Source organism: Podarcis filfolensis (assembly GCF_964270895.1).
Source record: "Podarcis filfolensis genome assembly, chromosome: Z".
NCBI lineage: Eukaryota > Metazoa > Chordata > Lepidosauria > Squamata > Lacertidae > Podarcis > Podarcis filfolensis.
Genome location: NC_139617.1, coordinates 31487776 through 31551637, shown reverse-complemented (window position 1 = coordinate 31551637; position 63862 = coordinate 31487776). Strand labels below are relative to the sequence as shown.

At 46.4% G+C, this 63862-nt stretch overlaps 1 protein-coding gene across 2 annotated transcripts; it reads left to right on the top strand.

The window, feature by feature from the left end:
• The first annotated feature begins 24749 nt into the window (after positions 1-24749).
• On the top strand, positions 24750-63615 carry LOC310754485 (gamma-aminobutyric acid receptor subunit gamma-4). Of its 2 annotated transcripts, XM_083596449.1 has the most exons (9): positions 24757-25991; positions 39487-39638; positions 41606-41673; positions 49676-49896; positions 50331-50413; positions 56581-56718; positions 58286-58438; positions 61380-61582; positions 62365-63615. In XM_083596449.1, the coding sequence occupies exons 1-9, from the start codon at positions 25777-25779 to the stop codon at positions 62671-62673; spliced, it is 1542 nt and encodes a 513-aa protein (XP_083452575.1). In that variant the 5' UTR covers positions 24757-25776; the 3' UTR covers positions 62674-63615. The 2 variants fall into 2 exon arrangements, with proteins under 2 accessions (XP_083452576.1, XP_083452575.1); XM_083596450.1 differs by lacking the exon at positions 58286-58438 and having other exon boundaries at positions 24750-25991.
• The last annotated feature ends 247 nt before the right edge of the window (positions 63616-63862 follow it).

Here is a 63862-nt window from a genome sequence, read left to right as displayed (position 1 = left end):
TATTTCATGAAAATACAGGGGAAATAGAGACCCAGTCCTTGGGGGGAAGTCTTCCTCAGTGGAAAAGGGCTGTCCAGCCCAGCAAGGCTGGTTTGCATATACAAAACCTAGTAAATATCATCCCATAAAAGCAACCCACCTTCAGAAACCTCATGAGAACAAAGAAAGTGTAATGCAAAATGTAATCTCTGGGGAGAAGGCATTACATAAAGGAGTCTTAGATCACCAGCAACCTGCCTGGAGGGTTGATAAGCAACAGGTTCTGCTTGGATGCAGATGGACATCCTTGTGATCCATTCTGAGGCAGGATATGTGAATTCCTGAGCCTCTTCACTCTCTTAGCCATGTAACTGCCACCTACAGATCTGACTGCCATACATTTCCTTTGATGTCTGCTTAATGTATCACCATTCTAAATTATTGTGCAAACATATGAGATAAACAACCAAAGGCATTCAGGAAATCTCATTAGGCATCACAGTGCATAAGCTGAAATGGCAAATGTGATCCTCAGGTTGGAGTTTTGCTTTGCTTCAGAGGCCCAGTGAGTCAGCTGCTCTGCATCCAGTGTAGAGCTTAAAGCGTGGCAGGGGGAAGGAAAAGCCCCAGTCTCTTCTGTCTCTTTGATGCAGCACCCCAAGGTACATTTTTGGGGAAGTTCCTGAGAGTGACAAGGAGAGGTTGGAGTCACTGAGAATGCTAAGCCTGCGGTGCCCCCTAAAGCCTTGCATGTCTTCTTCTGTAACAGCAGTTCCTGGATTGTGCTTTGGTTTTTTTTGGGGGGGGGCAGCAGCTCAGATGAGCCACTTGGGTAGGGTTGGCAAATGCTCTTTGGAGTTCTGGCTTTTTGAGAGCGATCCAGCAAAGACAGCAGCTCAGGCAGCTGCTGCCTGGCCTGGCTTTCTTGGAGCAGTTTCTTTGCCTATCGTGAAAGAGAGAAAAGTGGGAAGAGATGGAATGCTCCAGCCTGACTTCCATTTCTGCAAAGAGATTACTTCAGTAATCCACTGGACTTCCTTATGTTTGCTGCCCAATCAGTTATCGGGCTGATGAAGGGGATCAGCCTATCTTTGCAAGAAGCGTAAGAGGGAATGGAATGGAATGACAGGGAGGCGTATGATTGATGATATGGTCAGAAAAACAAGAAGACTTAGAAGAGCAGTGAGGGTTATGAGGAGGACACAGAATGAAGAAAGACAAAAAGGAAGCTGGGGTACCACCACAACATTTGGGTCACTCCAACATAAAGCAAGCCAAGCCTGAGGAGGAGCCACGGGTTGGTGTGCAGAGAGAGGAGGAGGTTCTCTGCTTCCTGCTACTTAACCAATTCCTGATCCACAAGAGGACCTCTTCTCTTATTCCTTATTCCTGTTATGAAGATGTCAAATCATTAAGACAACTCTGGTTTACACACACATGAAGATGGAGTATATATGTAAGAGGCCCATGAAAGAGAGCTCTGAGTGTAGAACGTGCCATAAATTCCAAGCCACTTCTTCATAAAAACAGCTAAAATCAAAGTTAAAGAGAGGGAGGGAGGACAGCTTATTTATAAGATTGCAAGAATTAGAAGTGAGGCTCTATTGTGATATGGAAGCAACAGAAGGGCAACAGAGTGGTGAGGAAGGGGCAAGGGGCAAGAAAGAGGGCCAGGAATAGACTGTAGATCAAATGAAAAAGACAAAAACAAGGAGGCTTAAAGAAAGGAATATGTAAATGTTGGAATCCTGGCAGCTCAAGTTTGAGGCAAGTACTCTTTGGTGAGAGAGCTCCAGCAGAGATTTAGCATTGCAAAACATGCAGCAGAGAAAATCATGGAAATATAGGCTGTAAAACCTTTTAAATGTGCTAATCCAGTGAACCCACAAATTGTCCCCTTTTAAAAGTTTCAAAAGTTAGTTTTATGTGCTTTTCCATACAGCAGTCAGGAAAAGATTCACGGGCAGTAAAACATTGCATGGGCGGACTGGTCTGAAGCAAAAGAGGCTGCTAAAAAACCAGCTCAGACCTGGGAGCTTGCGACCAGACCTTGCAATCAAGGACAATGTTTGCTGGGGGAGACTGAAGAGAGTGACCGTGTGTCTTTTGGAGCCTGAGGGTGTGTGTGGTTGATTGCTCTGTGGAGACACAGGATCTGATGGGGAGGAGTTACAGCTGAGAGGAAGCCAGGCTGAGGGAGGAGTTAGCAACCAGCAGCAGTCTAACTTTGCTCAGTGCAGATCCTGGGAGCTTGTGACCAGACCTCGCAAACAGGTCTGATATCCTTGCGAGGTAAAATGTGTGTTGAACAAGGGAGGTTAGGTGGATTTGTAGCTGTTGACTAACTGAACCCAAAGAGTACTATTAATGGTTCCTTGCCATCCTGGAAAAAAAGGGACAAGTGGGGTGCTGCAGGGTTCTGTCCTGGGCCCGTTGTTGTTCAATGTCTTTATAAACAAATTGGATGAAATAATTGAGGGGATGCTCATCAAATTCACAAATGAGACCAAACTGGGAGGGGTAGCTAATGCCATAGACGACAGAATCAGAATTCAAAATGACCTTAACAGATTGGAGAACTGGGTGCAAGCTAAGAAAATGAATTTCAATAAGGACAAGTGTAAGGTTATGCCCTTAGGCAGAAAGAACCAGATGCACAAATATAGGATGGGGGACACCTGGCTTACTAGCAGTACATGTTAAAAAGATCTCAGGGTCTTGATGGACCACAAGCTTAACATGAGTCAACAGTGTGATGTAGCGGCAAAAAACCCCCACCTAATGCTATTCTAGGCTGCATCATCATAAGTACAGTGTCCAGATCAAGGAAAATAATAGTATCACTCTATTTTGCCTTAGTCAGACCACACTTGGAATACTGTGTTCAATTCTGGGCACCACAATTTAAGAAGGATGTTGACAAGCTGGAATGTGTGCAGAGGAGGGCAACCAAGATTATCTGGAAACTAAGCCTTATGAGCAGCGCTTGAAGGAGCTGGGTATGTTTAGCCTAGAAAAGAGGAGACTGAGAGGAGATATGATGGTCATCTTCAAATATCTTAAGGGCTGTCAGATGGAGGAGGGAGCATACTTAGCCTGAATGGCCATCTGTCATGGATGCTTTAGTTGAGATTCCTGCATTGCAGGGGGCTGAACTAGATGATCCTTGGGATCCCTTCAAACTCTAAGATTCTATCATTCTATGATTCTATGACCTCTAGAACTGAATTCCAGAGAGAGAGAGGGAGCAAAGGACTTGGTTAACTATTTCTTCCCGGGGTGTATGGAAATGTCATTGGTTAAGCCTGGCAGGACAGCTTACTTTATGGTTTTAACCCCTTCATGCACTAATTTGACTGGTTATATGAAACTGTTTACCCTACAGTAAAGAGTAGCCCACCTTCCAAAGCAAGTAAATTTTTGCTGGGAGCGTCAGTCCTAGCACCAGGCCACCTATACCCATTCAGCATAAAGACTAAGAGTCCATGTTGATGTGGCCTTTCTAGTGGCTGCTGCCTCTAAGGTAACAAAGATGTCTTAATTTTTGCCTCTGGCCTGGGGTGCTGGCAACGGCAGCAGCAACATTCATGAAAGCTTATACACCCGCTCTGTGAATGTGAAGCTAAATGGTGACAGGTGGTGTTCTGGAAGGAGGCCATGACTTGGTATGATATTGATAACTGCAAGGTATAAATATTTAATGTTTGACCTTGTTATTTCTCAGGCAGCCAAACACTACCAGCTGGCTTGGGGGTGGTGCAGGCAGGGGGAAAGAAAGTGCTTTGTCTTTGTGGCTGGGGAAATGTCAGGCTTTTTGGAATGCTTTCCCTGTGTGTTTGTGTAGTAAATCTACAAAATCTGAAATTAGAATGGAGCAATGAGAACACAGGGCCCTACTTTTGGCAGCAGGAAAAGCAGAGGAGAAAAGAACCATATTTGCAGTCATGGTGCAATAGCGGTTTGCTTCCTGGGCCAATGACATGGTGGAGTAGGGTTGGGTGGAGCAGCTGGCACCTGTCAAGAAAATCTGGTGCCTGGGAGGGTCACCCTTTCCACTGATGCTGCCCTCTGGTAGTCCTAGCTGGGAACACAACATGACTTTCAAAAACCCTCAAGGCACAGCAGAAATCCTAGCAGGTGAAAATTGCTGCCTAAGTATTCTACGCTTCACATCTAAGAAGGGTAGGAAGTGGTTGTTTGGCCATAAAAAGGGTAGTCTCTCATTCCCCAAACCTTCAAAATCTTACCTGGGGTGGAGGTTCAGAAGGTGCAGAATTCAGCAGTCAGGTTGCTCACTGGGGCAAGGCAGTTTGAGCATATAACGCCAATCCTGGCCCGACTGCACTGGCTGCCAATTAGTTTCCAGGCTCTATGCAAAGTGCTGGTTTTGACCTATAAAGCCTTAAATGGCTCAGGACCACAATACCTCCAGGACTGAATCTCCCTATATCATGGGTAGGCCAGCTAAGGCCCAGGGGCTGGATCTAGCCCAATTGCCTTCTTAATCCGGCCCATGGACGGTCTGGGAATCAGCGTGTTTTTACATGAATGTGTCCTTTTATTTAAAATGCATCTCTAGGTTATTTGCGGGGCATACGAATTCATTCATTTTTTCCCTTCAAAATATAGTTCGGCCCCCCACAAGATCTGAGGGACAGTGGACCAACCCCCCTGCTGAAAAAGTTTGCTGACCCCTGCCCTATATGAACCAACACAATCCCTGTGACCATCATCTGAGGTCCTTCTTTGTGTGCCCCCTCCACAAGGTATCCGGAGGGCAGCAAGATGAGAGAGGGCCTTTTCTGCAGTGGCTCCCCGTTTGGGGAATGCTCTCCCCAGGGAGGCTTGCCAGGCATCCTCATTGCCTATCATTAGACACAGGATAAAAAATGTTTCTCTATAACCGGGTCTTCAGCTGATTAACAACTTATGGCCTTTTAAATGTGTTTGTCAGAGGGGAGTTATTGATTTGTTTTGGTTTCAATTTCATTTCTGTGTTTTGTGTTCTTGTCTTGTATTTTCATGTTGTGAACCACCCTGTGATCGTTGGATGAAGGGTGGTATACAAACTTAGCAAACCCTTCCCATAAAGTGCTACATTACAAGAAAATTCTGGAAACCAGTCTGTTTTATTACTGAATTATTCTTACCCCAGCCTGTGTTCATCCCATACTTGTGGCACGACTCTGATCCAGGTGCAAGTGTGGTGAGTTCATGGGGCAGTTCATAAAGATCATGTCTCATGGGAGGAGGCAGTGTGCTGGGCTTGACAACTGTGTTCAAATGTAGCCTTGTTTCTGTGTTCCTTTCTTTCTCTGATCAGAAGCGTTTCATGCTAGGATTTTCAGAGGATCTGCTTCTCACACCCCAAAATCCATGTCAAGTTTCTTCTCATCATGGGCCGAGGTTCATATCCTTCCTCTTTGGTTGTATGCAGGGCCGTCTTACCCATAGGTGCTAGGGGTGCCAGGCACCCAGGCGCAGGCTCTCAGGGGCACCAGGCTGAGAGTCCAGGGCCTGAGAGTTGAGTCCAGGGAAGAGCCTGCCCATCGGTTGGAGCGCCACAGTGGGCTCTTCTGCTGTGGGCGGCTCTGCGCCGCAAGTTCAAGATGACCGAGCCAGCGAGATGCTGAGGCGGCCAGCTGGCTCCGCCCTCCTGTGCACCTGGGACTGGGCAACCAGGGGGGGCGGTGGCAGGTGGATCTTAGCACCCCGGTGCCGCATATGTTTAAGACAGCCCTTGTTGTGTGCTATGGAACGCCCTTTCACAGGAGGCAGGAATGGCCACCAACTTGGATGGCTGTAAAAGAGGATAAGAAGAATTCATGGAGGATGAGGGTATTAGTGGTTACTAGCTGTGCTCTGCCTTTCCAGTCTGAGGCAGTATTCCTTCTTACTACCAGTTGCTGGAAACTCCAAGAGGGGAGAGTTGTGTTGCAATCAGGCAGGGGCATTGTATTTCACCCCTTGAGGTGAAATGATAATGTACGGCCATGCCACCCCACTGCCCTTACCTGGGAAGCAGAAGAGCTTCCCACCCAACCACCATCAGAGATGCAGCACTAGCAGCAGCAAAAGTTTCTGGTGAGTTCTTAGAATCATATTGTAGAGTTGGAAGGGCCCACAAGTGTCATCTAGCCCAACCCCCTGCAATACAGGAATCTTTTGCCCAACATGGGGCTCAAACCCACAACCCTGAGATTAGGAGTCTCAGCTATCCTAGAGTTGTTGCAAGATCTCACAAGATTTTGGTGAGATCTTGCCAGAAACCAGTGTAGCTACCAGTGCTACTTCTCCACTGGTGGGTGGGACACCATTTATTCAGCTTCTGCTGCCCAAAGTGGCTGCTTCACCCATGCCTCATGGGCTGGCCAGCCCTGTGTTCATGTCCTGCTTACAGATTTCCTATTGGCTGCTCATTGTGGGAACAGGATGCTGGACTAGATGGGCCGCCTTTGGCCTGATCCAACAGGCTTACCTTATGTTTTTATATTCTAAGCATCCTTGGAAAGCTCTGCTTGCAACATCCAGCTTCCTCCCTTTTATCATGTTCTGCTGCCATTATTCTGACCCGGCCAGCAATTTATGGAATCCATAAAACTGATGGTGGAATGTATGCCTGGATGGAGCAAGCTCTGTTATTCTTCCTAGGGAGCGTTTGATCTTCAGTACCCTGCCACCTTGAAATCAGTATTCTCCCTCAATAAGAATCTGCTTTTGGACCTTGCCTTTGTCACTCTTTCCACCTCTTCTTAGGTTTTCTCACACTAATAGTAGTAGTAGTAGTAGTAGTAGTAGTAGAAAATTGCAGTGCACTGACTGTAGGTTATATCCAGCATAATTCCTTCTTAGTGAAGGTGTATTCAAATCAATGGACTTTATTTAGCTATTCCCATCTACAGAGTAGTGGGTCTACTCTGAGTAGGAGTTAGTTGGATTCTCACAATGTACTACCTTTTTTCTTTTATATGGAAGATGGATGGTGTAACCTTGGATGATGCCAGCTTAAAAATAAAATAAATCCCTAAGTGAGCACGGAAGGTTACAAATTCAAAGTGCAGAGTCTGATCTTGTGAAACCAATTTTTAAAAAGAATATGTTAAGAGTCAGAAACAGATCAGGCCTTGGTGGTTGTGCTCAACTAAGGCTCTTACCTGAGCTAGCCAGTGGCAACTTACTCATCTTCCTCACACTGTGTGACTAAAATATTTCAAGAAAAGGGGGCAGAGTCCAAGGGAGCGGAAAGGTATTGTGGGGTGGGCATTAGTAATATGGCACCTTGAGCAAGGACAAAATCCACATACACACCCATTTCTTATTTTCACAATAATTCCTTTTGGTGCAGTTGCTTTTTTATGGATCTTCTCAGTAGGTCCCTGTATAAATATAGGCATTATTATTATCAAGCTCCTCAGCTCGGCACCCTGTGCAGGGGAAACTGCCTGCACTGGCCTAAATCTGGCGCTGAGATCTTGGCATGCTGAATGCAACCCATGGGCCTTAAGCAACTCCCACCCCACCCTTGTATCCAGTGTAGTATACTGGCGTTGGCAGTCCTTTAGCACAGCCTTCAGAGGAGGAATTATTGGGGAAAGAGGAGCCGCCATTGCAGGCTCACCAGAGGCAATGCACAGTGCAGCCTTTTGCCAGCTGATGAGCTGCAGTTTTGAAGGTGCCCAGCAAGGAAACACCAAGGCAATCCATATCAACATGGCAGCCAGGACATCCTGGAGGTCCCGATCCAACTCTGCCTTATGTTGCACCTGCTCCCTTCTGGCATCCTCTTGTTTCCTCTCTCATCTTATGGGACTGTCTTTCCTCAGCTAAGAGAGAGAAGCGAGCCAGCAGCAGTTGAATGCATGACAATCCTCTGACTACTCCTCAGACCATATCTGTAAATAATTTGTGACTAGGGGAAAAAAAATACGTTTCCTTAATTTTGTTGTATTTTCTTTACTGAACTGGCTGTTAGCTGCCGTCTTAAGGGATGTACTCATGAAAACTGTGATTTCTTTCTCTCCTGTCTGAGATTGGTGTTCTGAGCACTTTTGGTGCCCACATTTAAATGCCTGTTTGTATTTATGAATTGTATTTTTCAGCATTTGCTGTTGACTTGTACAGTTGGTTTTAACTGGCAGGATTTGCAGTCTTGCATCCCCCCTCCCCACCAGCTACTAGCTTTTTCAATAAGTTAAAGCAATTAAAATGTTAAAAAAAATATGCAGGAGGGGATGAAATACTACTGCTACTAATGATGACAACCCAATGGAATGCTTGAGGTGAATCAGAAAAGGTGGATGAAGATCTTTCCTTCTCCTCCTCATCCTCTGCTCCCCAAAGAACACGTGACCAGATGATCGTGCAGCCCCTCCTTTGCCCAAAAACATCACTCTGGCACTCACTCCACACACACTCAAAACCCAACTGAAGCAAACAAATAAAATTCATATTTTAACAGAAACCAGCCTGTTATTTTCTTTCTTGGACTGTACAGTACTGAATTGAAGAGTGATTTCGCCTGGTAGGGAATTGGGGTTGGACAAGGCAGCCTGAGCTGGAAGGACCTAATCCTTAGCAGGAAATAAACGTTGCCATTCCCAGCAGGCAGTAGCAAACAATTTATGTTTGCAAATGAATGCCCCCCAAAGAAATGAAAGCCAGCTGAAACCCTTGTGTTTTTTTCTCCAGCCATTGTGGCACTAAGAAGTGGAAACAGCATTTTTAAACGAGCATAGCTTACCTCTCTGGTTGCTTGGGGGAAGGGTGGTGGCCCATTTGCTTGGCAAGGATAAAGGGCCAGGCTCAATCCCCAATGGCAACTCTGGGTGGGGGTGGGGAGGATGGGAACACCCCCTGCTCCTTATTGAGAACAGCTCGATGGTGTCTCCTTCTGCAGGAATGTGTTGATGTTCAGGTCTCTACTTGCATTCCTGCTTCTTATCTGCCCACAACATTCCTTGGTTGTTTGGCTTGAGGAATGAGCTCCATCAAGGACAGCCAGCGCCAGGGACAAGTCCCCTGTGAATCTCAGTCTCAAGGTGGAACAGAGGAAGCTGCCTCAGTCAGACCACAGATCCATCTAGCTCAGTACTGTCTACACCAGTGTTTCCCAAACTTGGGTCTCCAGGTGTTTTTGGACTGTAACTCCCATTATCCCTAGCTAGCAGGATCAGTGGTCAGGGGTGATGGGAACTGTGGTCCAAAAACACACACCTGGAGACCCAAATTTGGTAAACACTGGTCTGCAATTACCAGCAGTGGCTCTCCAGGGTTGCAGGCAAGGTTTCTCTCACCCCTGCCAGGAGATTCTAGGGGTTGACTTTCTGCATGTAAAGCAGGTGCTCTGCCACCTGAGCCATGGCACCATTCCTTTCCATGGAGATTACTGCAGACAAATTGAATTAGTCTGTGCTAGCTGCTGGAGGTGTCAGGTCACAGCTAAGATTCTGGGGCACAGAAGTCATATCTGATCCCCATTTTTGAGAACATTAAGTGCAGCTTTTCCTAGAATAGTCTCCAATCTTAAGGGAAAAACACAGATGTACCTCATTAGACAGCGATCAGAAATAAAAAGAAATATATGGTTTAAGGGAGATATTTCCCCACCTTCAACTTCTTGCTTATTCATGTCATTGAAACTTTTAAAGTGATCTTATAATTAGGAAAGTTCCGTAGCTCAGCGGTAGATCGTATGACTTTGCAAGTAATGGGTCTTGGGTTCAATCCCTGACATTGCCAGGTCATAGCTGTCAACTTTTCCCTTTTCTTGCAAGGAATCCTATTCGGAATAAGGGAATTTCCCTTAAAAAAGGGGAAACGTTGACAGCTATGCTCCAGGTAGAATTGAGGAAGATTCTTGTCCCTGGAGAGATGGTGCTGTTCAGTGTAAAATAGACAATACTTGATGAATCAATGGTCTGGCTGAATACAAGTCAGCTTCCGGTATTTCCTAAGCAGTTAAACAAATATGTGGGGTTTGGGGGAACAGCACTTTGGAGAAATTACTTGCTCCTTCTTTTGTATCCAGTTTAATAAAATTGGGAGTATGTACTACATACAGAAGGACAATTCTCTTATAAACCACACACACACACACACACACACACACACACACACACACACACACTATTCTATGATAGCAGAGCTGCATGGGGGATAAAGCTATCTGTGGCCACTAGTCATGATGGCTATGCTCTACTTCTGCAATTGGCAGTAGTCATGCTTCTGAATACCAGTTGCTGGAAACCAAAGGAGGAAAGAGTGTTGCTCTTGTGCTCAGGTCCTGCTTGCTGGTTTCCCATTGGGACATCTGGTTGGCCACTGTGAATACAGGGTGCTGGACTAGATGGGCACCCTTTGACATGACCCAGGAAGCTCTTTTTATGGAGAATGGGCAGTATCTCTGCTTATTTAACCTGCAATTAGCCACCTGAACATGACTTTTGAGACAACTAAATTGGCACATCAGCAAGTGGTTCAAACTGGTGGATCCATGCAGAAGATAGTGTTGTATCACCTTTTTACTCAGTGGGATTTCAGTAGCTTTTATAGCAAGGTAGGAGCTATGGGCTGAATTGCTGAGCAGATGGGGGGGGGGAATCATGGGTCTTCTTTACCAAACTACAAACCCAAGCTGCCTCCCCCCAGCCCTGATGTTGCTACTGTTGCTGCTCTCCTGCTCTTGTGAACTGCCCCTTGGGTGATGGGCTCAATGCTGTCCCATTTATCCCGGCAGCTGGTTGGGTTGTGCACAACACCAAAATGCCTGGCATTTACTCTATTGTCATGTGTTGCTTTATATAACCAACCAAGTAGGTTAACACAAAACTTTTAACATCATTAAAAATGATATGAAAATCAAGGACTTTTCCTATAAGGCATCAGACATATTTTTATGTTGCAGATCACACACAGCTTCCTGTCCTTTACCTTATACTTTGGAACTCATCACCTTCAGATGTCATCCTTGCCAAGAGTATAAATGAATCAGTTCACAAAAGGCAAGAGTGGGCGCCTGAGGTTATTCATTAATGAGAGTGGCAGGTGCAATGCATGAAAACTAACCAGGCAGTCGTGCCTATGAAATGGAACACTTAAATTCACACACATGCAGTTTTAAATTTTCTGAAAATGCAAATTTTGGAAGAAGAAGCCAGCTTATTCAGTCTCAGCAGTGAAATTCAGGTGAGTGAGACCCGGATTTGGGGGATCGAAGCCCAACAGAGTACCTAATGTTTTGCAAATGTAGTCATTGCGAGGCAGTTAAATCACCCACTCGCACCCCACTCCAGGAACTTCTTCCAGCTAGCAAGGAGGTCCCAGAAGCCATGAGCCCCAACTAGCCCCAACCAGTTCATGCATGAAGTTACTAGAAATCGGGCCACAACACACTGTGTTGTGTGTGTTGTGTAGATCTTCTGTTAAGTGAGGTGTACATGTAATCCGTTTTCATGTAAGCTTTAGGGGAAATGTTACTGACAGCCTTTCTGATATTGTGAGGTTAAGCGTATTTCTTTCTTTGCTTGATTTTTGCCTTGCTCCATCTTCCTGACCTGCCCCTTTCATCTGCTCTATTCATGGCAGCTCTGTGGGGACAAAGCCTGTTCTTTGGTTAGGCTGAAGCCACTTGATGATGTCATTTAAACATTGTTTGATCTGACTTGGTTTGTTGCCATGGTAACTTCCTTGGCAGGAAGGTGAAGCAGGAAGAGCACAGGTCAATGTCTGAAAGGACGCCACCCTTTCACCCTTCCGCAATGAGTAGAATTTCAAGAGCCTCTTTGCTGTTTCTGGCGGAGGAAAACGCTTCCTTTTATTGGGAGGAACAGATTGGAAGTGGATCTGATTTTTGTGCTCAAGGGATCCAGAAAGCACTTCACAGCGCTGCAAATGGAGTGAAGTGGGCACTTGCCGTGTGGACTCCTCAGCCCACATGAACAGCAGCCCCAAACAATAGTGTGCTTCAAATACCCTGACGTCCGGAACAAAACAACTCCCTTGCTGGCAACTTAACTAAAGAGCTTTTTATCGCTTTTCATTCCTGAATGTTAATTTAAAGATGGTACAGCATGTTCTCTTTGTTATTCATTTTGAATATTTACACCCCAACACTGAAGCCAAGTTCTTGAGGTGGTGTTTACAATGCGTAGTGTGATAAAATAGGCAAAGGAAATGAGGGGGTTTTTTAATCTGAAAACCAAAATGGGCAAATATTTGGTGCAACTCTAGTGATGACAATTCAACACAAAGGGGAAATAACCAAAGAACCTTTTTTGGGGGGGGGTTAGGTACAGCACACCTTAGCCCTTGAAGAGGAAGTTTTCCCCCACAAGATGGCTGAATTTGTCACTTCTACTTCTTTTAGGTGTTAGAGAGTTTCCTTTCAGGAATTCAGACTTTAGATTGCAAAGAGCTCGTGTCCCAGGTGGTGGTTAAGACACCCACCCACCCACACCACTTTGAGGAGTTGAAGGATGACTGATGGCAAGACACCCTCCTGGAGTGTCAGCCCAGAAGCAGAGACAGTGTTATATTTAGAAGGGATGAGGGGATGGGCAAGGGGAGGATGCCTCTTGAAAGGGGAGGTGTAGGGGGGGGGCAAACAGCACTGTAGCTGTTGTTTTGACTAGGAAGCTGCAGGGAAGATGAGAGGGAATTCTGGAAAATGTGGAAGTTCCTCATCTCTCTGTTCCCCTGCCCTCCATCCCACAAGCCCGGTTGTTGGAGACAAACTTCTGAATGGCAGCCAACTTTACGAGCTTGTTCCTATTCCAGGGGCAGGGCAGAACTGGAATTGCCTGCCAGGCCTTTCTCTCTCCTTAAATACCAGCACTCCAGAGGCCTGGCTCAACAGTGGAACAAATTGATCACCTCGGTGTGGCACCAGTACTTTGCTAATTGCAAGGCAGTGATGAGCCGCTCTGTGTATTGGCCAGGCCAAGTCAGGAGGCTCCGATAAATGTGCTGCTTGCATCCCACAACATCCTTTCCCCCTTGGAGCAGAGAGTGGCATCCTTCCAGACTCACAGGCACGTGGAGAGATGTGCAAGGTGGAGAGCAAGCCATTTGCTCAGAGAGGGAGGCCCAGAACATTTAAGAGCTTAAGAAAGGCCTGCTGGAGTAGGTCAATAGTTCCATCCTGTTCTCACAGTGGCCTACCAGTTGCTTCTTCTAGGAAACCCTCAAGTAGGATTAAAGCATGAGAGCACTCTTCCCTCCAGTGGCTTCCAGCAACTGCTGCCTCCAACCATGATTTCATGACCAGGTGAGGATTTTGCGGGATAACCAGCCTCATATAACCAACATGCTTAAGTCTAATTAATTTATGAAGGGGTCAATGCCATAGACTGTCCTGCTGGCTTAGCTAAGTCACTCCCCCTCATCTTGGGAGGAAGATTATCAAGCCTATTGTTCTCCTTCATTCAACCTGAGAAGCTCAGTGTGGAAAGATGTATGAGCTGGCTGCTCCAAGCTCCAAGACATTCTGCTGTTCATATAACAATAATTTAGGAACCTTCACCACTGTACCTAAGGCAAGTTGTACTGCCTGTGTTTTCTGACTGATGTATGGAAAAACACATGAAACTGATCTTTGAAAAGTTTGTAAGTAAACCATTTTTAACTTACCCAACGTGGACTTTTTCTATGCTAGGGGAAGATGGAAGTTTTTGGAACTCACAAGGCCATATTTTAAAAGTCTAACAACCTATATTTCAATGCTTTACTTTGCTGCATATTTTGTGACTTTAAATATCTGTGGGAGCTCTGCCCAAAGAGTACTTGCTCCAAACCTGGATCTTGCCATCCAGGGAGTTCTCCTTTTTATACGTATCATATTTTTTCCTTGCCAGCCAACATATTTGAGCCTGGCATTTCTCACCCTATAAGCTGAGGGATGTTGCACAAAGAGGCTGAGTGTGAAAAGCCTGGAGGGGAGTGAAAAGCGGGGATGCCAGACTCAAGGAGTCTTGCAAAACAACATCAAACCTTGCATTATGTGAAATACATTCGACAAACACACAAGACGTAACCGGCTGTGCATTCACATAAACAATACTCTTCTATATATTCTTATCACAACATCAAATGTTTATCTTGTGCATAAACAACAAATAAAGTGCAATAATATAGACGGAAGTCTCAGTTCATTCATAAATAAATCAGTTCATTCATAAAGACCAAATGTCTGCTAGTTTCTGTTCCACATATGTTCTAAAGTCCAAATTGGAGCCTACTACAGTTCCACAGTGTTGAGAAGGATTTCCGGAATAATGCCTTGTTTTGCTCTCATGTGCTTCATCAGTGGTACATGTTCATATGTAGTATATCAAAGTCATAGGACTCGCCCTCCTGGTCTTCATGTGTTGTACATATTCTAAGTAATATAAATGAATATAATGTCGTAATGCAACATATTTTGACAAAATTATATAAACAATTGAGCTATAGAAGTACATACCATATACAAAGTATCAAGATAATAGAACTTACAACATAGTGGTTTCTGCAATGAACAATAACTGTTACAATGTAAGATTATATAGACAAGGTGGCTCCCCATAGCTTTGACGTATTTACTAATCTCACTCATCTATACTTCTCCTCCTGTGCTGGAAATGGCAAGTTCTTTGAAACAGCCCCAGGGTCAGGACTTGGCCACTAAAAGCCCTTCCCTTGGATAATTAGCCCCCCCACCCCGGCTGCCTTCTTTAGACTAGTGGGGACCTGATGGTCCAGTTGGCTTGCTCCAATCAGCTGGGCTGCCAGCACATCCCCTCCCTGACCTCCAGGGCTCCCATCCTTCAGTGACAGCAAACCACTCCTTCATGAATGAAGTTGCCCATTCCCCCTCCCCAGCCCCTTGGCAAGCAAAGGAGGGAAGGCAGGACACCACCAAGGAGCAGGAGCACCTCCAAAAGAGCTTTCTTTAGCGCATGTTGTTTTTAGTAAAAGCAGTTCTCTGCCCTCTTCCCCATTCTGCTTGCATCCAATCCCTTGTTTTTTCCATGGGGAGTAAGGGGGGGCTCTCCCTGCTTCCCACAGGTTGGCAGTTCCATAGTAGGAGGGTGTGTGTGTTTGTGGGTGGGGGTATGGATTAGAAGTGAGTAACAACGTTGGGAAGCCAATGGAAATGCCACTTATATTTAGCATCTAGAGGAAGTTTCTGCATCAGATTATGACACCGTTAAGTAGGTCAGAGCAAAGACACACAGTCGCGGAGGCAGCACTAGAGTCCCCTTCAAAGACGCCCGTCCCTCACTTGCTATTCCAGTCACTTCCCTCCTCCTGAAAGCCCTGTTCCTTTTGTCGGCCTCACAGTCCCTCCAGCCCAGAGCTTCCCACGACACTCCTTGTCCCTCAAGGGCTTCATTAGAGACGCCCCAGTTTCACTCCTTTCCCCAGGGCCTGGAAGCAGGCACCTCCACTATTATTACTATTACTATTAATTATTACTATTAATCATCATTACCATTCTCTTCTGCGGGAGAAGTGCAGTGGTGGTGCAGTGGGGAAGACAAAGGGGAAGGGCCATAGCTTAGAGGTAGAGGATCTGTCTTGCAAGCAAAAGGTCCCAGGTTCAATCCCTGGCATCTCTAGGTAGGGCTTGACAAGATCCCCCTGCCAGAAATCCTCAACAGCTTCTGCTAGTCAATACTGAGCTAGATAGAGCAATGGTCTGACTCAGTATAAGGCAGCTTCCTATGTTCCTATGACCCATTCATCTTCTGGTTTCAAGTAGAAACGCTGGACAGGTAGGGGACCTTCCCTGCCAAGGAGGAGGAGATGGCAGCTGCTGGCAGGAGGACCACACCAGCCTCCTTTTCTGCAAAATGATTTGGCAGGTGCTGCTTCAGCCTGGGACACAGAACTCGCCCACCCTGGGGCTGGAAAAGGATGTGCTGCAGGCAAAACAGGGTGCCAGAAATCTGCTGGTTGCATGTCTGAGTGAGTAATGGATGAATTCCAGAGCTGAAGCAGACGACTGGTGAGCTGAAGGTGGCAGCATCAGCCTCTTGACAGCTGCAGGAGGGAGGGACACTGGTGGGTATCTCCTGTGAAGATGGCAGAAGAACAACTTACTGCACATGGGTTTATGCGCTCCCTCTTCCCAAATCTGTGGGAGCCTCTCACGAGGTCAGATGGATTGAGGAAAGAGAGCTCTAGAGATTTATGGGCCACTGTCCAGAGATTCACACTAGAGTGACACCATTATGCAGGCAACCAAAATGTCAGAAAAAGACATGGCAAAGAAATCAAAAGTGAGTTTGTGGGGGTGATTTGGCAGGTGCTGATTCAGCTTGCGGAAGCACAACAGTTGCACTGAGCTCTATGCCTGTTGATTAAGCTGTCTCTGTCTGAATCTAATATGGACCAAGGGAGTCTTGAGGACTTGAAAGCTGGCACACAGTCTTGTGACAGGTTGGTTGCTCACATAAAGGTATTGCTGTAATGCAGATTTATTTAATTTTATTTGTAGGATAACACACGTGCCTGTTGCTTTCTGTTCAAAGGCAGTTGCATGTCATGTGCTATTAAGAGCAGCTGACTATGAGAACATAAGCAGAACCTGCTGGAACAAGACGAAGGGGGCCATCTAATCTAGCATCCTGTTCTCACAGTGGCAAACCAGATGCCCTCCAAGGAAGCCTGTTAAGGACATGAGTGTGAAAGCAAACTGGTATTCAAAGGTATACTGCTTCTGACAGTGGAAGCAGAGCCTAGCCATCAAGGCTAGTAGCCACTGATAGCCCTCTCCTCCTCCATGTATTTGTGTAATTTATTTTAAAGCCAAGTTGGTGGCATCACTGCCTTCTAAATGAGTGAGTTCTATACTTTCACTCTGCACTGCATGAAGAAGTGATGTCTTTGATCTGTCCTGAATCTTCCAACATTTAGCTTCACTGGATGCCCATGAGTTCTAATGTTGGAGGAGGGGGCAGGGGGAACTACTGTGGCTGCCTTGAGAAGGCGGCCAGTGACTTGAGGCAGAGATATGTGCTGCGCTGTGGATGTGCCTGAATTGGGGGTTATTTGCTTGCACAGCTCCCAGCCCAGCAAAAGAACCAGCAAGTGGAAGCTCGATTATCTCAGTTGCTGGATCTGGGGCAGCCTCGCTGGTTTTTGCACCAGCCCACATACAGATATGTCATTAATCAGGTTTGCAAAGGTGCAGTAACACACACACACTTCAGGCTACTTCTGCCAGCTGGCACCAGACTCAACACCTCTAAGGATGCATTCTTTAGATATTTGTTCTCCCCCCCCCCTTCTTGTCCATTGCTGAAAATTTCAACAAACAAACTTTATGTTAAAAGGAAAGATGCTGCTTCTTTTCTCATCTCTCTTTGGCAATTCTGCTACCCAGGTTCCAACTGACTGGCGCCCTCCATGCTGCAATTCTGGGAGTTTGGAGCATCATTTGCCCAGCAGGTTACAACAAGGTCCAAAGGGCTGGCTGCCATTTCGTTTTGCATAACTAATAGAGCGTCATTGCCACAGCCGTCATGTCTGTGTAAAAAGTGCCCTAGGACTCCACCTTCCTGTATTCCAGCCTGCTGTCAATTGCAAAGAATTGTGGGGGGCAGGGGCTGTCAGTTTCCAGCCCATTTCCTTAGAAAGTCCACAAAGTGTGTGTCAGGTTGTGGAAGAATCAGAGGGTTCTTGACATGATGCCTGCCTCTACAAGTCTCTGGGCAGGCCGGGATGCATGTGTCTGGGGGAAGCAGGCAGGCTCAAGTGGCAGCTATCACCACTAGGCAGGCCAGGAATCAGAGTCCATTTGCAAACACAGAAGGCAGGCCCACTCAGCTGTGCTGCAAAGTCTTCCACTTGTCAGATACTGTTAATCTTCCCAGTGGTTCCCTTCTTGAGGCTGTCACTGCTATGAAAGAAGTGGGAGGAAGGAGAAGGGGTATGGGCGCCACCTGGCCAGGGCTGCATTTGTTAAAGGAATTGTGAGTCCAGAAAGCTTGGGGCAATATCACTAGAGCAGAAGCCACATGATAAAACCCAGCTCCTTCCCTGCTGCACAGGCAGGCTCAGCACTGCTTGCTTTGGACTCAGGACAGCCCTTCTACTGCATGGGAAAAGAGAAGAATTGTGGTGGAGGTGGCAGCAATCTCTTCCCCATGCCAAGCAATATTGCAGAGGATGCCATCCTGCAGCTAATGCCGAGGGGAATTGCTGTGGAACAGTCTCCCCATGAGTCATGTTTTGCAATGCCAAAGTTCTAGACTAACTGTTCCAGGAAGGCAGGAAGAGTAATTCCCTTCAGTGAGCAAGAGCAGGAGCCTTTTTAGACTAACCTTCAGGTGTAGGAGCCGTGAGTTGGGCTTTAGTAGGTAGGAGAGGATATATTATTTACAATTTATTCCTCCAGTCTCCCATGTTTGAGGGTTTATACAGTGTTTTAAAATCCCATCCGTGGCAGCAAAAATAGAAGCTTTGGAAAATTAGCTTGCAAAGCCTTCTGTTTTGAGCAATTGCAGCTTAGGAATTAAGCTGGCTTCGCCTTGGTTTCCCCACATAACAAAGAATCAGGCAACGACTTGTAAAGTAAGCTTTAAAAATATTGTTTACTTACTTAACAGTCTTGCATTGGTTCACAGCAAAGGTAGCAGTAAAACTATGCAGGTAAAATACTTATATTTATAGCATAACCACTATCAGGATTCTGCCTGAGCTAGATCAAGCATAGCCATGTGTGCATTCGTTGCAGCTTGAAGAAGAGAGAGAGAGTGAGAGAGAGAACGACAGAAAGGAGAAGAGTTTATATCTCTTGTTTCTTCCTGCCATTGGAAACAGGGGGAATGACACCACACAGAGCTCTCTTTCCACCAATTACATTCCTATGGTCTGCGTCTGCCTACCTAGAAATTTACAGCACCTAGACTTACTCAGGGACGCGGGTGGCACTGTGGGTTAAACCACAGAGCCTAGGACGTACTGATCAGAAGGTCGGCAGTTCGAATCCCTGTGACGGGGTGAGCTCCTGTTGCTCGGTCCCTGCTCTTGCCAACCTAGCAGTTCGAAAGCACGCCAAAGTGCAAGTAGATAAATAGGTACCGCTCCGGCGGGAAGGTAAACGGCGTTTCCGTGCACTGCTCTGGTTCGCCAGAAGCAGCTTAGTCATGCTGGCCACATAACCCGGAAGCTGTATGCCGGCTCCCTCGGCCAATAAAGCGAGATGAGCGCCGCAACCCCAGAGTTGGTCACGACTGGACCTAATGGTCAGGGGTCCCTTTACCTTTAGACTTACTCATCAACAAGAATACACATTTGTTGAATTTGACTGCAGTCTCCCACAGCAGGTACACTCATGTCCTGCTTACAGGCTTCTCTTTGGGGTTTCTGGTTGACCAGTGTAAGAAGATGCTCAACAAAATGGGCCCCCTTTGTACTAATCCAGCTGCATGGCTCTTCTTATGTTTTTAACTTCTCTGCGCTATCAAAGAGCAACCCACTTACAAGGTTGCCAAGCTGCTAGGAGCTCCGGGGATGTTGTCCAGAACTTAGACTGTACTTAGAGGAAGGGCTGTTTTGTCAGGGTTCATGAAAGGTGGTGCCTCAGCATCAGGGCTGAGCACTGGCCAGACTGATACCTCAACAAGGTAGGGCCTTTTCCTCCACACTCCACATAGAGCTCCACACTGAGAGCCTCCTGCCCTGACCAACTCTTTCCAGGCACTAGTGGACCTAGTAGCAGAAGAGATTCAGAGTAGAGTCAACTCGCATGACACTAGGGTGAGAGCTGGAGTTGAGACAATGATGCTTTTGACACAGAAGTGTGTTTCAAGTGAAATAATTATCATTACATAATAATGCATTATTTATAGCTTGCCGTCCTATTAAATGTAAAGTAGTGAACCACAGAGGCCCCGTTTGCCTGCTCCTGAGAGGGTTCTCTGCAAGGTTCTCCTTTGCTTCCCTTTCATTCTCCTTGTTTCTGCTTTTCATGTTGCTGGGGCTTCCTGAGGCCTCCTTCCTTCCTCTCCTTGGAAGGGTTTTCCTCTTTGTGGTGCATCTCCCCTTCATCTCTTCTAAGCATCTCAGGCTGTGGGATATCAATCCTCATATAACTAACATGCCTAAGTCTAATTAGTGCATGAAGGAGTTAACACTATAGAGAAAACTGTTCTGCCAGGCTTAGCTAGGTCACTTCCCCTCACCTTGGAAGGAAGGTATTCAAGCCTATCGTTCCCCTTCAGTCTACAAGAGAAGCTCAACATGTGATGAGGTTTTAGACTGCATGGCTCTTACAAGCCGCTGTTTTGTTCCTATACCAATAATTTAGGAACTTTCACCACTGTTAACTAAGCCAAGCTTTACTGCCTGTGTAATGTTTCTGGAGAGTTTGTTTTTAACTTACCATGCATGTGGTCCTTTTACTATGCTAGGGGAAGAGGGAAACTTTGGTAGGAACTCACAAGGGCATATTTTAAAGGTCTAACGGCATATATTTTCACACTTTACCTTGCTGGATATTTTGTGATTTTATATATCTGCAGGAGCTCTGACCAAAGAGTACTTGCTCCTAATTTGTATTTTGCCATCCAGAGAGTTCTGTGTTCTATGTTTAGTTTTTCTTTGCCACCAACAGATTTATTCTGTGTTTAAGAGTGACAAACAAGATTAGCAAACATTAGGAGAGAAGACACCCAAGTGACACAGCAATTTGCAGTTGTGTGTGCCGTCAAAAAGAGAGTGAATTGCGTATGTGTGATCATTTGTGCAAAGAGGTGCACCACTATTTGCATTCTGAGCATTAGGGTATGTGCGATTTTAGTGTAAACCACAGTTTGCAGCACTAGCATTCCTATGTTTAAAAACCAAACTGAAATTCAGTAGAGAAGGAAGGACACACACACACACACACACAGAGAGAGAGAGAGAGAGAGAGAGAGAGAGAGAGAGAGAAATTAGCAAATCTGCACCACAAATAATAGGGTGTGGGCCCTACTAATAACACCTAGATATGCTGGGAAGAAGCACTCAGACACCAATTTTTCAGCCACACCACAGGAAATTTCAAAGTCACCAGAGGATACATTTGTTGACAACAGTGGAGGGAAGGAGTTTTTAGGCGGAGCTCCATGTATGCTTTTGTTTAATCTCACATGATGCCATCTGTTTCCTTATCTCTTTTCCACTTTGCCTCCTCTACTGGGAAATGGTTTTCTACACTGGGAGTTGGCCCTCTTGAAGAACAAAGGTGCTCAGATATATTGGGGAGGGGAGAGAGAGTAGGAGGGAAGCTGCTTCTTTCCTCCCCTTTCCATCTCTTCTGAATTTCCATCTTGTCACAACTGCTCAACCTGCACTTCTAAAACACTTTCTGTTCCCTCTGTCAGCCCATGGAGCACAACCAGGCTCCTGGAAGCCAAATGAATCCTTCCTGCTTCATCCATGCAGCATCACTGGCTCTAATGATGCTGGAAGCAGAGACCAGCTGGAGGGCTGATCAATGATGTGCAAGACAGGACAGAGCATCTGCTCTGTGCTGGTTCTTCCCAGCTGGCTTGTCTGGTGTGGGACAACTGCCCTTGAAGAGGGACCATAGGACAGGAGAGATGCTTACATCATTGAGCATATTGCTCCACCCAGAGTCATCATCACCTCAGTGCGGCTGGGCTTCTCAAAGGCCCACAGGCCAAGTTACCCTTCAGTGAGTAGGGGCAGCAGTGCCACAACATGCCTTCCAATTATCATACAACAGAACAAGGCTGTAGGCTGGCACCCTTTGGAACAAATAGGGCAGTAAGCCGAGAGACCAATGAAGCCAAATTCAGTGACCAGCAAAGCCAATTAATCCTAGTTTTCCACCCTCCTCCTTCTCCTTCTCCTTCTCCTTCTCCTCCTCCTCCTCCTCTTCCCTGCCAAATTATACAAAGGGCAACAGTGAGCTTAAGGAGAAGGAAGCTGACAAGCAGCACCATCTTCTGCACTGGTTGGAAGTAAGAAAGCAGGCAGGTGAGGGCTGGCTAATACCAGGTGGTGACTGGTGCCCAAATACACCTGCCTCCTCTGGGGTTACATTTGCTAAGAGACAAACAATGCAGAACCCTAATTTTGCCTCATCATTGCCCAATAAGAATGAGCCCATTGAGGACAAGCACTGAGGGCAAGTTTGAGGGAGGGCACAGAGAGCAGGGGGCAATGGATGAAAAAGTTCATTTTGTTTGGGGCTTAGAACCTTGAGCTCCTCAAATAGAAGACTGTGGCCTAAACACAGAAAAGACACTCCTTAACAACAAACCACTTGGCCAGGAAGGGGTGGGAGATTCAGCCTTCCTGCACCAAGGACTGGAACTATCAGTGTGAATCTGAGCAGCATGACTGTCAACTGCCACTTGTACTGCAGAACTCAGCAGCGCAACAACTGTGCACATGAGGCAATTGCCAGGCCACCATGAGCTGCCTTCTCGAACTTCTTATCTCTGCTGTAGCCCCAGTCTACCTCTTGAGGAAAAGGCCTGAGTTTTCCTCCCTCTCTCATAACACTAGAACTCATGGGCATCCAATGCGGGTGAATTTTGGAAGACTGGGTATGGATGAAAGGAAGTACTACCATGCATCACATAAGCTATGGAATTCTCTCCCATGAGAGGCAGTGATGGACACCAAATCTGATAGATTTAAAACAGTATTGGAAAAATGTATGTAGTGGCTCTTCTCTGCCTCCATGATCCATTGTTGGAAAGCACAAGTCTCTGCTTCTTTGAGGAAGACCTTCTTGTAAAAAGATGAGTTGTACCTCCACAGCAGTTGGCATGAACATGCTTGCTAAGAGTCTTGTGAACCTGATCAGGAGAGCTTTAAACTAAATCCCAAGGGCGAGGGAAGCAACACTACAGATGACAGGGGAACACCTGGTCCTGGGGATAATAGCTTCATTGATGCACAGGAAACTGAGGTGGTACTCCAGAAACCTGCTAAAGGGCAAGGAACTACAAGAAGGAAGCAGGTGGAGAGAATGACTCATGGTATCATTGGCTCTACATAAATGAAGTATGGGAAACAAGGAGGACAAATCAGAGCCTTTAATGCAGGATGGCAAATATGACCTAGTAGGCATTACTGAAACCTGGTGGGATGAAACTAAGGACTAGAATGTAGAAATACAGGTGTATTAGAGGGAATAGACTAAACAGGAAGGGAGGAGTAGTAGCATTCTGCTTGTAAAGTGACCCATGACCCAGAAGGCATATTGAGAGTATATGGGTAAAAATTGTAGGAGAAGGAAACAACAGTGACCTTACAGTGGGTGTTTGCCATAGATCGCCAAGCCAGACTTGGATAACGCCTTCCTAGAGCTGATTACCAAAGGTTCAAAAAGGAGAGATATAGTTGCAATGGGAGACTAGACATTTGTTGGGACTCAAACTCTGCCATGAATGTAAGGTCCAACAAATTGCTCCATAGCCTCACTGACAATTTCATTTCCCAGAAGGTGGAAGAAGCAACAAAGGGATCATCTGTCTTGGACCTGGTCCTCACCAAAAGAGAAGAACTGATCACCAAAATGGAAGTACTAAAAAAACTTGGGAGGAAGTAATTGTTTTCTCCTGAGTTTCACTATATAGAGGTGAAAGAAAGCTGAGTGTAGTCAGGCATGCACTCTGGGCTTTAAGAAGGCTGATTTCCAAAAGCTGAAGGAACTACCAGGTGAAATCCCATGTCAGAAATAATCAAAAGAGAAGGGTGTCCAAGATGGATGGGAATTTCTTAGAGGTGAAATCTTGAAGGCACAAATGCAGACAATTCTAACAAGAAAGAGAAGTGGGAGGCATCTAAAGAAAATGGTTGGGCTGCATAAGGAGCTTAGAGATGAGCTAAGATTTAAGAAGGGCATGTATAATAAATTGAAGAAAGAGGAAATCACAAATGGAGAGTATGCATGAATAGCCAACAGCTGCAGGGTGAATGTCACTCAGGCCAAAGCTCAGAATGAGCTCAGGCTTGCGAGACAGGTTAAAAAGAATAAAAAAGGTTTCTTCAGCTATGTTTGAAGCAAGAGGAAGAACAAGCAAGTAGTACATCCACTGTGTGGAGAAGGCGGAAAAATGCTATTGGGTGGCATAGAGAAGGCAGAACTGCTGAGCACCTACTTTGCCTCTGTCTACATCCAAAAGGAAAGCAGTGCCAAACCTAGTGATAACAGAATAAACAATGCCAGGAAGTAGCTGCAGCTGAAGATAGGAAAAGAGGTGGTAAAGGAACACCTAGTTACGGTACTTTAAATGAATTCAAATCTCCAGGGCCTGATGAGCTGAAGCCAAGGAGTTTGTGGATGTAATCTTGGAGCTTTTGTCTATATTGAGAATTCTTGGAGAACAGGTGAAGTCCCTGCAAACTGGAGGCGGGTAAATGTTGTCTCCGTCTTCAAAGGGGGAGGGGAGAAGACCCAGGTAACTACTGTCCAGTGAGCTTTACAGTGATAACAGGAAAGATCCTAATAAAACAGGTAATTAAACAATCAATCAATCTGTGAGCACATACAAAAGGATGCTGTGATTACTAAGACCCAGCATGAGTTGCTCAAAAGCAAGTCATGCCAGACAAATCTCTTTCTTTTTGATAGAGTTACAAGCTTGGTAGATCAGGGGAATTCTGTGGATGTAGTGTATCTTGATATTCTTGCAGAAAATTTGGTAAAATGTTGGCTGGACGAGGTAACTGTTAGGTGGATTTGTAGCTGGTTGAGAAAACAAGCTTGCACCATCTTCCATTTGACAGTGCTTTATATATATTTGAAAATGGCTATCATATCTCCTCTCAGAAAAAGCCCACAAGCAGAACCCAATCACAAGAGCGCTCTGCTCTTACCCTGCAGTTCCCAACAACTAGTAGAAAAAAGAATTATTCCCTCTGACTGTGGAAACAGAGCATAACCATCATGGCTGGTAGCCACTTGTGTGTATGATATCCCCCAAAGTAGTTAGAAATTTGTGAGAGCCTCATGACTTGACAGGTCCACTGAATGGGAGAGGCCTTCTCAGTGGTAGCTGCTCACAAGCAAATTTGGAATTCCCTCTCTAGAGAAGTTATACTGGCTCCCTCCTTGCTCTCCTTCTAACAGCGGGTGAAGACCTTCCAGCATTTCCCGCTCAGCCCCTTCTAGCTTCCTTCGGCTCGTCCAGACCCTCCTTCCCCCGGGAGTAGCCCTCTGGGATATCGAGGGACACTGCCTTTGGGGGCCTGGGGACGCTGCTCTTTGCCAATGTCGCCGGCTCCTTCCTCCACCCAAGACCAGAAGATGGGGCGTTAGGACCCAGTAGGATGGGAGCCGCTCTCCTGCACGCCTGCCAGCCCGGCCCGGTTGCGTCTCACGCACACACTTCGCTTGCTGGGCCAAAACAGCGGAGGGCGGCTAGGCGGCGCGATGCTAAACTTTTACCCTTCTCTCCCGAAGGATAAGGGGGAGCCAGGAGTCGGTAGCCCAAGCAAGAGAGCGAGGAGAGGGCTGGGCTGAGAGGCTGTGGACGTGTCGATCTCGCCCGACGGGCGGCAGCGCCTAGTCGCGCTTCGGCGGAGGTTTGGCGCGACTCCCCCACTCAAGCGCCCTCCAGGCTTGGGGTTCGGATCGGATTGAGCTCGGCTGTGCTCGTTGCTGCCAGCACGTCGAAGCACCCTCCTGAGGGAATGCCGGTCCCTTCGCTGCCGCCGCCGCCACTTCTCCACCGATTCCTTCTTCCTTGCTCGCTGGTAGCGGCGGCGGCAGCCACAAGTGTTTGCGCTCCCGGAGCCCAGACCGTGTAGTCCCGCGTCCCGTCCCCGCAGAGGCCGTCCCCACGGCGGATGCGCTACTGTCCGGACCAGGAGGACGGGATTCCTGCCGACGCCGACGCCTTTCTCGTCCGGTGGTCCGGCTGCCTGCCTGCCTGCCTGCCTCCCCGAAGGTGGAGGAGTACCTCCAGGCGCCTGCGGCGGGGCTCGGGCAGCGCTCTCTTGAGGATGAGCGCTGGGAAAGTTCTCCTGATGTGCCTGGTCCTCGGTCCAGCCTCCCAAACGAGGTGAGCAAGCGCCCTGCCTACGGCTCCAGCATGCCCCATACTCTCTCTGGGACCTACGACAAGTCGGCCGCGGACACGTCGCCACCGCCGCCGCGCTCTGGCATACCCCAGCCCCAACAACTTGTTTGAGAATGCTACACTTGTTCCCTGCATGCTGACTGAGGAGAGCGGGTGATCTCTGGGGACCTTTTAGTCTGAGCGCAGGCACTCAGAGTCGTGTCCCCCGGAGAAAGGTGGAAGGGGAACTGCCTGCTTGGCCTCACCCTTCGCGCCTGTAAAATGGGGATGTGTGTGTGGAGGGGGGATTCCAGGCTCTTCGCAAGCGCTTAGTGGAGCAGCATCATGTCCCCTGGCTGGGAGGCTTCTCTATCCTTCTTTAAGACTCAAGTTAGGATGGTTCAGAACCAAGAGGGGGAGAGAGGCAGCTGCTGGGATACATTTCGAAGGTGGGATAGGATATATTATTTATTAACTATCTTTTTATTCACTTGAGTGAGATTCACATGTAGTTATCAGAGTTAAAAATATACCATCCTTCACAGCCTTGACAAGGAAACTAGGAACTAAGCTGTGTAGCTTAGTTATAGTTATCCAGGATGCCTTTGGCAGACTGGATCTTATCCTTTATTTATTCCTCTAAATAAAATAACAACACAGGAGTCGGTAATGTAAGGACATAAAAATATTGTTTTCTTACATAGTTGCAGACTCGAATCAAGTAGAAAATAGCAGTGAAATAAGTCAGGCAAAGTACACTTCTAGATTACAAAATACATTATTTAGATCGGGACCACACAGACCCTGCATCCTATCCTACAGCTGCATGGTGAGAAAGAGGGTGTTCTCTGAGCAGGAAGGAGGTAATAAGAATTATATTCCTACTGTTACCTTTCCAGCCCCTCCAAGCAGAGGGTGTGACCTCACGGAGTGCCCTCTAGGAATTTACAGGGGATGCGTTGTGTCTTCAGCCTTTGTTCATCCCAGCAAACATGGAATTTTACATTTTGACTGGAGCATCATTTCTCCACAACCCCCTTCTCAGGCATATATAACAATTTCATGCACATTTTATTAACCACCCTGAGTCCCATCTTGACTCGAAGATTCTGGAAACTGTCTCTCAGTAGAGGTTTGGTGAGAAGATCAGCAGTTATTTATTTTGTCTGGCAATAAGCCAGTTCTACAAGTACATCTTGAATTGCCTCACGCGCAAGGTGATAAATTCCCCCAATATGCTTGGTTCTTGAGTGAAAATTCTCACTCCATGACAGCTTCAGACAACTCTGGTTGTCCTCTGTCAGTCAAAAGGTCCTCTCCTGCACTAACCCAAAGTCTTTGGTCAGTTCATCAAGCCAGGCTAACTCTCTGCACACCTCTGTAGCAGGCAGCTGCATGTTCAGACTGTGGAAGATAAATGTACACCATTCTGTTTATAATTGCCCGAAGAAATGGGAGCCTTTGCAAACATGAGGAAAAATAAACACCTGTGGATTTAAACTCTTTAGAGTCCCCAGCCTAGTCAATGCCCATTTAACCTATGAGTTCAGGGTAACTGTCAGCTGGCAACTTAAGTTTACAGTTCAGTGGGTGATCCTACTTTTTTGCTCAGAATTCCAGCTGTGTTGCCAATATCTGGCCTAGTGGTGGTGGTCAGGTACAAAAGTTTTCCTTTTGCTGACCTGTACTGATTGTTGTCAGGCAATAGTCTTGAGTGTTCTTGGCTCTTTAAAAAGCCAGCGTTCATAGGTGTTGCAACTGGGTGTGCTTCTTGCATCTCCAGATTGTCAAGCAGTTCAGTGACATTCTGTTTTTGACTTAGAAGAAATTATTAATCTTCTTCTCTGTTTGAAAACCTAAATAGTATTGAGCTTTTCCTATTTCTTTAACCTCCACCTCCTTGCTTAGATGCTTTACAACTTTTGTGTAGTCCTGGTCATTTTCAGTTGCAATAAAAAGATTATCAGCAAATGCCAAAACATAATGTCCAAAATAGTCCATTTTTGCATTTAGTGTACAAATACTTTTCTGTGTAGCCTTGTTTGTACTCTAGTTGTATGAGCATGCTATGTAACTTTTTATTCCATGCTCTAGCACATGGGTTGGCAAACTAAGGTCCGGTGGTTGGGGCCAGCCCAGTCGCCTTCTAAATCCAGCCCGTGGATGGTCTGGGAATCAGCGTGTTTTTACATGAGTAGAATGTGTGCTTTTATTTAAAATACATCTCTGGCTTATTTGTGGGTCCTGCCTGGTGTTTTTACATGAGTAGAATGTGTACTTTTATTTAAAATGCATCTCTGGGTTATTTGTGGGCCATAGGAATTTGTTCGGTTTTTTGTCCCCCCCAAAAAAAGGTCCAGCCCCCCACAAGGTCTAAGGGACAGTAGACCTGCCCGCTGCTGAAAAAGTTTGCTGACCCCTGCCTAGCAGCTTGCTTGAGGCTATATAGTCACTTCTGAAGTTTACACACTAAATGTGCTTAATTTGGTTAGATAAAAACTTTGGGTTACTTCATGTAAATCTTGTCATCTGAGATTTTGCTGTGCAAGAATGCTGCTTTAATGTCTATGTGTCTCACTCCCATTTGCTTATATGCTGCTATGCTTAAAAGCATTCTAATAGTAGTGTATCTTACAACAGGATCAAATGTTCCATCATAGTCTTCTTCATATTTCTGAGAGGAGCCACAGGTTACCAACCTCACTTTATAGCACTGAATTATCTGCACCCTGCTTTACCTTGATCACCCACTTACTTCCAATCCCCTTCTTCTGAGGAAGCTTGGTAAGAGACCAGATTTTGTTCTGGTGCAGTGCATCTATTTTTTCCTGTGCAGGATTCATCCAGAGGCAAGCTTCAGTGTCTAGCATCCCTTCTATCTCTTCCCTGGTGAAAGGTTCTAGGGGTTGTACCAACCTCACAATGTAGGACAGTCTTAGTGGCGGAACACTTCTGTTTGAACTGGCTGAGTGTCTGACCTCTGGTTCTAGAATTGCCTCAGTTTCCTCATCACTTTCTTCAAATTCAGGCATCTCCCCATCAGACTGTTCCTCATCACTTCTGCTGCTACTGCTGGTAGTCTAGTCCTCTGTGCCTTCTTCCTGTTCATCCCCTGTACAAGGGTGCTGTTAGAGTAGACTGCAGATCTGGACTGTTATATTAGTTGTGGGAAGTACATTACATCTTGTGTTTCTTCCTGTGGTTGCTCAGAGAAATTTACAACAGTTCCTCTTTTGTCAGCTTTGCTGTGCTCATCAAAATAAACTACATGTCTTGAGCTGACATTTCCTGTCTTTAAGCCCATAATTCTGTAGCATTCTCCTCCAGAAGAGTAAGTAAGTAGAATTTGTTTTTTCTGTTCTGGAGTCCAGCTTGTGCCTATTCTCTTTGAATATGTAGCTATGGACAATGCTGCCAAAAGCATGTATGTGTAACAAGTTGGGTGTGAAAGTTCAAAAGGTGTGTATATAGTTCCCTTAGTCGGTAGTCTGTTTTGGAGGTATTCCACAGTGGCTACTGCATCTCCCCACATATGTTTGGGAAGATTTGCATGCATCTTGCCACTTCCGCACTAGATCTTTCTCTCTGCAGCTGCACTCTGTTGTGGAGTGTAGGGAACACTCCTCTTCCAGAAGGCTTGTCATGTCATTTGAACAATACTCTGCCATTATCTGTGACTAGGGTTGAGGGTTTTCTGGAACAATACACTGAAATGTTTTCTGCCCAAAGTGGACACATTCATCGTGTTGCAGTTCAGTTCTGGAACATACAGGACTCACTGCAAGGGGTTATTTTTCACTTCAATTGCCACTTAGTACAGTGGTACCTCACAAGACGAATGCCTTGCAAGACGAAAAACTCGCAAGACGAAAGAGTTTTTCGTTTTTTGAGCTGCTTCGCAAGATGATTTCCCCTATGGGCTTGCTTCGCAAGACGAAAACGTCTTGCGAGTTTGTTTCCTTTTTTCTTAAAGCCGCTTGAAGAGGTGCAGTTGCGACGGACCATGCTTCGCAAGACGAAAAACCGCGCAAGACGAAAAGACTCGCGGAACGAATTAATTTCGTCTTGCGAGGCACCACTGTATACCTGAACCGGGACGCGGGTGGTGCTGTTGGTTAAACCACAGAGCCTAGGACTTGCCGATCAGAAGGTTGGTGGTTCGAATCCCCGTGATGGGGTGAGCTCCCGTTGCTCGGTCCCTGCTCCTGCCAACCTAGCAGTTCGAAAGCACGTCAAAGTGCAAGTAGATAAATAGGTACCACTCCAGTGGGAAGGTAAATGGTGTTTCTGTGCGCTGCTCTTGTTCACCAGAAGTGGCTTAGTCATGCTGGCCACATTTCCAGCTGTACGCCGGCTCCCTCGGCCAATAAAGCGAGATGAGCGCCGCAACCCCAGAGTCGGCCACGACTGGACCTTATGGTCAGGGGTCCCTTTACCTTTACTATACCTGAACCTACAGAATCATAGAATTGTAGAGTTGGAACAGATCCAGAGCATTATCTAGCCCAACCCCCTGCAATGCAGGAATCTCAACTAAAGCATCCAGGACAAATGGCCATCCAATCTCTGTGTAGAAACCTTCCAGGAAGAAGAGTGTGTCACTTTCCAAGGGAGTTTGTTGCACTATCTTAACAGCTCTTACTGTTAGAAATCTCTTCCTGGTGTTACAAGACCAAGTCTTGTAATTTGGTCATTGGTTTGGGTTGTACCCTCCAGAGCAAGGGAAAACAACCTTGCTCTATCTTCCATGTATTAGCCCTTTGGATTTTTGAAGATGGCGATCATATCTCATACCAATCTCTTATTTTCTAAGCTAAGCATACCCAATTCCTGTTAACTGTTTAATATATATTGGAATGGAAAATAAATATATGATCTGCCTGCATTATACTGTGAAACATGACTGGAAATTTCCATTGAAGCTGAAGAGAGCCTAACTGGTTAATCATTAAGTGGGGCTGTATCTTTGTGGCCCAGTCACAAGATGTTTAAATCTCATGAAAAAGGATTGTGTTACAGGTCTATGCATATGCTAATCTGTAGACATGCATCTTAGGTGGGGGTGCTCTTTTGTTTTTCAAGCTACTGAAGAGAAAGGATGTGTTGATTCTGTTTCCAGTAAACAGCCTCAGGATAATGGAGGCTGGAATGGAGAAGAGTCAGAGCTTTGATTTTTAACTCAGCATGCAAGTTATTTTTGATCTAAGACATTATACCTTATGATGGGAACAGTGTAAGAAATCGTGCATCTAACTGAATGTAACTTTTAGTGTTATGATTGGAGTTAAAGTTCTGGAAGTAAAGATTCTGAACCATATTTTTGCACTGGAGAATTTTCATTTCAAAGAAGAGTCAGTTTTTATTCATCCAACTGCTTCCAAATGTGCAGTATTAATAACCTCAAAAACTCCCTCAACTGTTTCTTATAAGGCTTGATTTTCAAACCCTTGATCATTTTGGTTGCCCTCCTCTGTACATGTTCCAGCTTGTCAATATCTTTCTTAAATGTGGCACCAAGAACTGGATTCAGTATTCTAGTTGTAGTCTGACCTAGGCAGAATAGAGCAGTACTTACTTATTTCTCTTGATCTGGACACTATACTTCTATTGATGCAGCCTAGAAGAGCATTAGGGTGTGTGTTTTTGCTGCTGTATCACATTGTTGACTCATGTTTAGCTTGTGGTCTACTAAAACCCTTAGGTCTTGCTTGTATATGCAGATGCAGCCTCTAGATTATCAAGCATCTGAGCAGCAGTTTCGTCTTTCGCTGTGTGAATCATTTCAGAAGCTGAAATATTGTCAAAGGGGAGTGATGCTGCTATATCACTCTCTTAATCCCATTTCCCCTTTGCTGTTACGGCTTCTTGGCTCCCTCCTCTGATCCATTCTAGCTCAATGCATGGCAAAATGCATTTCATTTTAAATCTGGTTTCTGTTTAGGGAAGTTTTTAATGTGTGATGTTTTATCATGTTTTTAATATTCTGTTTGGAGCCGCCTAGAGTGTCTGGGGAAATTTATTATTATTATTATTATTATTATTATTATTATTATTATTATTATTATATTCTCCAGCAGATATAGTTGTCCTCTGTAAGTTTGGACAGCTTAAAGTTTGCCTCAACAATAAAATTCTCACTAGCAATCTCAAATATTAAAAAGTGGGGGGGGGGGGTCACAAAATCGAAAAATTGAGAAAAACGTGCCAAATTCAAAAATAAAACGTAAAATTCAAAATGAAAAACTTCACTGACAGAGAGACAGTCTGCTCATGAGCCAGAGGGGTCTTTGGTCCCATTGCAGTGGAGAGCCTCTCACCTGTCTCTTCTCTGCCATGCATCACCCCAAGCGGTTACAGTGTCCTTTTGAGGGCAGTTGTGCAAAGGCTAGAGGCAGAAGACAACAACATGAGAGGCAAGGAGGCAAGCTGAGCCCTGCCCAGGGCACCCTGAGGCCATGATGCTTTTCCAAGGGGGGGGAGGGAAAGATGGGGGGGATTCTCTCAAGAGAAAAGGCCTGGGGCTGGGATCCATAAACACAGACTAAGAAGCCTGGGCCTGCAGTTTGAAAGGTTGGTCCCAGACGCAGTTATCCAGTGATGGGGGACAGACAGGTATAGAACAACTCTCCTCTGGATGATGTTCTAACAGGTTCTGGGACAGAGCCCTCTGATGAGGACCAGCTCAATCTCCCTCCTGGATATCTGTGGCTATTTCTTTGGCTGTTGTTTCTAAAACCTGAATAGACCCATTAGTGCTCCCTTTCTGTGGGTTTGTGCAGCCACAGGTCAAGGGGAGGCATTTGTCAAGGGCCAGATCCTAACCCCCACCACCCCTGCACAGAGCCCACTGCCAGCCCCTGCAGCCCTCAGCTGCCATGCTCCTTCTCCTATTCATTCTTCACCTTAAAACAACAACAACACCTGAACTAGTTTTGATTTTGAAACTAAACCAAAAGCTGAGCTTTCAACTCGGACTGAGAGGTATCTTAAGCCTTTAGTTTACATCAGATGATTAATTAATTAATTTCTTTTACAGATCACTTCCTTTGAAACACCTTGAAGCAATTTAGCAATGAAAACACATATAAAACAATTTCATATATATAAAAAAGGATTTCAAATCCAACACAGATATGGTCTGGGATAATTAATTCGTTAGTTATGTCAGGTGATTAATTGACTAGTTTGAAGAAATCCTCCCCCAAATTTCAGTGCATACACCATTTAGAAGATAGCATGACCATGACGGATATTCTCCCGGGAGAAGGGGGAGACCCAGTCCTTGCTTAGAAAATCATTTGAAACTGGAGCTGAGGTGTATATTGTTGTGCTGGCAACAATGCTGTCAGCAGATCTCACAGGACTTCTTTGAAAATGTGATGGGAAATCCACAGCAGGCTTTAAGTGAGGAACCAGCTTATCCATGCAAATTACTACATGCTGTTAGAGGGTACTTTGAGAGGAGAGTGAAGATGGTAAACTGAGACCTTGATCACTTCCTTGCTGCCAAGCCTCCTTGTCACAAATAATGCCCTTCTCCTACATCCCTCTTTTGCCAGAATGCAGGCAGGGGGCCAGTGATTGATCCCTCTCATGAACAGATGGAGCTGCCTTCAGTCCATCCTAGGCTTGCCACATGTAAGGAAAATTCCTGACATGTCCCGGTTTTGGGGTGTAAAAATGGGCGCCGGGTGGTGGTGGGGATTTGCCGAAGCGGCAAAATGTCAGGGAAATCCCAGATGTATGGCAACATGGAAAAAGCAGTGGAAACAGTTCCAAAACCTTAAAAATTACTGTTGGGGGGGAAAGAGCTAAACAATTTGGGTTTGTTCCCAAAAATTGCTCAACTATTTTGGGGCATGTCAATTTTGCAGATGTCAGGAATTTCCCTTTTTGATATACGGCAACTCTTGTCCATCCAGCCAAACAGGCTGCAGGCTGTGAGACCAATGGAACTGTGACCTTCTTCATGCAAAGTATGTCAATCAACCATGGTCCTCTCCCTTTGCAAACATCCCAAGGAGCAACCAAACTATGACAGGCTAGATATGACTTCAGAATCAGCTGTCACATGGGGATGGTGGCTTGGGGAAACCCCATGTCAAAATCAGGCCAATTAAAGAGGATCCTATCCAGCTTTTATATTCTTCCCTTTCCTTGCCCTGCAAAAGCAATTTTGTGAGTGGTGCCCAAAACGATAGCCTCTCAGAATTCCATATGTGCCAGCAGGCCCCAAAGTTGGGGGGGGGGGCTTGCACTGGAATATAAGCATAACCTTTCTGAGTCACCCAAGGTCCATGTAGCCCAGTATTCTACCACAATTGGTGTTCAGCAGCAGGCTGTTCTGCTACATAGGGGGATTGGTGGCTGCCCTGATGATTGAAGTTAGGCTGTTCACCTCTGAGTTTTAAAATCATCCGTATGACAGGCCATCCCAATATCTCAGCAATGGACCATGTCTGTGAATTATGAAGATGTTCTCCTTCCATCTGCTCTCTGCTGACAGCCATTTCAAGGGTAGAGGCCAAGATTTGTTGCTCTAGTAGCAAGGAAGAGGCTTGTAACACCTTAAAACTAACAAATCTTATCCCAAAAACTGGAGTCTAAACCTTCTGTCACAATGGCTCTACTCTGCCTCCACAGTCGGAGGATGTTTCAGATTACCAGTTGCTAGAAGCTACAGGAGGGGAAAGTCACTGTTGTGCCTGGGTCCTGCTGGTGGGTTTCCCATTATGGGCATCTTATTGGTTCTTCTTACTGGCAACAAGTTTCATCAGAGGTCCTCAAGTGATTACTGCTTTGAGAGAATCTCCTCCACTCCCCACAGTTTTATCAATCAACTATCAGGTCACCTTGTTCTCTGCCACCATTTCCCCAAGCTAATCCTCCCTTTCCAACCCCAACTCCACTGTATGCCTTCCCTCATACAGGGGCAGAGGAAGGGGAGCAGTGGCGTTGGTCCACCTTGGGTGTTATCACTGAGGGGTGGTGACATTCGGCGTGCCGCCTGCTCGTGACTCCCAAGCCTACCCCGAGCCATTGGGGGAAGGGGCAGAGCTGCAGCACCTTGCCGTCAACCTTCCCCCCTTCCCCCTTCATCTTGACACCCCCTGCAAATGAGAGGTGACCCTGTTCTCTGTACCTACCAGGGGGGAAGAGACTGGTGGCAACCACAAATTATGGGTGACTGAACAAAAGTAAGCCTGTGGGATGTTGGATGGATTTGGATGGATTTGGAGTGTAGGATAGGATATTCTTATTTATCCCTCCTCTTACTTGTATGAGCTTAATGTCTAGTAAGCAGAGTTTAAAATTGACATTTCTTTGCATTATAAAATGTGGAAACTCCTGAGACAAAGGGTTGCTTTACCTTAATATTATTATCCAGGATGCTTCAGCAGATTGTATCTTCTCCTTTTTATCCCTCTAAACAAAATAAACTCAGAGAAGTCTGTAATGCAAGAATATATTTTTTTTTGTTTACTTACATAAAGCTTCAGATTTGATTGAGCAGTAAGCAGCAGTAAAAAACAAGACAGGCAGAATCTACTTGTACATTACAAAATATATGGTTGAGATCAAAATGGAGTCTGTGCTCAGGAGAGAACAGACAAGCATCCTCTCTCTTTTGTTACATGGGGAAGAAGACTGAGCTCTGAGCAGGACATAAGTAGTAAGGATTCTTCTTCTTTTGGTTACCTTTCCCTGTGAAGATAAGCAGAGGATGTGACCTCACAGAGTGCTCTCTCTACGAATATACAGGGGAGCCCCATGTGCCTTTGCTTATCTAGCCACACATGAAATTTTATTTTGGCTGAACTATTGTTTCCCACATGGACTGCCAATCAGAGTTGATGAGTTACACACCTCCTCAGAAGTGTCTGGACCAGAAAAACAGCACAATTCAGATCTGGAAACTAATCTCTGAATCTGCCAATCTGGTGTGTTTTTGTTGCCCCCTTCTGAGCTGACTACAGTAGTTGAGGTCTGGGTGCTCTTTCTTTAACCAAGTGTGCTTGGCCTCTGCTGACATGGCTTGATTTTGGGATAATGTCAAGCATCACCCAAGGAGGGGATGTCAAAATCCATCTTTCTCTTCTGAATCTGTTAATTAATAGGGCTGACACATCCCTGGCCAGGGAAGAAAGCTGTCCCTTAGTTTGCCTGCCTCTCACAGCCCATCATGCACACCCACCATAAAATGTGTGTGTGTGTGTGTGCACGCGCATACACACGCACACAGGATGATAGTGCTCCAGTAGGTCTCTCCCACCTGAGCTGCCTTTTCATGAATTGCCTGGTCAAGAGAGGTGCTTGTTTTGACAAGCAGGTTTTACAGTATGTCAGGCATGAATACCTTTTCCTCTTGATTCTGTCTGAGCAAGACAAGAGCTGGGCTGTACCTTTCACAAGTTGCCAGATTGAATTGCTGTGTCTTGACACAACATCTCCTCCAGCCTGCTCAGCTCTTGATTGCAAAATGTTTGCTGCGTGTGACATTTCCATTAACAGGCACAAGGCATGTCCCCTGCACCTCCCTAATTGCTTGGTGCCTGCAGGAGCCTTGCCATCACTTATTACACCTGGGAGATGGAAGAGCTTCCCCTGCTTATTACTGGGAAGTGGAAGCTGGGAGGGGAGATTGTAAACTTCTCACTAAAATTGAATCAATAAGCAGGCAGAGGAAGGGGCATCTCGAGGCACACGTCTTTAAATCCAGTGCCTTATTGTATTACGGGGTGTGTGTGCGTGCGTGCACGTGTGCTGGGGCACATCACAGCAGCCAACTTACCCAATGGCACATATTGAAATGATCTCTCAGTTTTCCTGCCTGGGATTCAAAAGAGCATAAGAACATAAGATGAGCCCTGATGTATCAGGCCAAAGGGGGCCCATCTAGTCCAGCATCCTGTTCTTGCAGTGGCCAAGCAGATGCTCAAAATAGAAGCCCACAATCAGGACCTGAGCAAAAGAGCACTTTCCCTTCCTCTGGTTTCCAGCAGTTGCCGTTGCGAAGCATTACTGCCTGTAGAGGAAGAAGTAGCCATGGATAGCTTTCTCTATGAATTTGTCTAATCCTCTATTAAGAACATCCAAGTTGGTGGCCATGACTGCCTCTTGTGGAAGGGAGTTCCATAGTTTAACTCTGTGCTGCATAAAGGACTTCATGTTATCTGTCCTGAATCTTCCAACATTCAGCTTCATTTGATGCCCACAAATTCTAGTGTTTCTGGGGGGGGGGGGTTTAGTCTTCTCTGTCCACTTTCTCCATGCCATGCATGATTTTATAAACTTCTATCACGTTGCCTCTTACTTGCCTTTTCTCTAAATTAAAAAGCTCCAAATGCTGCAACCTTTCTACACAGGGGAGTTGCTCCATCTAATTGATCATTATTGTTGCCCTTTTCTGAAACTTTTCCAGCTCTTCAATCTCCTTTTTGAGATGAGATACCCAGAACTGTACAGATTTAGTGTAGCAGAGCACCTGCCACTCAAGCCTCCAGTTCTTTACAGCCCTGGTTCTTTGCAGCCTTCACTTTTGTCAGGAGTTATCTCTGCATGAGCATGTCATGTGTGGGGGAAATTGCAGTAAAACATAACTATGCATGAGTGCTAGTTAGTGTGAAAAGGGGTTAAAACCACAGAGTTGGATTCCTAGACTCAACTAGTTCTCTCTCTCTCTCTCTCTCTCTCTCTCTCTCTCTCTCTCTCTCTCACACACACACACACACACACATACGTTCTCCAATGAGTAAGGAAGTGGAGCATTCTCTTCCTCTTATCACCCTTTTCACCATGTATCCTATCAGGAAGTATGTGTCTAATCTTCACTCCAAGTATTCTGCCTGTGTTCTTCTTGCTGCTGTTTGGATAAACGCATTAATCTGACCTTTTGAACAAGCTACTCTCTTTATACCTCTCTTGCAATGAACAGACCACACACCTTTAAGCAAAGCATTTTAAATGTACTTAACAGTGTGTGGTCTGTTCATTGCAGGAGAGATAGAAAGAGGGGAGATCTTTATATTACCAAACAGGATAAGGGGTCTAAGAACCTATTTTCCCATGTTATACTGCTGCTAAACTTTTGTGAGTTTGAACTCTGCTACTGGGTGCTCTCTCCTACTAGAAAGTGAGTTTAGCCCCAACAATTAATAGCTGCAGAAAAAAGAAAGAATCTTTATTAAGAAGCCCGAAATCGGGAGGGAACGAGGTCAATAGGTGCGTAGAGGAAAGGTTTAAATATCTAAAGATATAAAGATTCAAGGAAGAAGACAAAGAATTGTAATGGATGTTATTTTTGTGCTATGTATGGATATTTCTTTTGAATTTGTTTATTTGTTTTTTTTCTTTTGGTTTGTTTTTTGAAGAGAAACTCAATAAAAAGAAAATTAAAAAAGGGGGGAAAAAAGAAAGTGAGTTTAGCCCCACATGTTGAATCCAGGCACCCAGCTGATTCTTTTGTTATTTACCCCACACACATGGGTCACAGGGATTCGTATATTTATTTCCCCACAATTTGGACTCTGCTTCAGTGACTTGAACAGCATTTATTCAAATGAGCACCCCCTGGATCCCATGCCCTATGATTCCTTACCCTGAGAGTAAGCCTAAGCAGGGGGAACTGTCGCAGTTGCATACTGCTTCTTGCTTTACCCCCTGCTGGTCATTTTCACCCAAACTGCTCCTGCTTTTCCCTGTGCTGAATTTTGATTGTATGCTCCTTGGGACATGGAGTTCTCCTCTTGTGCTATGTAAAGTACCAGGAACACAGATAGTCCTATATTGATTTGTACTGCTATAGCACATCAACTTGTATTGAGGTTCACGTATGCCTGTTGTGTTATAGACCGTATTTTTCACTCCATAAGATGCACCTTTTCCTCTTAAAATCTAAGGGGAAATGTCTGTGCGTCTTATGGAGTGAATGTGTGGTCCACGGGGCTGGGGGGGGGGGCAACCCGAGCTTCCCCCGCCAGCCCCGACCTGCTCTTTGAGAGCAGGTTGAAAGGAACAGGAAGAGCAGGTTGAAAGTTCCCGCTGCGCTCCAGAGGCTTCGGGTTGCCTTCACTGAAGGCGACTGAATGCACCTTGAATGCACTGAACGCACCTTGTTTTAGAGGGGGAGAACAAGAAAAAAAATTCTCCCCCTCTCTGCACAGCGCCCCTTCAGCGAAGCGGCAGGAGAAATGGAAGGGGCTCTGTTTCTCCTGCCGCTTCGCTGAAGGGGGGCTGCGCAGAGAGGGGGAGAATTTTTTTTCTTGTTCTCCCCCTCTAAAACAAGGTGCATCCTATGGTCGGGTGCGTCCTATAGAGCAAAAAATACGGTACCTCCTCTCCAAAATGTTGCGATGGTGTTGATGGGCAGAAATGTCCCCTGCTGCCCCCACCTGCCCCTGAGTAGCTCCTTTGACTGCCAGCAACTCTCCAGGGTCTGAGATCAAGATATGTTTTTCCCATTGCCCGCTCCTCCATGGACTTCCTGTTTCTCTTGCAGGGCAGAGAGCACAGAGGAATATGACTACGATTACCTCAGCAACACCAACAAAACCTGGGTCCTGACCCCCAAAGCCCAGGAGACGGATGCCACACAGATCCTCAACTCCCTCCTCCAGAACTATGACAACAAGCTGCGCCCCGATATCAGCAGTAAGTTTTCCTCCTCCCAAGGGAGACCTCAGCTGGAAGGCACCCTTGACTGAGGGGTGCAGGTTGCAAAGAAAGGGGAAGTACGTGGAACATGATTGATTGCTGGCACTGATGTTTTGAATGCTGAGCACCAGGTTCCCAAGTCCAGCAGCACTGGGGTGTAGAGGCAGAGGGCAAAAGTAGGAGAGGATGGGCAATGAGAGCAAAAGGGGTGCGGCCCCAGTCTCAGTCTACCACTTGCTTACTTACAGTCAGTCTGGGTGGGCAGGTGGGTGTACACTGGGTGCAGCTTAATCTGGCCACTTTTACTTTTGAGGAAAAGCAGCCATAGAGGGGTCCCAGGCCAGTTTTCTACTGGAAAATTTTCCCTACCCAACTGCTAGATAGGGGACAATTTTCAGCAGAAAAACTAGCACATGCTCCTGATCCAGATTGAAAACACTTTCTGGATCAGGGCTCTGCACCTGCTGCTTCTGCTTCTTTTTTTATTGTGGCTACTTAAAAAAAAAATGTTAGCCATAAGTTGCATTAGTTTGCTCCTTAGGCTGCCCTTCCAAGAGAGCCCAGAAACTTTAGCTGACAGAGAGTTCTCTGGGAGCAGCAGAGCAGATTGTATTATGCACTGGAGTCTAAAATGTTTCTGGGTTCAATTTGAGGCAGTGGCTTCAGCTGCTTCAGCTGCAAGGAACTGCCAACTTTCAAAGAACTTTTCAAGAACTTTTCTTAAGGGTGCTCTCCTCTGGGCCAGGGGCAGCCTGAGGTGTTTAGGCACCAGCAGCAAACTGTCCCACTGTTGGCCTCATGATGGGCAGCTGTTAGGCTCTGCAAGGGCTTCCCCTCAAGGAGCAGTCCTTGCAAGGCCATGCCACCCCACCAGTGAGGTGGGGAGATTCAAGAAGAGCTTTTCCTTAACAAGAAGTCTTTGCTTAATCTCCCCCTTTCCTGCTCAACAATGAGGTTTTGTAAGAGCTTCTTAAGGAGAAGCCCTTGCAAAGCCTCACCCAGGAGTGGCATGCCCTCAGGGTGGGTGGGTGCATGGGCATGCGGAGGGTGCACCAAGGGGCAGGGCCATGGGCAGGGCGTGCTACCAGAGTGAGCCTTGCCCACTGCTGCAAAGCAGGGTGCACTCATGGTGCCCCACAGGCCCAGTGTCGCTTTGCAAGACTCACAAAAACATGCTGTGAGCAGGTGTGCACCCTGGGCCCTGCGAGCACAGCACTGCTTTTAAGAGTGTTGCTTGGCTCACAGGGAGGGTGCCATGACTTGTTATGTCCTTCTCATGGTGCCCTCCAACTGGAGGGTGCTGAGTACACAACAGCTCATGATGGGACAGGGCACATGATCCCCCCAACTGTGCCCGGGGTGACAGCCCCCTCAGACCCGCCATGCTACACCACTATTGCACTGCCTGCCCTATTGCCTCCACTATGAGATCTTGGAGGAAATTGGCGTCAGTGCTACTTCTCCAGTGGCAGCAGCAGCAGGTGGCACAGGTAGGGTAGGTGGGGTGCCCATGAAAGTACCGCCTTGGGATCTTTTGTCATCTGAGGTGGCTGCTTCTCCATGTCTCATCATTGGGACAATCTTGTTCTGGGCACAGGCATAGCTGGTGTGGACTTTTTGACTGCGGGTGGCATCCAAATTATGGATCAGCCTCCCAATGAGAGATGCCCCAGGCCCCTTCATGGCTCACTTTTAAGTAGGCACAGAAAACTGATTTGTGTTCATGGGCATTTATTTTTTTTAAAGTTTTAATTATTGTGTTTCTCTTACTGCTGTTAAGTTTGCTGTCTGCACATTTTCATTGAATTTCATTGGATTGCATTGTTGTATTGTTTTCAGAGCCACTTTTGGGTGCACTTTTGGGAACACATAAATCACTGAGCTCACCTATCCTCGTGGCTGCCCTTGGCATATACCCCTCTCCCATGGCTGACCTGTCCTCTCTTTTGCGGTCTCTTTTACAGTCAAGCCCACTTTCATTGATGTGGACATCTACGTAAACAGCATTGGGCCTGTCTCTGTGATCCACATGGTGAGTGTTGAATCCTTTGGGAGAACAGTGGAAACTGGAAGAAATGTGGAGTGGCGGATATGTGTATAAGTGGGTTGGGGTGGGGAAAGGAGAGAAGGAAAGAAAGAAAGTGACTTGTGGGCATCCAGTGAAGCTCAACGTTAGAAGATTCAGGATAGATTAAAAAAATAAAATCCTACATATAGTGCATTGTTCAACTATGGAACTTGCTTCCACAGGAGGCAATGATAGCAGCCAACATGGATGGCTTTAACAGAGGATCCTCCAAATTAATGGAGGAGGTGAAGAATACCAGTGGCTACTATCCAAAATGGCTATGCTGTGCATCCATGGTTGGAGCCTGTGATGCTTCCGAATCCTAGTTTCTGGAAACCACAGAAGGGAAGGGTGCTTGAATCCTCCTTGAGGGTTTCCCACTGAGGCATCTAGTGGGCCACTGTGATAACAGGATGCTAGGCTAGGTGGGACACTGGCCTGATCCAGCAGGACTATTCTTATGTTGTTATCTTCTTATCTCATCTGTATACTCACCAGAGAATATACACACGGAGACGACCCCCCACCCACCCACTGCCAAGATGTTAGGGACTTAGTGCTGCAAGAATTACTAGTTGCAAAGTCCCCCTGAAGTCAGCTGGGATTGAAGTTCCCATGCCCTGTCCTCTTTCATTCATGGTCGGCTGAGACTACGAATCTTCCAGCCCCACAGAATCATTCCTCCCCCTCCACCCTTGGCCTCATCGTTGCTCAGCCTTCCACTGGAGCAGGCTGAGCTAATCCCTTTTTCATTGCCAATTGCTTATTCAAAGGGGTGAAGAGACCCTTTCCCTGTTAAACCACTGAACATGTGTTTTCAGTAAGCCATCAGCATTTCCTCGGCAAATAATAAGAACCTTTTTAAAGCTATAATGCCGAGCCTCTTTGCTGAAGCTGCTGCCATGCATACTAAGAAAGGAGAGGTAGGGTGCTGTGCTAGAGGAGCAGCTTTCATTTGTGAAAAGCCTGCTCACAGGAAGGAACGAAGGCTGCAAAAACTCTTCCTTTGAACTAACAAATTTTAAGAGGCTCTTTTTATATTCTGTAAAGTGCTGTAAGGCCTCAGGACCAAGGACAGCACTATATTCTTAAGACAGCAGAAAAATGTAAATATTAAATTCTTGCACGACAAATTTGATAACCAGGAGGAGGAGGAGGAAGAGTAGAAGCTCCGGCTGGCAGCCGCTGATGAGGGTGATGCTATGCCTAGAAGACAAGACCAAGAGCCCTCCTGTGGTTTCCAGCAACTGGTTTCCAGAAGCTTTCCTTCCTCTGACTATGGAAGCAGAACATAGTCATTATGGCTAGTAGGCATCAATAGCCCTCTCCTGCACAAATTTGACCAGTTGTCTTTTAATGACATCCAGGTTGGTGGCCATCACTGCCTCTTGAGGGGACAAGCTCCAAAATTTAACTTAAATGTCCTTCCTTTTATCTGTCCTGAATCCCAACACTCAGCTTTGTAGGATGTCCATGAGCTCCAGGAGACAGGGAGAAAAACTTTTCTGTATACACTTTCTTTGTGCCATGCGTAATTTTACAAACTATCATGCCACCTTTTCATTCCCTTTTCATTAAACTAAAAATTCCCAAGCGCTGCAATCTTCCTTCACAGGGGAGTCATTCCAGCATCTTGCTGGATTATTTTGCTTGCCCTTTTCTGAATGTTTTCCAAGTTCACAGTATCCTTTTTGAGGTGAGGTGACCAGAACTTCACACACTATAATAAATGTGGTTGCACCATAGATTTCAATAATGGCATTATGATACTGGCACTTTTATTTTCAGATCCTTTTCTAATGACCCCTAGACCAGTGAAGGGGAAGGGACACTACAGCCCATCTTCTTCTTGTGGGATGGATTTAGTAGGTAGGAGAGGATATATTAATTACAATTATCCTTCCAGTCCCCCATTATGTGTGAGGGACTTAAACATTTAGAATAATCAGTTTAGCATTTGCACTTAGAAGCTGAGTAGGGCGGAGCTTTAGATTACCACTCCTTGGCAGAAAACTAGAGGCTTAGGAAAGGTTGGTACAGCTCATTATATTTAGCAAGCTGACTCCCCCCTCTATAATTACAATGATTGGTGTGTGTGTGTGTGTGTGTGAAAAAATCAAACCACACTGTAAAGTAAGTTAAAAATAGAGTTTACTTACTTAAAGTATTGCACACATTTTCAGCAAACAACAGCAGCAAAAGCAATGCAGGTAAAAATACTTCTAGGTTACAAAATACATAGCTGATTTCTAAAATGGAATCTGCGCTCAGTGAGAGTATAGACATATATCCATCTCCATTGAAGACATGGTGCAGAAGAACAAACAGAGAGTGTGCAACAGGAAGGATAAGGGATTATATCTCTCATTTCTTCCTGCCACTGGAAACAGGGGAAATGACATCACATAGCCCTCTCTCTCCACCAATTGCATTCCTGTTGTCTGAGTCTGCCCGCCTAGAAATTTTCGTTCTGTGGTCATTAGCCCCTAGACTTACTAATTACAAGAATATGTACTGTTAGATTTTGACTGCAAATCTCCTACACTTCTTGCCTGTTGGAGGGCAGAACCCCAGCTCAGCTGCAGCCCTCCCCAACTTTGAGCGGAAGTGTGCTAAAGTATTGTGAATAGGGGAAGGTCAGTGAGCAGGTGGTCCAGCGATGGTGGTGACACTCCAGTCACATAATTATGCTGTATAGCCTCCAGCTTCTTCCTTTAAAAGGCTTGTCTTCTTAACTACAGACATGTTGTGTTATCCTGAGCAGAACTTGGCTGATGTCATGCTCAAGTTCTCTCCTGGTCTCTTAGGTAGGACTGCTAGTCATGAGCTGAGCATATGCATCCAGGGCATTATGATCTGCTGCTAATAGTGTCAGGCTGCACCTGCTTGGGAGGTGGTGTTGACACAGGAGGTGCTACAGGAGTATAACTGGCCTCACTGCATGTGGTCTGGGGGTGTGTGTTGTAAAAATGGTCCATGGGGAGGAGCAGACAAACATCTCATTGCTGTAGCCGGTAGAGGGTGCCCTGACCTTCCTGGAAAGGCTCTCTGTCCCCTTACAGGCCCAATGGGCAGTTGAGGAACAGAGGCCAAAAGAGGAAAGCTGATCAAAGCTAAGCCACATTTGACCCCAAGGCTAAGACTTGAGCCACTGTATGATGCCTGTTGACTCTGCATCTGGGTTACTTAAAGGCCACCTTAACTGCAATGTGCATTAGAATTGGTGGAAGAAGCCCGTTGATGAGCAGTTCTGCATTATGTGTATAATCTGTTTGTTTGTTTGTTTAATTTGTATCTAGCCCTTCTTCCCAAATTCCCCCAGTAGGTTGGGGGCAGGGGCCCTAGGATAGTTTGATTGTTCAGCCTTTCTCAGAGAGCCTGTGGCAGATGTTGCTTCCAAGCCATATGGCCACCATTACTGGAGCAGGAGCAGGGTCTGATCAGGTAAAAGAAAGAGAACAGAAAGAGCAGCTATCATGTTTGTCCTGCAATCTTTCTGAAGAAAAGGGAGACAAGTGAGAGCAGCAACTGAGCCATTTTGGGGGGAATCTCATCTGAGCCAGGCCAGGCTCTAAAATAATTCAGATTCTCCATCAGAAAATTGTTTTGCTTCCATGTCACCAACCAGATGGTTTAGTGCAGGCACAATTCTTGTTACTGGTAGGTAGCCTTGTTGGTCTACTGCAGTCAAAACAAAATTAAAAAATTCTTTCCAGAAGCACCTTAGAGACCAACTAAGTTTGTTATTGGTATGAGCTTTCATGTGCATGCACACTTCTTCATATATCTTTAGGTATCTGAAGAAGTGTGCATGCACACAAAAGCTCATATCAAAAACAAACTTAGTTGGTCTCTAAGGTGCTACTGGAAGGCACTATTTCTTGACACTGAACCCCAATGACATTGTTCTGAGGTTCTCTTCCTGTTGCCGTTTTCTACACCTGATCTGTAGAGGCACTTTCCTCACTTAAGGAATGCAGTCATAACACCAGCGTAGCAGATGTGTACTGGTGCAGTTCCACTGAGGCTTGGCAGGGTTACTGTGCCTTTAAGTGAAAGTTTCCTTTTTGAGCAGCTGTTTAATTGCTTCTGGTTCTCTCACCTTCTTGAGTGACAATAATTATGGTGTGTCCAGTCTGTCAGTATTTTGAGGGAAGGATTCAAGGGCACACTGTAACTTTTTGGATTGGCATGTTTACAGTGGATTAAAGCACTCTTGTCACCACAGCACAATAAATCTACTTTTTTTTTAAAAAAAGACTTTTTACAGTTTGGAAGGTTATGGGGAAATCGTGGGATGAACAACTCATTGACAGAAATATGTGTAAACCCACCACAAGCAAATCAGGATGACTGTTCATCATTGCATACCCAACCTGTAATGAAATCAGAATGAATAGCTAATAAAACTGGATATAGTCTAACTACTACATGTTCAAGCTTGTTCAAGCAAATCAGGATGAATTGACAGGCCATCTGGTGGAATCCTTGGTCAGTTCCTGATCCTTAGGAGCAAGAAAGGAGAATTTAATTGCTGGTTTCTTCTTTGAAACAAAAGCAATTGCAAATAAAATAACAGGAAGTTGTTCTAGCTGGAGTGAGGAAACCAGTAATTAACTGAAAGCCAAAACTGACTAATTAACTTTCAGCCGAGGAATCACATGGCTAGAAAGGAACAGGAACTAACTAGGTGTTTTAAAGGGAAGGAGCAAGGAGGAAACTGCTTATCAAAGGGACAGTGAGAAACAGGACCATAGCGGAATGGGTCTTAAGCCCCACAGAAGCATATAAGATCTTACCCACAGAGACAGGCAGTGCTGAGTTTGATGGGGCAAACAGCACTATATGTGTGAATTTGCATTTTAATTCCACTTCCAGCTGAAAGTACTAGTGCAGTACCTCAGCAGCGTCCAAGAGCTGTGTGGGCAGCCACATCAAAGCCAAACAAAGGCCACTCCAGTCACTATGTTTCCAGGGGGCTAATATCTGATTTATTGCACATAGCAGGGCATGGGGGACAATTGTCCAGGGCCAAAAGTTGCTCCAGGCTTTTTTCAACTGCCCCCTTCCATAAAAGTTAGAGTGGAACATACATGGGAGGACAGTTTTGATTTTTTATGGGGAGGGGGAGCAGAAAAGAAGCTGCCCCTGAACCAAAGCAGCAACATATCCTCCCTGTGTGTTTTGACTGGGCTGTATTTGGTAATGTGCTTCAGATTTCTTGAGTGCATCTGGACAGGCTTGGGCATCCAGATGAATTAAATGATGAAACACATGAAATATTCACTAAACTATTGGGATGTTGCCTGTGTCTTTAACTTGTGTCCCAGTGAAGCTTACAAGTTGCAAGGAGGTGGCCTTTGTTCTGGGCTGTGTTGCTTCATTGCTTCCATTCTCTCTGTGTGTGTCCTCTACCTGCAGGAAATATTCCCAGCATGTCTTTGAACTGAACTCTCAAAGCTCATAGCAGGGGAAGGGAATCCTGAGCTATATGCTCTAGGTTGCACTTCCAGAAACCTCCTACCTTGCAAAATCTAAGGCGATTCTCTTGCTCTCCAACTGCCCTTGTGGGACAGTCCTGTGCATCAGCCTCCTGCTCCTCAGGTGACCAAGAAATTTGCTTTTTGGAAAAGTGCCTTGTGACTGAGCCAAAGACAGCAATGACACCTCATCTCTGATCCTGTATAGTCTGTGCTAGCCTCAAGGTTCTCCATACAGATGTATTCTTCTGTCACAAGGTAGCATGTGACATTTAGCAACTATGGGGACCTTTTACCCATCCCAGCACGAGACTGAGAGGATTAGTTTAGCAACTGCCCACCAGGGAGCACCTAGAAGGAACCCAACCCAACCAGGCAAGGTTTATCTTCATTATTTGCTCTAGAGGGCAGGGAATCTGCAGCACCACCATGGGTCAATCAAGTACAGTGGTACCTCAGGTTACACATGCTTCAGGTTACATACGCTTCAGGTTACAGACTCCACTAACCCAGAAATATTACCTTGGGTTAAGAACTTTGCTTCAGGATGAGAACAGAAATTGGGCTCCGGCAGCGTGGCAGCAGCAGGAGGCCCCATTAGCTAAAGTGGTGCTTCAGGTTAAGAACAGTTTCAGGTTAAGAACGGACCTCTGGAACGAATTAAGTACTTAACCCGAGGTACCACTGTAAATGAATAAAAATAACTAACTGACCAATTGCATTGCAAATAACTCAGTTCTGCCCCCACCAAGATAAAGCCTGCCATCCCTAAATAAATATTGGCTACACCCATGAGCACCACTTTGGGGCATGGGAGGTGAGGAGCAGTGGGATAGAATAGGACCTTCAGCCATTTTGTCTTTGGTTCTCCTTCACAGGAAGGTCGAAAGTTTGCACAAGAACAGGAGTGTCAGTAGTTCGTTAGAAAAGGTTTTACTTTTACAAAGGAGAGCAAAATGTTCAGCCCAGGAACCTGGCAATTAAGGAGGATGGTACTCTCCTTCTGGTTGATTGAAAGGTTGTCAGGGGAAGGGAGTGAAAATATTGTATGTCAAACTAGAAAATAGGGTGTTTAGAAAGACAGTCAACAGAATGGAACAAAAAAAGTAAAGTGATGTGGGAGAGCTGCATTGCTGTTGAAGAAAGAAGCCAAGAAAAGGTTGAAAAGAGACCCTGAACTTCTCAAACTGTAATATTAGGTTTCTCTTTTAAAAGCATTTTGTCCAAAACTGTCGCCCAGGCACACTGAGTTGCCCCCCCCCCAACATTGCAAGGGCCCATCGCGTGTATATAATAATAATAATAATAATAATAATAATATCTTTATTGTCATTGCCCCCTCTCAGGGACAACGAAATTACTTGAATGCTCCATAAAAACACTAATTAAAACAATACAGTATAGTACAGCAAGGAAGATTAGATGACTTTCAGTGATATAATGTATATAATGTTGCATATGTGCCTCTCCGCCCCCCAACCCAGCCAGGCTGACCTGGCTTGCCACCTGCCACCTCCTGACCACCAGCCACCTTACCTTCACTGCATCCCTGGCAGAAGATGTGCCAGCACGAAGATGCTTTCAACTGGTGTGTCCTTTGGGGAGCTTGCCAGAGCACTTTTCTAGAAGGCACTCTGGTGATCCTCAAAGGGACACGCCAGGGTGAAGACGCTTCCCGCTGCCACATGCTTTGAGAATCACAGTGGAATTGGGGGGGAGAGACTAGGGCCCTTCTTGAAAATATTGGGGGGTCCTGCCCCCCCATAGCTCCCCATAGATGGCACCAATTTGCTGCCTTATTCAAACTTTCAAGCATTTCAGAAGGAGGGAGCTGGTTTGACTGGCTTCCTTCTTGCCTAACCCTAACCTGTCCCCTCTACAGCCCCCTTTTTTGATGTCACAGGGACAGACTTACCCTCCCTCTGCTGGCTTACACTGCTAGTGAGCTGCTGCTGCTGCTCAGTGAGTGCTCCCACCTTTCAAGGCTGTCTTTGCACAGGTTTATTTTGGATCATCTCTCAGTCTGGATAATGCAGATTTGGGACCACCATGTTACCCTACCTGTACACTACGACTAACATGTGCTTCAGAGGATCTGCTACCAGTAAAATCAATAGTTTAATATGTATGAGAGATAGGGTCTTCTTGAGAGGAGCCCCACAGTTATGGAGCCCCTTTCTGAGTTACTTGCCCTTCAGTGCAAAGGACCTTGGAAACTCATCTCTTCACTGCTTCCTTTCCTTAAGGGGGTTCATTACTCATGTGATCCTGAGCAAGTGATTGAACAGTCAATGGAACCTTTTATCATTCCTTGATGTGCATCACCCTGAAAAGCCACTTAAGGGACCCCTGAGAGTCATCTAGTCCAACCCTCTGCAATACAAATGCTAATAATGATCTCCACCAAATGCCACCCATCAGGGTGAAGAGCTGCAGGTCTCAGTTTTATGCAGGCTGTGGATAATGTTATTTTGTGCCTCTCACAGGAATACACCATTGACATATTCTTCGCCCAAACGTGGTATGACCGGCGCCTTCGCTTCAACAGCACCCTCAAAGCTCTCACCCTCAACACCAATATGGTGAGCCGGATTTGGATCCCAGACACCTTTTTCAGGAACTCTAAGAGGGCTGACTCCCACTGGATCACCACCCCCAACCAGCTGCTCCGGATCTGGAATGATGGGAAAGTCCTCTATACGCTCAGGTAAACCCCTGGCTCCCAGGCAATCATTCAACAGGGATGAAAGAGTCAGGGGAGAGAAGGGCAGCAAAAAATAAGCAAATTCAGGAACGATTGGGGGTGTGTGTCACATCACAAGTGGTTTTGTGGTTGTCTCTCCCTGGCTTTCACCTACAAAGAGACCATCCAACTGGCCTCTTCGTGCAGAATGGATCCAGTTCCATTTGCTTTCAGACTGGATCAGAGGGAAGGAGACATCCAGCCTTAGAATGAAATAAATGGATCATGAAATGGGCCTAGATGTGGGTTTGGTGGCCTCAGGTGGGTTCTGACACACCTTTTGAGGGGATGCTAAAATGCTACAGAGAGGCTCCAGAAGTATTGATGTTCATACAAGGTTAGTTGTACTTCTGCAGCAGCTGTCCAACCAGTATTCCCCATCCCCATCTCCTCTCCAGGTTGACCATTGAAGCTGAGTGTCTCCTCCAGCTGCAGAACTTCCCAATGGATACCCACTCCTGCCCTCTGGTCTTCTCCAGCTGTGAGTACCGGTTGCATAGATGTCATGACAGGGCTATGGGACTGAAGGGTAGGGCAAAAAGATGCTAAACCTGCCCCACAAAAGAGGCTGTGCATGGAACTAGAACACTCCACGTCAATCACCAAGCAAATATTGTTGTTGCAGAGGTTGCATGCCACCTCCAATCTCTGCTGAGCAGTGCACGAGAATCCAGGACGTTCCATGCGCTCATCCAGGGTTGGGTTTCCATTGAAAATCAAGATACAGTGGAGGCTGTTGTGTCTAAGAAATGGGGGTCCAAGAAGACCACAAGCTTAACATGAGTCAACAGTGTGATGCAGCAGCAAAAAAGCCAATGCTATTCTAGGCAACATCAACAGAAGTCTAGTGCCCAGGTCAAGGGACATGATAGTACCACTCTGTTCTGCCTAGGTTAGACCACACCTAGACCACATCCAGTTCTGGGTGCCACAATTTAAGATAGATGTTGACAAGCTAGAATGTATGCAGAGGAGGGTGACCAAGATGATCAAGGGTCTGGAAACCAAGCCTTATGAGGAATGGTTGAGGGAGCTGAGTATGTTTAGCTTGGATAAGAGGAGACAGAGAGAAGATTTGATAGCCATCTTCAAATATCTAAAGAGCTGCCACCATGGAAGATGAAGTAAGGTTGTTTTCTCCTACTCAGGAGGGTAGGACCCAAACCAATGCATTCAAGGAGATTCCAATCAACCATCAGGAAGAACTTTCTGACAGCAAGAGCTGTTTGCCTGGGAAACGAACTCCCTCGGGAGGTGGTGAACTCTCCTTCCTTGGAGGTTTTTAAGCAGAGGTTAGATGACCATCTGTCATGGATGCTTTAGTTGAGATTCCTGCATTGCAGAGGGTTGGGCTAGATGACCCTCAAGGTCCCTTCCAACTCTACCATTCTATGATTAGGTTGCCCCTTTTGGCCTGACTCAGCAGGCTCTTCTTATGTTCTTCCTTCTTCCCCAGATCCCTGTAAATTCTGTGTGGGCACAGTCCTCACAGCAGCCTCCCTCCCTCCCTCGCCGTGGCCCATGGAGTCCTTTTCTTTGTAGATTGAGGCAATGACAGCTCTTTCTGTCTGTCTGTCTCTTTCTCTCTCACAGTGGCCATCATGTGCTTCCAAACACACAAAGCCCCTTTCAGCCCATAGACTCAGATTCTGATTTAGTGGCTCTGAGTATGGATGGGAGCCAAAGAGGACGCCATCATGCTGCTCCTTCCTTCCTTCCCTCCCTCCCTGCCTTTTTAATGGGACAGTCGCCTTCCAAACCCCCTCCCGCTCCCCGCCTTCAGCCTGTTCATTTGTTTGCTTTCTGGCTGGTGCTGCTGTTGTTTCCTGGACTGCACCAGCCCTTCAGCCTGCCACCGCCTGTCATGTCACTGCTACAGATCCTGTGCACAGCCTCCTCCCTCTCCCTGTTGCCCACCCACGTGGCTCTGGGCAGTCTCTCCCAGCCTGTCCCCATCTCCTCTGCATCTTAGCTAATTAACAGTACACGCCACGCATGCCTGGCAATTAATTATAAACATAGTTTAGCTATGCTACGAGGTATCTCCCACCGCCCCGGGAGGATTTATCATATATAGGCATCAAGATCGCTGCTTTGAAACAGTTTTGACGTTTCAATTTGCAGAGGAAAACCAGGATGCTAGAGACAGCTGCAGCTGGCAGCTCGCTGGAGTCCCCATTTCTGCTTTGCCTGCCTCCTCTGCCACATCCTCACTTCCTAAACACAGGGAGATGCAGGGAGTACCGGGAAGGGGGGGGAGGGTTTGCACATGCAGAAACTCTACAGATGGGGCCCAGTGGTGGCCCTATGCTAATCCCACCTCATAGCTTCTCATGTGGCCCTGATGCATGACTCGAACCTTATAGAAACTCATTTCCACTCTGATGGTGAGACTGCTGGGGGAGGGGATGTTATTTATGCCTATGGAGGGACTCAGAAATTGAGACTCTTCCCTGAATACATCTGTGCTCCTGCTGTGCGGAAGCCCCATACCCCCTCAGATTCAGACCCTTGTTTGTTGTGTGTGTGTGTGTGTGTGTGTGTGTGTGTGCATGGGGCAGGGAGTCACCTGCAAAAGATGAGCAGTAAGAAAATTGTCTGAATCAATCCCCAAATCAGCCTGCACCCAACAATTACAAGTGGAACAATGATGGATGCTGTCTATAAGAACCTGTGCTGTCAAGCCCCCTGAGACCATCCAGAATACGACTAGTGGTCTGTTGAGGTTAGAGGGCACACATGGGTCAGACACACTTCCAAAAATGTACTAATTGGCTTGCAAAGTCTTTGCTCTGTCACAGCCAGCAGGGTGTCAGCTTGGACTAGCAATGGAAAGTTTTGCATGCCCATTGTTGATCAAACAGGGTCCAAAGTCCCAGATGCTGTCGTGTCCTTTCATTCCAAGCCAGAAGGTCAGCTAAACACCTGTCTGTGGCCAGTGATGTTCCAGAAAGGGCAAACATGGCTTCAAAGCCATCTCTCTCTCCCCTTCTCCCTCCCTCCCTCCCTTCCTCCTTCTCTTCCTTGAGAGAAAGACCACATCACGCCAACATTCCTCTTTCTGAGCAGCCCTTGTATCTGTGTCAGATTTTTGGTAGTAAACAAGTATAAATCCCAGCAGCATAAGACCTGTTTGGATCTTACCAGGTGCTGAGAGAATGGTGGGGAAGGCCTCCTGGTCAGAGGATATAGGGGCTCTTTGTATCTCTTGCTTGCCTGACAAGGGTGAACAGGTCACGAGTCCTTTCAAGCTGAGGAGGGTAGGCTGTCACGGCTGAGGGGCAGATCGCATGTCTTGCCTACAGTCTGTGTCCCAGTTGAGGGGCCTTGGGTAGCAACATGGCTGGCAGTTATTATTCTCCAGCAGTCGGAGACAAAGCTGAGCGAGGCGCCCAAAGCATTTGCAGCCTGAGGGAAGGGGCTTGTGCCCCAATCCCTGGGCAGAGGGAGGGCTGTAGTACCTCGGGTTACGAACTTAATTCGTTCTGGAGGTCTGTTCTTAACCTGAAACTGTTCTTAACCTGAGGTACCACTTTAGCTAATGGGGCCTCCCACTGCCGCTGTGCGATTTCTGTTCTCATCCTGAAGTAAAGTTCTTAACCTGAGGTACTATTTCTGGGTTAGCGGAGTCTGTAACCTGAAGCATCTGTAACCGGAAGCATCTGTAACCCGAGGTACCACTGCAAATGAAAAAGACAACACTGATTGAGGAAAGAACTCAAAGTGCTCTGCACAATGCTGCCTGTTTCAAATGTGGGGAGCTAACAGCCACTGTGTCCTCCTGCTGCTTTATCTCCAAGCCCTTTGGGGATTGGCAGCTTCCATCCTCCTCAACCACCACCATTGTTGTTCCTGGGGGGCTTCTAGAGGCTGCTAGTGGCTGGATAGGAAGCTAAGGAGACATGAAAAGATGTTCCCACACTCACACATGACAGTGCCACACACTTAGCTTGAACCCTGGTCTTCCAGGTCCTAGTCCAATACCCTAACCAGTACGCCACCACTTATGCTGCCTCCTCAGAAGCAAATAAGGGCATGGACCAGTTAAGGGCATGGGCACCTCCCCATACCACTCTCCAAATGCCCCAATGGGGGCACCCTGAGGAGGAGTCACTGGGACATTTTTCAAGGGTATCTGCCCAGGGAGGAATGGTAAAGAGGAAACCACCACCCAAAGCAGCAGTGGGAGAGGTGTGTGCATGTATGCATGCTGGCTCTGTGGTTCAGCACCTGCTTGGCACGCAGAAGGTCCTGGGTTCAATCCCTGGCAGCATCACCACCAAGAAGCCCCTGGGATGCCATGAGCTGCTGAGAGGAGCCTCTCTCTGTGCTTGGTGGACCAAGAGGCTGATTCAGAACGTAAGGCACTTCCTTACATTTGTATACTGCATTTCCCTCATCACGGGTGGGGGATCCCAGGTGGTCTCCCATACAAAACATTGACCAGGCCACTTGCAGGCTGCATAAGGCAGAATCTTAGGATCCCCATGTTCCAAATTTCCTCAGTCAATTTCTGCAAATTTTATTTATCATAAGTTCAACAGGGAACTTTATTATTTTTAAAAAGGCTCACAACCATCCTGAGAGAAAAAGAAGATAAAACATTACCCAGACAAGTGATTTATTTTTGTTATCTTATCAATATTTATCTTATTTATTTACCTATCTCATAAAACGTATACACCACGTGAATTGAAAGAAAAACCTCAAAGTAGTTTACAAAAAGAATAAAACAATTATCTGTTAAAAAACAGTTGAAAACAGCTGTTTAAATGTTCAGATAATAATTAAAAGATGTAATAAGCTAAAAATAGATTAAAACGTATGTAAACATGTGTAGGCTTGCCTAAAAAAACATTTCCAGCAGGTGCTTAAAAGAGTACAGGGAAGGCACCTGCTTGGTGCCAATAGACAGGGAGTTCCAAAGTGTGGGTTCTGCCACACTAAAAGATTGATTCCTCCCAAATGCAGAATGAGTATTGTGTGGCACCTGTAACATGGGCAGTTCTGCAGATCGAATTGGGTTGAGTTGTATAAACATTTATATAAATATTAAATTAATGCAGAAATAATTTAAGATGTGGGGGTGAACAGTTCGCTAAGTTACTATTTAGCAAATGGATGCACCCAGTCAAAATCATAAAAAATTGTAACATAGGTATAATGAAATATAACAATATAAAATATTCTGAAATCATTAGCAGTCAAAAAGCACAGGGATCCCAATGAAAGGACGTCTGAGGGTAACAGCCATACTTTTGAGAGAGGCAGTCTGATCACATTCAGGACCACAAACAGCTTCTGACAAAGGCTGAGTCTTTGAGCTATTTTTAATTTGGCAAAATCTACACTTCCAACATGGGCTGCCGCATGTTCAGATTTCCCCAGACATTTCAGCAATTTTCACCTGGTGACTGTTTACGAGGGCCGAATACCGACTGTGTCCAGGAAATTCCAGACATATGGCAACCTTAGATCTATAACAATAACAATAACAATAATTTATTAGTTATACCCTGCCCATCTGGCTGGGCCTCCCCAGCCACTCTGGGCGGCTTCCAACAAAATATTAAAATACAGTAATCCATCAAACATTAAAAGCTTCCCTAAACAGGGCTGCCTTCAGATCTGTTTTAAAAGTCTGGTAGTTGTTGTTCTCTTTGACATCTGGTGGGAGGGTGTTCCACAGGGCGGGTGCCACTACTGATTCCCTGGTTCCCTGTAACTGGCCTCTCGCAGTGAGGGAACCACCAGAAGGCCCTCGGCGCTGGTCCTCAGTGTCTGGGTAGAACGATGGGGGTAGAGACGCTCCAGGTATACTGGGCCAAGGCCATTTAGGGCTTTAAAGGTCAACACCAACACTTTGAATTGTGCTCAGAAATGTACTGGGAGCCAATGTAGGTCTTTCAAGACTGGTGTTATGTAGTCTCAGTAGCCGCTCCCAGTCACCAGTCTAGCTGCCACATTCTGCATTAGTTGTAGTTTCCGGGTCACCTTCAAAGGTAGCCCCACATTGCAGTAATCCAAGTGAGAGATAACCAGAGCATGCACCACTCTGGCGAGACAGTCTGTGGGCAGGTAGGGTCTCAGCCTGTGTACCAGATGGAGCTGGTAGACAGCTGCCCTGTTTTGCCCCTTGTTAGGAAGGGAGGTTGCCAGCTTCCACCAGGCAGCTCATGGCCTCCTGACCCCCTCTGTTGCCCTGAAAATAATGTGAAGCAAAAAAGGAAACTATCTCAGTATTGTCTACACTGACTGGTAGCAATGGTACTCCAGGGTTTCAAGAAGGGAGTTCTTTGCAACCCTACCTGGAGATACTGCTGTGGATTGAACCTGGGGCCTTCTGCATGAAAGGCAGATGCTCTACCACTGAGCTATATGGAAACTTCCCTAGTGAGGAGATGCAATCAGGAACCTTCCACAGATGGGCAGGGTGGTTAAAGTGGTTAAAGAGAGTCCTTGCACATCTTCCTTGGCTACCAGTTCTTCTGAGCCAGCCCAGTGGGCACATCACATATCTCCTGGGGGACAGAGTGTAAAGCCCTTTGATCAAATTAACAGGAGGGAGGAGCTGTGAGGTGGCTTGCAAGAGAATCCACTTTGCATGGGCCTTGACCTTCCTGCCTGTGTCTGCTCTGCTCCTTCCAGATGGCTACCCACGAGAGGAGATCATCTACCGCTGGAGAAGGTACTCTATTGAAGTCTCTGACCAGCGAACTTGGAGGCTCTACCAGTTTGACTTCACAGGTCTGAGGAACACATCTGAGGTGCTCAGGACAGGTGCTGGTAAGACATTTGTCCCACAGGAGTTGGGCACATTGTAGGTGGTGGTTTTTTCACATGAAAAACAAGTGAATAGTTTGGAGACTGGAGGGCTGGGAGGGCAGGAGGAGGCGGGAGTGGAGGGTGCAGAGGCAGCCTCTCTCTGCCCACCCCCCCAGTCCTTGCTGAGAGCCCACAGAAGCTGTATCTGCTTCCTTTTCTTTCCCCCGCTCCCAAAAGCAGGTACCAGGCTGTCCTTAGGGCACCACAACACCTTCCTTCAGAGCTTCCCCTCCACTTTGGCACAGGACCTCTTTGGGCTCTCTGGAGTTCATTTTAATACGTCCAGTTCCCTGGAAGCCCCCTTGCAGTTCCTGAGCCCCACATACTGAGCACATTCAAAACTCCTACAAGCTACATTGGAAAAGGAAATATTTATGCTAAAATCATACATTGATTAATCCATACTCTTAATCCATTTATGATTGGCAGACTGCAAATGAGGATTTTTTATTGCTTGGAAAAAGAAGGTTTTAATTGGAGCCATTCTCTCTGATAGGCCTAAAAGGCAAGTGTTCCTTCTTCCAGGAAGGTGGCTGCCTTAATCATGCATTTTCCCGGCTAGTTGAATTTGGTTGCTGGAGGCTGACCTCTGTGACTGAAAATGTTCAGAATGTCTCCTGCATTGTCCAATATGTTGTAATATTTGGCTAAAAGAAAGCAAGGAAATAATTTTTCTCCAAGGGGCAATTATCCACCTGACCTTCCTTTCACAAAGCAATCAAGTACCCCTCCTCATATATGCACAAATACAGCACATTGTAAGCATGCATAGATCATCACACAGACCAGACTGTAGGGGGGCAGGACTGAACTCTGGTCTTCCTCCTGGTCTCTTATTCTGGACCCTCGTGTCGGCCACACCCAGAGTTCTCACAGACATGTTTCCTACAAAGTGGTGAGCAAAAGGATTTAGGAGCCAAGGAGGGAAATGGAGCAGGTGCAGCTCCAGTGGTGAAGGTAGTTCCAGACATTGTTGAGCATTGCTGCAGAAGCACAGCCTCCCCCTTGGGAAGGGCCCTATGTCTGGCAGAACACCTGCTTGGCATGCAGAAGATCCAAGTTTCAGTCTCATGCTTGGCATCTCCAGGTAGTGTTAAGAAACATTCGCTGCCTGAAACCCTGAGGAGCCATTGCTGCCAGTCAGCATAGACCTGTCATGGGCAAACTTGGCCCTCCAGATGGTTTGGGACTACAACTCCCATCATCCCTAACTAACAGGACAAGTGGTCAGGGATGATGGGAACTGTAGTACCAAAACATCTTGAGGGCCGAGTTTGCCCATGCCTGGCAAAGACAATACTAAGCTGGATGGACCAACGGTCAGATTAGGTATTGGGTCATTTCCTGTGTTACCTCAACTGAAAATACAAGTATCAGACCATGTGTGGTGCCTTTAGATGGCCTCTCAAGCTAGAAGCCATGACTTCTGCAGCAGCCCAGCATAAAATAAAGGCATGCAGAGGTGGCAATGTGATTTGCGGAGTGGCCTGTTCTTCTGACCTGCCCGCCTCTCTGTGGCCTTCTCTAGGGGAGTACATAGTCATGACCGTCTCCTTTGACCTGAGCAGGCGGATGGGGTACTTTGCCATCCAGACCTACATCCCCTGCATCCTGACGGTGGTCCTTTCCTGGGTCTCCTTCTGGATCAAGAGAGACTCTACACCAGCCAGAACATCTCTGGGTAAGGAAGGCATTGCCCTCAGCTCTGGTTAACCCCTGCAGCACCCAAGAGGTGGAGCTAAGTACAGTGGTTATTCCATCTCAATGGGATGACTAAACCAGGCAGCATGGCGTGATGGAGCAAGAAGGCTAGTTCGCTCAAAACTGAGAGGGAAGAGATGAAGCAAGCTGGAGGGAAGCTGAGGGAATTAGAGTGACTTGTGAGGAGGGGAAGACCCTTGCAGGGGAGGGCTGTAGCCCAAAGGCAAAGAGGTCCAACACCACTGGTGTTGTTGGCAGTCATCTGTCTCAAGACACAATGGAATATATCATTAGGGGTGAAACTGCTGTGTTAGCAGCACCTCTCCAGTGGTCCAAAGGAAAGCAGAGCTATATGTTTGGCACCAACTCAGCTGCAGAAGTTGCCTAAAGGAAGCATACAAGGCACTATCCAACTGCCTTAGGGACTCCTGGTTTGTGTAGGTTTTACTCCTTAGCCTTTTCTTCTCCCAAATATGACCCACAAGGCAGGGGGTATGGATTGTTCATCAGGGTTTACTCTCGAAGCCTTTCTGATGAATGAGCAAAGCTGCAAGGCAGTGGAGGTATAGAATCAAAGTTTACCTTTTCTTAGATGGGCTACCTTCCCAGGTTAATGAGCCCCATCTGCTCCTCACTTCCCTCTACAGCATGTGCAGAAACTGCCGCCTTGACCGTTGGACTGACTATTGGTCTCATCCGCTCAATCCAACATAGACTGCATGCAATGAGAAGTCCCTAACTCACTGAGGGTTTGAGACCCATTGGCTACCATCACCTGGTTTAGCCAGTCAGTTGAAACCATTTCCCACGGTGTCCCCATTGTCACATTCTGACAGCTTCTAGGAGCCACAGTTGAGAGCTGAGTGCAGGGTGGGAACCAAAGGTAGACAAACATCCCCAGAAGGAGCATAACCAGAAGTAGTACCCCTCCCCTAAAGCCCCACACATTCCATAAACTCAGGTGTAAATATGTGTAATTAAACCATATTTTTAAAAGACACTTGAACCTCCACTGTGTCTTGATTCTCAACAGAAACACATCTCTGGGTGAGCATCTGGAACCCCCTGGGATCTCATGCACTGCTTGGCAGAATTGGGGTTGTGTGCAACCTTTGCAACAATAATAATCTACTTGGTGATTGCGGGTGATGTTCCAGTTCCATGCACAGCCTCTTTTGTGGGGCAAGTTTAGGGTACATGGGGATCTTCTTGGCCCAGCCCCAGGTCCTGTCATGGCATCTGTGCAACTGGTACTCACAGCTGGAGAAGACCAGAGGACAAGTTCTGGAGCTGGAGGTGTGGGCTCTTTGAACAAACGCAGAGCTCATGGCTCCAGGCAGGCTATTTTTCCTACCAGAGAGTTGGTTCTTCCCCTGTCTCTGCACCCCTGTCTCTCTGCACTTCCTCCTGCCCTGCAACATGCCAAATTATTGTCCTCTGCATGATAGGATCTCTGGACCACCCCTCTTTGCCCACGGGGGGGGGGGGGAATGCCAAGTTTCTTGTTCCTTGGGAGGAACAAACCCATCTCCATCAGCAATTTCAACCACGGCCTAAAGCAACTCCTTGTCTCAATCTCATTAGAATTCTCTGCATCCTGAATCTTGTTTGGCTTTTAAGACAATTAAGGATGCTTTTCAAACATGGTATTTTAATGGCAAATATTTTGGGTGGGTGGGTGGGGGTGGGGGTCTAAATGAAACATCATCTAAAATGGGTGTGGAGGGAGAGAGGAGAATTAGGAAGAATATATATTTGATTTTATTAATAGTGGTATTGAAAAACAAATCCACGTGGATTTCATACACCTTCACAGCAACTGTGCTGACCCCTTCCAGCCCCAGCCCCAAAGCCAAGCCCCAATGTCCACGGTCTCCCATGGCTTACTCACTCCACTTAGTGGCCATAGGCATGTTAGATATAGTGCCAGAGGAAGATTTCTGATCTGACCCTTGTGTAGAAATAAATTTTCTTCTGCTCAAGAAATAAACTTTTAAAGCTTTACTTGCAGAGCATGGTTTTAAATATTACAAAGTAACAAAAAGATACATTGCAAAAAAACCCAAGCACTGAATTTCATTCTTACAAACCTTGCTTACACTAATCCTAGGGCGAGGTTTTAAATGTCTTTAATAAAATGTAGCTTTCTGCTAAAGTCAACATACTGTGTTTTTGTCCTCCTGCTTGCTATCAACAGCCTACCTGCATCTTTGTGTTGCAAACAGTCTCATTTACATATATACAGGTGGCAACCATTTTGTTTGTGGGGGGTGTTCTGTTCCTGGCCCCACACACACATTGGTGGAGAGCTTATAAGCATTACACCCTGTTCCTCCTCCATTCTGCCCTCTTCCAGATCCAAAAGGACCTGCGCATTGGCAATTGCATGTCAGTTGGATGTGCCTAAAATGGCCACCACTTGTACACATACATGGAAGCACTCAAATTACAGCTTGTCTGTTGAGTAGCAAATCTAATACAGTGCAACCTCATGTTACGTACCATCCTCCTTACAAATGCTTCGGGTAACAAGCTCCGCTAACCCGGCAGTAGATACCCCTTGTTGCAAACTTTGCCCTGGGATGCAAGCGGAAGTCGTGCGCCAGTGGTACGGCAGCAGTGGGAGGCCCCATTAGTGAAAGCGGACCTCAGGTTAAGAACAGTTTCGGGTTAAGAATGGACCTCCGGAACGAATTAAGTTCGTAACTGGACGTACCATTGTATTCCTGATCTAGTCACAAGGCTTAGTCACTAGGTAGCCTACCACACCAAGTGGGAAAATTACTAGCTATATGCGTAGAGCTTCTTTTACAACAACTTGAATAAAATACAATTAAATACAACATTTTATATACAATTAAACTCGTACCTTCAACAAGCCATCCAGCAGTTTCACCCAGGTGTTCTCCTCCTATTCCCAGGAATCACCACCGTGCTCACCATGACTACCCTGAGCACCATCTCCCGCAAGCACCTGCCCCGGGTCTCGTACATCACTGCCATGGACCTCTTCGTCTCAGTGTGCTTCATCTTCGTCTTTGCAGCCCTCATGGAGTATGCCACCCTCAACTACCTGGCAGGAAACAAGAAGCCAACGCAGCATAGCAGCAGGAAGCCCAGACTGGTGAGCGGGATGGTGGGGGGATGGGACAGTGCCTGGTAGAGCTAGGTGCCTCACCCAGGGTCCCTCCAAAGGATCCAGGTAAGGGAAGGAGCCAGCATAGGGAGGAAAGTGATGAGGGACCCCTCCAGGCTGGCATTTTGCTGCAGCCGGTATGTTTTCGGCAACATGCTCTTGATGCAATAAATAGCACATTAGTGGTAGATTTATTCTGCCTTATCAGTAGCTCTGTGGTATTACCCTGATGCTACCACATTATTCCTGTCCAGAGGGAAAAGCCAGAGAAAAATAAACCAGAGCATTTTGCAGTATAACAAAGTTATGAGGTTTCAAGCAGCAAATTACGGGAGATGTGATGACTGGAAGTGAAGCACTGTGACTGCCCTGAAGCTTTTTGCAGCTGCAAATAGTATTCTATTGTGCTCTTGATGCTTTTGGGGTGTGCAACCACCCCAATAGCATCAACAGCACAAAGTTCATCAGGAATTTGCATTAAAAAGGATGTGGGGCGAGGTGGGGGGCTCCTCACTCCAGATGATCCTTTGGGGGCCCCAAATCTTGTCCCAGAAGGCAGTTGGACTAATTGGTTAGGGAGGGGGTCAAGCTGGTCTATTCCCCCCTCTGAAAGTTGTGCCAGAGGGATGGAGAAAAGGACACCCCTGAGCTGCACCTGCTGCCACCTTACAAGCCAGCACTTGATTGCCAGTTCCACAAGGTTGGGCAGGAGGGGGGGAGCCCCTGTGCCCCTTCTCTGCTTCTCTCATTTGCTCCTTGTCCTTCTCCAGGCAGCCAGCCATGCCCACCTGATGATGCCCTCCTACACTGCCATCAACATCAACAGCCTGGTGCACTGGCCCCCTGAAGTCGAGGGCAACAGTGAAGAGGTGGAGAGCGAAGACCTGGAGCCCTCCTGCTTGGAAGGGAAGGAGTGTCAGCGGTTCTTCTGCTGCATTGAGGACTGTCAGACGGGCACCTGGCGAGAGGGCAGAATCCGCATCCACATTTCCCGCCTGGACTCCTACTCCCGGGTTTTCTTCCCCACAGCCTTCCTGCTGTTCAACATTGTGTACTGGATTGCTTATCTCTATCTCTGAGTTTCCTCCAGTAAAGGTCTGCACAAAAGGAGGACTTTGAAGTTCGCCTCTCCTTTCCTCCTCACTTGCCAAAGCTGGGATTGCAGGGTGCAGCTGCCAGGCCCCTCCAGTCTAAAGAGTTGCTGCCCCTGGAGACTGTGAGGCTTCCCTCTTGACCCATGTTGGCTAGGACATGTAGGGGTTTGGGGTTGCTGCAGTGGCCAGGGAGGCTTTCTATGATCAAGTATGTAGGCTTGACACCTTTAAAATGCTTTTGTCTGTAATATTCAGTTGAGAAAAAGCCATTGCTGTCCCCTCACTCACCCTACTGCATATCCTCCGAATTCCATCACCACTCCCACCCCCTGTAGTTTATTACAATGTCTCTTGTCTCCATGGCCAGAGACCAAACAGCTCTAAATTCCAGTTGCTGAAAATCACAAAGGGGAGAGGGCTCTTGTGCTCAGGTCCTGCTCCTTCCCTTTTGGGGCATCTGGCTGGCTACTGTGAGAACAGGATACTACACAAAGATAGGCCATTGGCCTGATCCCGCAGGGCTCATCTTATGTGTGGGATGTTTAAAAGGCTGTCAAATCAACAATTCATGTTTTGCTAGATAGGCACATAATAGGAGCTGAAGCTCACAGAGTTTTCCTGTAAACTTGCTAGAGAACTTTGCGAGAGATGCTCCCACTGTGCCCTGACAGGGGGAGGGTGTAGCTGTATATATTCTCCTGCCTGCCTTGGCAGACTCTCCTTATTCTTTTTCATCTCTTTCTGCTGTGCCAGCAATGTTAGAACATCTGCCAAGTCTGAGCTCCAGCTCAGACACCATTTTAAGCTAGACTTAAGTATGTCTTTGTAGCTGAATTACCATTTTAAGCCTGCCTGAACAAAGCTGCTGTATCTGTTACTCTTCAAAAAGTATTCTGAGTGAGTAAATGTTATTTTTACCTTTTACAAGACTGTTTGTGTGGTTATTGTTTTAAGGGGGAGTAAAGGGGGAAACTCCAGGAAAATCCAGTCTGCCTTAAAGCATCCTGAATTAGTTGAATGAAAAGGCTAAAATTAGCCTAAGATACCCTTTTAAGCTGCAATGGGATAGCACTGCTGAACTCACAAACATGAGAGAGGAGGAATAATAACTAATAAATATATCCTCTCCTAGGACTTGCCGATCAGAAGGTCGGTGGTTCGAATCCCCGCGACG

Excerpts from the sequence above, each read along its gene's own strand:
- LOC310754485 (XM_083596449.1), top strand. The coding sequence starts at position 25,777 with ATGCGCTACTGTCCGGACCAGGAGGACGGGATTCCTGCCGACGCCGAC. Across the intron at positions 39,639-41,605 it reads GCTGCGCCCCGATATCAGCA|TCAAGCCCACTTTCATTGAT; the intron begins GTAAGTTTTCCT and ends TCTCTTTTACAG. Across the intron at positions 50,414-56,580 it reads CCCTCTGGTCTTCTCCAGCT|ATGGCTACCCACGAGAGGAG; the intron begins GTGAGTACCGGT and ends TGCTCCTTCCAG.